At 38.8% G+C, this 72,089-nt stretch overlaps 2 protein-coding genes across 3 annotated transcripts; one reads left to right on the plus strand and one right to left on the minus strand.

The window, feature by feature from the left end:
* The first annotated feature begins 632 nt into the window (after nt 1-632).
* Nucleotides 633-16,852, plus strand: TRMT10A (tRNA methyltransferase 10A). Of its 2 annotated transcripts, none has more exons than XM_003410458.4 (8): nt 633-778; nt 8,614-8,818; nt 9,712-9,874; nt 10,407-10,478; nt 10,726-10,800; nt 12,620-12,769; nt 13,357-13,462; nt 14,827-16,847. In XM_003410458.4, the coding sequence occupies exons 2-8, from the start codon at nt 8,634-8,636 to the stop codon at nt 15,093-15,095; spliced, it is 1,020 nt and encodes a 339-aa protein (XP_003410506.1). In that variant the 5' UTR covers nt 633-778; nt 8,614-8,633; the 3' UTR covers nt 15,096-16,847. The 2 variants fall into 2 exon arrangements, with proteins under 2 accessions (XP_003410506.1, XP_010588769.1); XM_010590467.3 differs by lacking the exon at nt 633-778 and adding an exon at nt 4,690-4,824 and having other exon boundaries at nt 14,827-16,852.
* Nucleotides 16,853-23,549: 6,697 nt separating this feature from the next.
* On the minus strand, nt 23,550-44,289 carry C5H4orf17 (chromosome 5 C4orf17 homolog). The gene is made up of 8 exons (XM_064285521.1): nt 44,023-44,289; nt 39,364-39,564; nt 35,405-35,469; nt 33,213-33,350; nt 27,986-28,067; nt 26,011-26,200; nt 24,728-24,771; nt 23,550-23,826 (listed from the first exon to the last, which is right to left on the minus strand). The coding sequence occupies exons 1-8, from the start codon at nt 44,153-44,155 to the stop codon at nt 23,624-23,626; spliced, it is 1,056 nt and encodes a 351-aa protein (XP_064141591.1). The 5' UTR covers nt 44,156-44,289; the 3' UTR covers nt 23,550-23,623.
* Nucleotides 44,290-72,089: the final 27,800 nt, after the last annotated feature.

Genomic DNA, 72,089 nt, shown 5'->3' on the forward strand with positions numbered 1-72,089 from the left:
CTCTTCGCATTCTGCAATAATCATCCATGAAGTAAGGCCGTAATCTGGGATTATGTTTCGGTTCTCCCTCAGTTGACTTGGTCTATATTTAGCAAAAAGATTATGTAAGGTCAAGTATTATAAACAATGAGATATCACCTGATGTTTTGCAAAACAGCACAGAAAAAATAGATCACGGAATGAATGGAGAGTAACTCGGCTACAAGCAAGAAAAAGGTTTAGAAATTCTAAACTTAAATGCATGTTTATTGTGAATTTGACTCACATTCTAAATTTGATTTTTCATTTGAGTTGTGTAAAATCAGGTTTTGATAGTGACAAACTTTATCTCTATAAATTAGAAATACTGTAGGCAAAACATGCTTTCCTCTCATCCCTAACACAGACGCAAGGAATTAAGAGCTTTTAGTCGCGGTTTCCCATTTTTAAGAGTGGGATATTCTTAATCCACTCACACACACGCGCGAGTGCGAATATCTGAATGACCACACATTTTACCCTTGTAGGGGAAAAACACACACGCACTACTGCTAATGACCTTTCGCTCCACTAATCACAACTCCAGGCTCCGCCCTGCGGAAGCCCCCTCCCTTTTCCCCGACTGTGCAGCGGCGTTCGCGCAGGTTGATGACGTAAGGCGTAACCGCGGTAGCCTCCAATGTGCAGCTACCGCCCCTGACTCTGGGAGTTGAAGTTTCCGAAAGAGGACTCGTGAGCTGTAAAAACACCGCTCCAAAAGGCTTTCTGTGCGTACTCTCCCTGGCAACTCCTCAGCTAGGTAAGGTTCCTGACACTGAGGCTGGCGCTCTCCCGCTCTTTGGTACCCTCCGAGAATATAAGGGGCACGTTCCGTGCCGTGCCGCCCTCGGCTGGGAACAAGGGTTTCCGGGGGAGAGGAGAATGTGGGATTAGGGAATTGGCTGCCGCGAGCCCTTTGCCGGAGGAAGTGACGTTAGGTCGAGCGCGCGCTCGAGGCCCTCCGAGCCGCGTTCTGATTCGCTGGCTGCATCTCAGCGTCGCTTCCGGCGTGCGTCCGTAGGCGGGGGCCTAGGGAGAAGAGTGTTTTTTCTGTTTTTACGTGGTGGGACGCTTATCGTTGGTATTTGTTTAGGGGTCTGGATTGGGTCATTAGTGCGTGAAGAGTGTAAGTTTGCAAAGGATAAAGGGAGAGGGAAACCGGGACTCTGCCACGTGGTGGCGGTGGCTAGAGACCGTGGGCTTGTACCTTTATCTCTTTTAAACCTGCCTTACCTCATCTCTCCGACGTGGGTCTGTTGTAGCCTAGCGCTCCGAAATACAGAGAGAATTGAGGGGAAACTGCTGCAGGTACTGTCAGGCCGAACGATGGTGAGCGCACGAGGATTGTAAGAACACCGAGGCGTTACTTGGTTTCACGGAAATATCTTAAGTGTTAAAGTTCGAGTTTTTTTTTTTTTTCTTCTCTGGAGATACGCAGAGGCGAATTACAAATAATTTTATCCTCCCCCCCATCCTGCTCTCGAGACCCCTCCATCTCTCCCATGGAGCTTGGCAGGCGAACAAAGCTCTACTGAGAAATTGGGCAGGTGCATTTTTTAAAGGGTACTCTCCCGTTACTGTTACGTCATTTAATTGCATTCTGCAATTATTCTAACATTCGTTCCGATCTTTCTGGAGGGAGACTGTGTCATGAAAATTACGAGGACTTTATTTAATTCAATCGATAAAACCTATGCTCGGTTTTTTTTTTTTTTTTCATTTTTGTCCGTTAACTGATTGTGTCCTCCCTGCCTTAAACTGTGTTAAGCAGTGAGAATACAAGAACGACTGAGATAACTTTCTTAAACGTATTTCTCTCATTGTAATAGCCTTAGTCATCTTTATCCAGTTCTTCGTTTTATGTGACCACCTGATAACCTATTTCTCTGACTAAAGGAACCAAAAATTTTTTTTATTTTATGTAAAATTTTTGTTAAAGCCAACTAAATTCACTCAAGTGTTTCTATGAATACTACAAAATACTGTTCTTAACTGTTTGTTGAACTTGGTCGAGTGAATGAATGGAAATGTATTGTGAGCTTCCTTGCAGGTCAGGGAGGAACACAAAACTACGTTAAAAAAAAACCTGTTGCCCACCAGTGGATTCCAACTCATAGCATCGTATAGGACAAAATAGAAGTGCCCCAAAGAGTTTCTAAGGAGCACCCGGTGGATTCAAACTGTCAACCTTTCGGTTAGCAGCCATAGCACTTAACCACTACACCACCAGGGTTTCCACATGTTTAGAGTTTATAAACTATGGCCAAAACTAGAAAATAATTAGAGACCAAGTATGCTTAGTGAAATCCCTATTTTGCTTAACAGGTAATCAGAACAAGCCAGCACTCAAGCACTTACTGTGTGGTATAGGTAGTCGAAGTTGGTAGATAATCTCTGTGTATCTAAAGTATACAGTAAGCAATAATAAGATATCAAACTCTAGCATCATTTTTGTTGTATTCCACTTATTTGTGTCTGAGTGTATCTAGCTTATTTAAAACAAAATTCACTTACCATAGTGCATTTCTTAATTGGGAATTGCTAAAAAGAAAAAAAGTGTTGACTAGCTCTTGGCCTTTCCTTGTATTTGATAGGCTGTTGAAAAGCAATAGTGTGCCATGATAAGCAAAAGCAAACCCCGTGCCCTCCAGTCGATTCCGACCCATAGCGACCGTATAGGACAGAGTAGAACTACCCCGTAGAGTTTCCAAGGAGCGCCTGGCAGGTTCGAACTGCAGACCTTCGGGTTAGCATCCGTAGCACTTAACCACTACGCCACCGATAGGCCAAGTTAAATTTAACTTGACATTTCTTGGATAAGAAAGGTTAAAGCTCCCCCTGGTGTACATGGCCTATAAAATATTGCTTTAATTTTCACATTAGAGAGCCAGTCAATACTTTTAGTTTTTGAACAAAATAGAGAACTAGCCAAAAACGAGGCCACTAATTAACAAGAATGTTCTCTGTTGCAGTATTAATTATTGCTTCATGAAGAGAGCAATGTGTGCTTTTAAGTTTGCGTATTTAGCTTAGTGTACCTCGTGTTTTCTCTGCTTTGACTTTTACTTAATGTACTGTGTATGAAAAGGAAATAAAAGTGATCCTAGTAATCACAAAATACATTTCAAAATTTCTTTCTGTCTAGTCTTTTAAGGCTTACTGGGTTCCCCCACCTTCGTTGCCTTAAATTGAATACCTACTTTATTTTCTAGCTTAATTTTTTTTTTTTTAATGAATTCATTTAAGGCTGTCTTTAATTGACTTTTTGGCTGCATCTCAGTCTGTTATCCAAGTGCTGTAAGTGCTCCATATTATATTTCCTTTCTGTTTCTCTGTGCAGCATCCTGAGTCAGACTGTCAGGATGTCTTCCAATTCATCAGTTCTCTCTTAGACTGCAGATAATTTGGAATTTTTCTTATCTTTGAAATTCTTTCTTCATTTCCTGGGTTTCAAATTGATTTTTGTTTTGCTTTTTTTATGTCTTGTGTTTTGGTCACTTTTTTCTCGTTTGTGGCATAATGGTTAAGTGCTGGACTACTAACCTAAAGGTCAGCAGTTTGAACCAACCAGCTGCTCTGCTGGAGAAAAGACCTGGCGATCTGTACCTGTTAAGATTACAGCCTAGAAAACCTTATGGGGCAGTTCTTCTCTGTCATGTAGGGTCACTATGAGTCAGAATCAATTCGACTTTATGATCTTCCTGAAATAAAGCAACCAAACTTCTTTTAAAGTCATTTTCAAATTGCTCTGTTATTTTCAATTTGTATCAAGTGAATTAATCTTTTGATGGTTGATTTTGTTGGATTTATTTTTTCCTTCATCTCTTCTATCCTTTTGTAATTTCACTTTGCAGACTCATCTTGAATGGAGTTATTCCCGCCCCCTCCTACCACCTGTCTGCCTACAACTGATTTTGTGATTGCTCCTATCCGTAGCCCTTTCTAATGCTTCAGTCCACAGCAGGTCTTATATAGGTGGTTCAGAATTCTAATCATGTAGTGTTATAAGTTATTTGTCACCTCATGGCTTAGCTTGGGTTCTAATTGAGAAGCTGTGTCTGCTTCCTCCAGGCTTCTCCAGGTTCTCAGTGTGGTATAAACCATAGTCTAATTGTGCCTGTTTTCAGGCTTCTTGATGGAAGTTTTATGAGACCTTGTCCAGCCCCTAGTTTCAGATCATCTGCCTCCCATCTCCTGTCTTGTATTATTATTTCCCCTACTTTAAAGCTGTGAAAACTCTAAGGAGGAGCAATATCTGTTCCATTTCTTGTTTTTGCTTTTAAAAGAGTCTGTACTTTTTTTTTTTTTAAGGGAGCCCTGGTGGCATAGTGGTTAAAGCACCAGACTGCTGACCTAAAGGTCATGGTTCGAACTCACCAGCCACTCTGTGGGAGAAAGATGTGGCAGTCTACTTGGTAAAGATTTCTTGTTAGGTTCCACCAAGTCGGTTCCAACTCATAGCGACCCTCTGTACAACAGAATGAAACCCTGTTCGGCCCTTCGCCGTCCTCACAATCGTTGCTATGATTGAACCCATTGTTGCAGTCACTGTGTGAATCCGACTCTTTTAGGGTCTTCCTTTATTTCACTGATGTCTTTCTCCAGGGACTGTTCCCACCTAATAACATGTCCAAAGTATGTAAGATAAGTCTTGCCATCCTTCCTTCTAAGGAGCTGTACTGACTGTACTTCTTCCAGCCACCTCATGCCTGCCAAGCTGTACACTGAGTAAGTAAGACCGAAGGAGAATTGATGCATTCGAAATACGATGTTGGTGAAGAATAGTGAACGTACCATGGACTGCAGGTAGAACGAACAAATCCATCTTGTACAGCCTTAAAGATTTATAACCTTGCCATGAAACAGACAATATACAAATGACAACTTTGGTGAAGGGTAAGGCAGTGCACAAAACTGGGAAAGTTAGCACCACTTGATCAAGACAAGGTCGTAGAAGCTTCAAAGACACGTCCAAACTCCCTGAGGGACTGAGTTATTGGGCAGAGGGCTGGGAACCATGGTCTCAGAGCACATCTAGCTCAATTAGCATAATATAATTTTTAAAGAAAATGTCCTACATCCTAGTTTGGTAAGTAGCGTCTGGGGTCTTAAAAGCTTGTGAGCAGCCATCTAAGACATTCCATTGGTCCCACCCCGTCTGGAGCAAGGGAAAATGAAGAAAACCAAAACGTAAAGGAAACGTTAGCCCAAGGGACTAATGGACAACAACTACCACAGCTTTTATAGACTGAGTCCAGCACAACTAGATAGTGCCCAGTTACCACCACCGACTGCTCTGACAGGGATCACAATAGAGGGCCCCAGAGGGAGCTGGAGAAAATGTAGAACAAAATTCTAACTCACAAAAAACGACTAGACTTACTGTTTGACAGAGACCGAGAAACCCCTAGAGTATGGCCCCCTGACAAACTTTTAACTCAATACTGAAGTCACTGCTCAGGTTCACCCTGCAGCCAAAGATTAGACAGGCCTGTAAAACAGAATGAGACTAAATGGGCATACTAGCCCAGGGGCAAGGATGAGAAGGAAGGAAGGGACAGGAAAGCTGGTAATGAGGAACCCAAGGTTGAGAAGGGGAGAGTGTTGACATGTTGTGGGGTTGGCAACCAGTGTCACAATATGTGTATTAATTAATGACGATTAATTTGTAAGCCTTCATCTACAGCACAATAGAAAAAAAAAAAAGGAGAGTCTTGGGAATCCTATGGGTCGGTTTCATTCTGTCTTAAAGGGACGCTATAAGTAGGAGTTGGCTCAATGGCACACAACAACAACATTATTTTACTATATTTTTAATCCCTTTCAATATTCTATTTATTCCACCAATATATAAGACGCACCTACTGTATGACAGGCACCATACTAGTACTGATATAATGTTGAGCAAAAACAGACATCCCTACCTACATTGGGTTTACAGTGTAGAATCAAATCTGACTTGGAATTTCTAAGAGGTGTTCTGGGGATACTTTTTGGTACAAGACTGTCATGGATGGGCCCCCTCAAAATATCTGTCAATTTGTCTTGGTCATGATTCCCAGTATTGTATGATAGTCTACCATTTTGTCATCTGATGTGATTTCCCTATGTGTTGTAAATCCTATCACTGTGATGTGATGAGATGGATTAGTGGGAGTTATATTGATGAGATCTACAAGATCAGATAATGTCTTAAGCCAGTCTCTTTTGAGATGTAAAAGAAGTGAGCAGAGAGACGGGACCTCATACCACCAGGAGAGCAGTGCTGGGAGCACAGCACGTCCATTGGACCCAGGGCTCCTGTGCAGAGAAGCTCCTAGTCCAGGGGAAGATTGATGAGAAGGACCTTCCTCCAGGGCCGACAGAGAGAGAAAGCCTTCCCTGGGAACTGACACCCTGAATTTGGACTTAGAGCCTCCTAGACTGTGAGAAAATAAATTTCTCTTTGTTAAAGGCATCTACTTATGGTATTTCTGTTATAGTAGCACTAGATAACTGAGACAGAGACTGAGGATAGTTTAGTTATGGGGATAAGGAAAACTTATAAACTCTTATTCAAGTTACTAGGTGATTATGTTCCCCTCTTCTAAGTTTTGTGACCTAGTAAAATATCAGGGCCTTTGCTAAAGCCCCCAGAGCACACGTCATTAAAATTTTTGTCTCTCAGGCAAAATTTGGTAAACTTTTTAAGTTTACTTCTTCTTGTTGTTAGGTGCCATCGAATCAGTTCCCACTCATAGCGACCCTATGTGCAACAGAAAGAAACAGGGCCCTGTCCTATGCCATCCTCACAATTGTTATTCTTGAGCCCATTCTTGTATCCACTATGCCAGTCCATCTTGTTGAGGGCTTTCCTCTTTCTTGCTGACCTTCTACTTTACCAGGCATGATGTCCGTCTCCAGGGACTGGTCCCTCCTGATAACATGTCCAAAGTACATGAGATGAAGTCTCACCATCCTTGCTTCTAAGAAGCATCCTGCCTGTATTTCTTCCAAGACAGATTTGTTCTTTCTTTTAGTTATCCTGTATGACCTATTATACGTTACATTTAAAGAAAGCAAGAACCATGTAACTACTGCTTAAATTATGTTCCATTATTTAAATTGTGAATTTTATTTTATTTTATATCTTAGCATGTCTGCACAGACTTGTTAGCTATCTCTGTAAGAAGGATTGTAGCATTTTCCCTAAGGCCAGTAGGGCATTTCCAAGCACCATGCTTAATATTTGGTAGGGATAAAATACATTTTTAAGGTTCGTTCTTAATAACTATTAAAGGGAAATGAAATTTCAGTATTCCTAGCCTTTAATTCTGAAGGTAAGTTCAGTTCTAGTTAGTAAGTAGATATGTGTGATTAAATCCAAATAAAGATATGTTTGAGAAGACCATAGCATTTTAAGAGGCCAGACTGATTACATGACTAACTTCTGTGTTTTGTTTTTAGCCAAGATAAAAGTGAAATTTTTACAGTTACATATTTCAATTAACTATATTAGAAGGGCATCCAAATGTATTGTCTGCACTTTCCAAAGTTTATAAATCTTTAGCATGTATTTTCTTAAAAACCTATTGTGAGTGTACACCCAGGTAATGAAAGCATTTTTTTTTTTATCTAGTTCTATAGCATTAAAAAAGAATACAAGAAAGGTGCTTTCCATCTCTTCTTAACTTTTTAAAAATAACATTTTTTCTACAAAAACAACAGTTGTTTTCATTATATAGAATTAGAAAATGTAGAAAACCACAGGTAATAATTAAGCATATGTGAGTGTATTTGTGAGCCTGGAAGACATTATGCTCAGCCAAGTAAGTCAGTCACAAAAGGACAAATAGCATATGATCTCACTTTTGTGAAATGACAAGAATAAGTATATATATGGAGACCAGTGTTCATTGGTAGTTCACCAGGAGTAGGGGGTAGTGAAGAGGGGGAATCATTCTCTAGGTAATAGTCACTTTTCTTTATTGTGATGGGAAGGATAGTACTGAACGTGGGTGAATTTGTGTGTGCTTTTTAAAACAAAATTGGGCATAATGTATGTATTGTTTTTTATTTTTATTTAGCATAACCATTTCCTTTATCACTAAATGTTTTGGGGACACATGGTTATTACTAGCTGCTAAGTGTTCATTCCTGGTCCATATTATAGATGAATTGTACTTTATTTAGTCCCTGTTTGCTGACGTTCAAGTAGTTTCCAATTTTTCACTGTTAAAAATAACACTTCAATGCGTATACCCTTGTGCATTATTTTTGTGTACATTTATAATTCGTTTATAAGAATTTATCCTAAGGAAATAAATTACTGGGTTTAAAGGTCAAAGAGTAAGAACATTTTCTGTGTCGCCTTCTGGAAAACTTTTCCATGACCCCACTAGTGTATGAGAATACCTTTCTCTAGACCTTTGCCAACTTGCTGAGAAATGATACTTAATTGGCGTTAAATGATATCTAGGTGATCTTGACCAGTAAATAACATTTAATTGTCTAAATCTGCGTTTTATTTATTACTAATATGGCTTGTCACATCTATTGGTCATTTGTTTTTTTATGTTTGTGAATTACCTGTTTATGTAAAAAATTGCTTTTCAGTTTTTCAGAAGCACCAAATTATGTCATCTGAAATGTTGCCAGCCTTTACTGAGACTTGTAATGTTGAAAGAAAGCAAAACTTAAATGAAAATCAAGAGCAGAGTCAGAAGCCAGGGTCAGGTGAAGGGTGTGAACCCATATCTAAACGACAGATGAAGAAGCTAATAAAACAGAAACAGTGGGAAGAACAACGAGAACTTCGCAAGTATGTTTCAAAATGCTTACACTCTACCTCTATCCAGAAACATAGAATATCGGACCTTGTATAAGCCCTTTGGTACATTAAAAATAATTTCGTTAAAATTGGGGCTAACGCTGTCACTTGGCTGTTAAACCGTATGTGCTGTGAATTACCACTGTGTTTAGCACTATTGATAAATTTGCATTGAACATTTTTTCTGACCCAGAACCTTCTATAAGTAGTAGCACAGTTTCTGAAACAGCCTGTTTAGATAAGGGATATACTTAGTATCCATGTCTTTGATATAGAACAAAAATAACCAATTCTTGAAGATCAGATTTTGGCCTAAGACTGATTTTGTCAGAAGAAGCATTATAAACTTTGTTGAGGGCAGTTTGGCTGAAGCCATTATTTTATAATATTTTATAATGTTATTTTATAAACTTACTGGGAGAAAATAAGCCAAAGTTGATAGAGACTAGAGAAAAAGTATATGGGAGTTTTTTGGTTTTTTTTTTAACCAACGATTTTATTTTGCTTTCTTTCTATAGCATATAAACATTGCAAGAAAATCATATAGGGTAAGAATGATGAAAGTAAAATTAGTAACTCCCAAATTAAGTACTTATGAATTTTTCTTAGAATATGTAGCATGATACCAAGAATAAACTATTGAGTAGTACTATTAGTTAGTATTTGGATAGAAAGCTGTAGATGGTTTTTGCAAACTCATTTCTTTCCTGTCTACAACTCTTAGATGGGCCTGTAAAACTGCCGATATTTTGACCCACAGATACGGCAGTTTCATATAGTTCAACCTAATGATTTTAAAAAGTAATTGTTTCTTTATTTAGAAGAGTCTTGTGAAAATCTGACTATACAAATGACAACAAAGTTATTTCAATTACTAATTTTAGACAAAAGCGAAAAGAGAAACGCAAGAGAAAAAAATTAGAGCGACAATGTCAACTGGAATCAAACTCTGATGGAAATGACAGAAAACGTATTCGAAGAGATGTTGTTCAGAGCACGCTCCGTCTTATTGTTGACTGTAGTTTTGATGACTTGATGGTATTAAAGGTACTATGAATCAATGTTAAAAATTTTTATAGATGAACTAGGCTGAATCATTCTTGCCTTAATATGTAATACCACTTTGATTTAAATTAATGTTCTAAAGTGTATCCAAAATCAAGTTTTTAAAAATCTGAGCCTCCCTCAAATTAAATTAGCTCATAAATTGTCTTGTATATATGTTTATATGTATATATAGAGAGAGAAAGTCACTCAGGCGCCGTGGAGGAAAGGCCTGGCAACCTACTTCCGTAAAATCAGCCATTGAAAACCATGGAACATAATTCTACTTTGACACACGTAGGGTTGCCATGAGTTGGAATTGACTTGATGGCAACTGGTTTTATACAGTATTAATTAACTTTACTTATTCTAGTAATTATTTTGTTAGGATATAAGGAAATCGAATGAAAATTTCAAGTATTTCAGAATAATTTTTTTTAGTCACCCCTTCTGCTTATTCAGTTCCACTAAGATTGTGGAATGGCCATAGATGACTTTGATAACTTCTTTATATGTGAAATGCACTCTTCTGTAGGACATTAAGAAACTTCATAAGCAGATTCAACGATGTTATGCAGAAAACCGACGAGCCTTGCATCCTGTGCAGGTATGTGTCTGGAATTTAAAACAGACTATAGTTTCTATCACACATTTATTTATGTATGATCAAAGGATGTTACAAATTTATTCTTACATGCACAAAGTATGTTGCAAATTTTTATTTTCTAGATCAATGAGAATGAATATATTTTTTGTCTGATTGATGATCACATGAGTGTTTTAGGAAAATAAAATATTAAACTTAACTAGTCATTTTGCTCTCTTTCCATCCATGCCTACCAATCACTTACCAGTTTTACTTAACCAGCCATGGAGGTCAGCTGAAAAAAAACATGGACGAAAATGACAAAGGATGGGTTAACTGGAAGGTAATTAAAACAGATTAACTGTCACCTAATTCCAATTGTTGTTAGCTTATAAAGGTCTGGATTTTTGCCTATATTCTACATGATGCTATTGAATATAGGAGTGAGCAGTCTCCAAGCCCTGTGTGTCACTGGTATGTAAGGCTAAGTTTATGCATGAGAGAAGCTAGAGAAGAGAATGATAAGTCTGTTTTTTTTTTACTTTTAACATATTAAAAATTGTAAAAATTTTGAAGGTCTTCATACAGTCTCTTCCTAGCAAACTGGCTGTACTTTCCATAAGAGTGAGCTCACTGTAAAATTGGAAATACACCTGCATTCTCTTCAGTACTGCCCTACACGGTAGCCACTAGCCACATGTGGCTATTGGGCCCTTGAAATGTGACTACTCTGAATTGAGATGTTGTAAATGTGAAAATATTGAGTACCAAAAAAAGGGGGGGAATATCTGTTTCATAGTTTTTGAAAAATATATACGTTGAAATACGTTTTTTCTGTATTTTGTTAAATAAAATGTATTATTAAAGTGAATTTCACCTTTTCTCTTTTTTTAATAATGCCACTAGAAAATTTAAATAACATGTGGCTCACATTTTCTTTCTTTTGGGCTGTGCTGTTCTAAGTCATTGGTAGAGATGACTAGTAAGATTGCCTTAAAGTTCTTCAATCCCTGAAGATCTCTGTCCTATTAACAGAACTACTGGGTTATTCCTACACTTTTTTCTTTCTCATTGCCAGTTCTTACAATGACAGACTTTCTCTCTCATACTCACTAATCCCATAATGACTGCATTTATTTTATTACTAGCCTATAATATAGAACATTTTCAAAGGCTGTTTTAGTTTCTAAGTATATTTACCAAATTTTTTCTTTGTGCCTATTTTCTTAAGAAATGCTGTGATGTTAGCATCAACGTACTTTCAGTAATTCTGTGGCTTATTAAATTTATTATTTATACCACCAGCTTGCCCCAGAGACATGAGATTCATTGCTGTCTATTACTCGGGTCCTTCTTGGGGCCCTTACTAAATACAGGGGTCAAATTTGTGGTATACTATCTTTGGGAAATATGGCTATTTATGAACCAGTAGGTTATATATTTTAGGTGAGCATTCTCCTGTTTCATTCTTGGCTTTTCTCAAAATTATTGAGTAAATGTCATCTGAACCTGGTACTGTATCAGTGTGGTTTGCAAAATCCTGACATGCCTCTGGCCTGACAGTTTTGGTGGAAGAAGTTTTCTAATTTACATCTTTGTAGAAACAGACACATGGAATTTATTGTATCTATAAGTCTTTCCCTCTGCTGACTCATGTAACTTGAACTGGGCCTAAATGAATAGATGGAGAGGAAGTAATTGGCGATGCATTTGTGGCTGGATAACAATGTGAGCAAATACGTGGTGCTAAAAATGCATTTTGTTTTGTTTGAAGAATTAGAGCTCTGAGAGAGATAGCTGCTAAGGTAGGTTAATGTCACATTCAGGAAACAGTTACTAATTAAGGAGTTTGGATTTTATCCTACAGGTAAAGTAAAAACAGTAGTAGTAGTGTTTTCTAGAAATTAAGTTTTCCATCAGTGTGTGGAAGTAGATTGGAGAGGTCTAAGGCCAGAAATGGGGAAATAAAATTAGGAGGCTCTTTCAATAATTGAGAAGTTAGGTGTTAAGGATTCGGTTAGATAAGTAGTAGATTCTAAATGACACAGTAATAACAGTCTTTCAAATTTCATTTCATATGTTTTTCTTGAGAGAATAATTACTTCAGCCAACTTTCACAAAACCTTATTAATTAGTAATGTATTTTCTCTTGTGTCTTAAAGGATATCCACATCAAGCCAGAGCACTATAGTGAACTCATAAAGAAAGAAGACCTGGTATATCTCACATCAGATTCACCCAATGTACTGAAGGAATTAGATGAATCAAAGGCCTATGTGATTGGAGGATTAGTAGATCACAATCATCACAAGGTGGTTTTAAGCTTTTATTTTTGCTTTTGCTTGTACTTAAAATTCATATCAGAGTTTCTCGATAGTCACCATAACACTATTGGTAGCTAATCTTTATCAGGCACCTGCTGTCTGTTAGTTACCTTTCTAAGCAAAGCACTTCACATGTATTAGCTTGCTTAATCCTCACTAAAACCCAGCGAGGTGGGTGCTGTTATCAGCATTTTACAAATGAGGAACCTGAGGCACAGAGAAATTAAGCCTGAAGTCAATAGTAGCGGGTGGCAATGCGAGGATTTGGAACCAGGCAGACTACTCTGGAGCCCACATGCTTAAACACTGTCTGTACAGAGAGAGAATGATGCTGCCTGCCATTCAGGGGGTTACACCAAATGCCCCAAACGTCTGACTGTACTTATGGTCAAGAGAATGTCTCCAAGTTAGCAGTTAAACACGCACACACGCGCACACACACACACACACACACACACGACTCTTCAGATAATATTCTCTGATATAAAGTTATTTTAAGGATTATCTATACTGTCATAGATCCTTACTTTAAAATAATTAACGTTCTAGTTGAAGTCACAGTGTCTTTGTTTTAGGGAGTCACATATAAACAAGCATCAGATTATGGAATTGAACATGCACAGCTCCCCCTTGGAAATTTTGTGAAGATGAATAGTCGAAAAGTTTTGGCAGTTAATCATGGTAAGCTATAAAGGGATACAATGAAAATATAATATCCTGAGTGAACATTGTGGAAAAGAACATTACATTTAAGTTTTAGACAGTCGAAAATTTTACACCTTGCTGGAGACAAAATTGTAAAAAAAAATAATCATAACAAGTAAACTGTAAAAATAATACATGCTTATTTTAAAAAACTTGAAAAATGTAGAAAAGTATACAGGAAAATAAAAAAATTTCTGGGATAGTTGGTGCTAACTTTTTGGTATGTTTCCTTCCAGTTTTTATATGCAGATGTAATATTGATTATTACATAATTGGATTCTTACTCTATTGCATACAGTTTTATAATTGAGTTTTTTCCATTTATCATATTTTTCAGTGTCACTGAATGATTGTTAATGGCTATTTATTCTGTCATCTGAATATACAGTAATTTAACCATTTTCCCATTATCAAATTTTTTTTTTTTTCAGTATTGTTAATAGACATCCTTGAACCTAAGTCTTTGGAGTTTTTTTTTTTTTTTTTAATTTGAGAGAGATGTTAGTGTACAACTATTTATTATATGATAAATACTTTCTATATTGCAGGCCCTAAGGAGTTATAAAAATGAAATTATTATTGATCCAGGGAATGCACTTCTTATAAGACCTTTGATATATAGTGGAAATTACTTTTCACAAAGTAGTCCAAATTAAACTTTCAGCAATGTATTAAAGTGAGACTACTTTGGAGATAGTTTGGAATCAGCTCAATGGCAACGGGTTTAGTTTTTTTGTTTTAATGTTTAAAAAAAAAAAAAATCTGGTAAGAAGCTTCCCAGAGTAAGTGGTTCTTTATAGGAAAAATAGAAGAAAATTTAGGTTGATGCTAGGTGGTTTTTTTCCCTAGTTTTATGTTAGTACATGTGTGAAAAGGATAAAGAATAGGAAAGAAACTAAAAAGGTCCTTTGTTGACTGGAAACCCTGGTGGCATAGTGGTTTAGAGCTACGGCTGCTAACTAAAAGGTCGGTGGTTCGAATCCACCAGGCACTCCTTGGAAACTCTATGGGGCAGTTCTACCCTGTCCTATAGGTTCACTATGAGTGGGAATCCATTTGACTGTAAGGAGTTTGTTTGGTTTTGGTTTGGTCTGTTGATTGTAATTGACAAGGGATGATGAGATGAGAACTGAATTGAGGAAAAGCTCGAGGGGAGGGCACAGGCTTCAGAGCCTTTTGGCAGATTGTCCCTGACAGCATACAGGAGAAGGAAAAGAGAGAACCAAGTAGTTATTAAGACAAACTAGCATTCCTAACACAAGGTCATGGATTTTAAAAGACAGTATGCAATATTATGGTGAACTTGACTAAGAAATGTATGGAGTTTGTCTTTATTACAGTGTTTGAGATTATTCTGGAATACCTGGAAACAAGAGACTGGCAAGAGGCATTTTTTACTATCTTACCCCAGCGTAAGGGAGCTGTTCCCACAGACAAAGCCCGTGAAAGTTCCACGAGTGACAAGAAAACAGCCAGTGTTGAAGATGGGCTGGACAGTGATTCCAGTGAGGAGGAGTATAGCAGAAATGAACTAGATTCCGCCCATGAAGAAGAGAAGCAGGATAAAGAAAATAGCACGGAATCTGCAGTGAACTCTGTATCACACTAGTGTTATCTCAGTTTTGTTTTTTGTTTTTTTAGTTTAAGATTAGAAGAAATTGAGGTTCTTTACTGAATATTCAGAATTGGAAGAAAATGATATTTTTATTTTTTTTTTTTTAATTTTACAGCTAAATGATAAGTCCTTTAAACTCAAGCATTTTTTTGTATGTGTGTGTAAAATAAAATAAATGTGTGTCTTTTTAAATTGTTTTCTAAGCCTCAGATAAGAGTTTCTAGGGAATTTTACTTTATTAGTAGCCTTCATTCTGTCTCATTGACTGGATTGTATTCTTCAGAATGTGCCTTCTGTCCTTTCAGTTTTATTATTTTATGTTCATATCGGTGTCTTTCTGATCTTTTACATACTTATCTATAGGAGCAGATATTCATAAATCTACTATGACTATGAGAATGCTCTGTTTTGGGGATTACCCACTGTTAGCTTGCAGATTTTACATTCAGTGTAGTTACATCAAAGGACTATAGTGATTTTAAGAAGTATCAGATTGACAGATTCAGCAATTCATTTCTTTTGGACTGTGGAGCCCATATCTATTCATCCTTTGCTGTACATTTTTACAGCTCTAAAACAGTCACTGAAGAGATGAGAATCTCTTTAATATATTTTCTTTATTCCTGAGGAGGTGGTAAATTTTCCAATTATAAAATTGAATTTTTGCAGGCTAAAGGATTTTAAAAGGTTACTTTTGAAGAATAATTTTTTTTAGCTGAATATAATAAGAAAAATTCTTAGCTATCCTTCCAAACTTTTTAAAAATATCTGTTGGCACTTAAAGTGCATAAAGTTAACTTTTTATGTGCATCCTTCTACTATGAAACACGCATATAATAGTATATACATTAGTTTGTCCATATCATGTATGGTTCTCAGTTATTAATTGATGATAACAGGATTAAGTTGTCATATATCCATATTATTGAATGGAGGTTGTATTGAACAACACTAAGCAATTTGAAGTTAATTTCGTGCAAAAATCCATAACTAACATTTTTACTGAAAAGTTGGCAAGGGAGGATGGGACTAAAAGGAGTTGTTTTAATTACATTGTTGTTAGTTGCTATCAGGTCAGTTCTAACTCACGGTGACCACACGTGTACAAAGTGGAATTACTTCATAGGGTTTTCAAGACTGTGACCTTTTGGAAGCAGATCATCAGGCCTTTCAAGGAGCCTCTGGGTGGTTTTGAACCGCCAACCTTCTGGTTAGTAGTTTAGTGTTTAACCACGTGCACCATTATGTAGAGCAGTTATATTAAAGTTATAGTGATTATTCTTTGTCACAGTTAAAGTAAAATTTCAGGAATCTTCATTGAGTTTGGGCAAAATAAGTTTCTGTTTTTACTCATTGGTCTCTCAAATTACATGTATATTAAAAAGTTTATTGAATTTAATGTTGATGTTCACTGTCTTTTTGTTGCCTTAGTAATCTATTAGTATACCCATTTTAAAGTAAAGTCTGTGAGTAAGGTATGTAAATAAAGAAAAGCGCCTGCAATTCTAGAGGAGCCAAGTTTATGTCTTAAGTTGTAAATTTCACATTATTCTGAGGAAATATGGTTTACTAACATGAAACAGTATGCCTTTAATTACATTATTTTATATGAAATAGGGCACAGTTTAATTTTGAAAGGAGGGGAAAACTCATTGCAGGTATTATGTAGTTTAATTTTCATTAATTATAAAAGATCCATGTCTTATTTAGGCTGTTGATAACAAGAAGAAGATGACATTCTCTTTTGAAATAATTAATTTCTGAGGTATTTAAATGTTTTATTTTTTTAATGACATAAATTTTTCAATATTACTCTTTTTCTCATTTTAATATATCATTTTCTTGTTCAATATTGTTCCTGTTTATTTAGATGCCTTATTTGTTTATACCAGATATAGGTGTATCAAAAGGATATACCAAACCAAAACCAAACCCACTGCTGTCGAATTGATTCCGACCCATAGTGACCCTATAGGACAGAGTAGAACTGCCCCATAGAGTTTCCAAGGAGCGCCTGGTGGATTTGAGCTGCCGACCCTTTGGTTAGCAGCCGTAGCACTTAACCACTATGCCACCAGGGTTTCCAAAAGGATATATGCCTGTTGAAATAATAGGTTTCTTTCTCATTTCATTTGTTTAAAAAGCTTTGGCTTTCATAAGCAAGCTCAATCTTAAGGGAAGGGGTAGATCAGCCATTCTTAAGTCTGATTCTCCAGTGGCCAGTGTATTGACATCCTATATCATTTGAAAATGCTCATAATTGAAGAAGCAAAAAGGAAAGCAGTTCCACTGAAGAAATTTAGGAGGTGAATGAACAATGATAAAATCCTTCAATTACTGACAGTTACAAAGTAAAGTGATACACCATTTCGCTTAATTGATAGAAAGGTTACTGAGATAATGTAGATAAAGGCAAGAATTTCCCATAGAGTGCTGAGAACATGTATGGGTGTAAAATGATACAAGAAACAAAAAACAGCAGGACTTACAATTAGTGCTTATTTAACTCTGATCTCTGTTAGCATAGGGATATTTATCTTTGTTTCCCTAACTCATTGCCAGATACATTAAAAAAAAAAAAGTATGTGAAGAAGAGAATCAGTGACAGAATCAGGAGTCAGTGTGGTTAATGAAAAGAGTAGAGAATTGGACTCGGGGTTAAATCTCAGTATTGCCTCTTATTAATTGTGTGACTTTGGGCAAGCTATTCAACCCTTATAAGTTTCAGCGTTATTTATAAAATGAGAATGTTAATACCTGCCTCAGAGAGTGAGGAGGAATCTGAGAGAATGCATGTGAATGATTCATTACATCAGGCACTCAATATGCTTTTCTTCCCATCTGTAGCATAGTTGAGAAGGCAGGGAGCTATGATATATTTTTCCCATCACAAAACCGATAACAGTAAAAATGTTAAAGATAAATCATCAATCCTCTGGGGAATGGATTTGAAAATGGCTTATTTTTCTGAAAACTTCAAGTAGCAAGTGGTTGACTTAATGTTTATGACAGTGAAAGACATGGTAAAAATAACTTGTCACAGTGCATAATTTCGGATTCTCATATATTTGGCTTTTGCTGGTGTATTGAATGTAATTTATGCACTCCGTCAGATTTGCTCAGCTTCCACTTGTCTGTGCCAGGCCCTTGGCCACTTAGTTTTGGAGAGACACAGTTTCTGCTGTCATTGCTACCCTGCAGCCTGTTCATCTGTTGGACTGTAACTGTCTCAGCCCTCCCCTCCCCTAGGGTGAATGTTGGGTTTTGTTGTTGTTAGTTGCCGTCAAGTCAGGTCTGACTCATGGTGACTTTATGAGTAACAGAACGAAAGGTCTGAATTGCCCAGTCCTATGCCATCTTCATGATCCTTGGTATGTTTGAGCCCATTGTTGTGGCTGTTGTGTCAATCCATCTTGTTGAGTGTTTCCCTAGTTTTTCCTAGCATGGTATTAATCATCCCTGCTGTGGTGGAAAATGCACCAGTTCCTACACCCAGTCCCATGACTCAACTAGACCCCTTGAAGCTCTTATTCCTCTCAATACTCCTAGAGTTGGATGAAGCACCATGCTGCAGGGAGTGGAAGCTAGCTTCCCTGGCAGCTCTATATGACAACCCAGAATGGGGAGTTAACAGCATACGGGACAAACTTTGACCAATGATAGGCACAAATGGAAGGGGACCAGTAGATAAATTCGTGTCCCTTCCTTCCTCAGATGGACTATTCTGAGGTAGAATATTTCTGTAAGCCTGTTGTGGAAATGTGTCATGTGACTGAGCAAATAGTTGAATCTGCTTGTAAAGCTGTGCCCAACTCGGTAACCTACCACTTCGTTGCTTCTCCACTTTCTTTGCCTCCATCCATTTTCCCTTAATTATGCTATTATGAATTTTCAACTACCAGTAAAAGATAAGCACACGAGTTTTGTTTCGTATTCTTTTCTAGGGAACCCCAGCTACAACAGTTGGTACCAGAAGCGCTCTTAGAAGACTGTCAGAATAGGATTTGTTTGTTGAGAGGCAATCTGTCATAGGTCTTGAGAATCCCTGGAGGCGCCAAGAATGCGAGAAGACCCTGAATGCTCTTTACCTGGGCCATTTCTCAGGACTGTGTCAGCAGTGAGCAACTTTGAGGGATGAGGTAAAAGTCTCTCCCCAGACAAAAAGTAGGCTTGTTTCCACTAGCTGTAAAAGTGATGAATCCACCACATGCAAGGTTCCTGTCTTGCAATGCAACCTGTTGCTTGTGCACGTATCCATCATGGGCCTTTAGCAGAGCCACTGTGGGATGTTATGGGCATGGGGCGCCAACACAAATCCACATGAAGCTCTCGGTAGCGTTTTTGCTGTGAGTAATAAAGTCCTTTGTCTCTGACCCAAGAGTATCATGTCTTCCACCAGCATCCATGAAACTGTTGCAGACTAACTTGTGGGTTTCAAGGAGGGTAAAATCTCAGACCCTGCACAGTTCTTAACATCTGTATGGAGGGCAATAATAATAGGATTGTGGAATTGGATGTCTCCTTTTGATGGAATTGCAGGCCTTGCAAAAAGAAATCAATAGGCTTAGAACAATTAATTGTCACTTTAAGGCACACTCTGGAGCCGGAGTGACTCTGACAGTGTTAAAGGATACTAGTCTCCTGCAGCCTCAGGGCGGACTGTACTGAAGATCAGACACCAGGTCTGATTATAACCATGGGAGAGCTGCAATGGAAACCAAATGCCAAGCCTTGACAGATCTTACGTGTCTGGGGGCTCTGATAAGAAAATAGTTGGACCCTGGGGCCTAAAATAATGATATATGGGTTGAAGAGCCTGAGAAATGAACAAATTCCCCCAAACCCTTCTGGTAGACAAAAGCAGTCTTTTCCCCCTTGGAATAAGAGAATCATCTCCCCTCACCAGAAAACCAGGTGATGATCTTGTTTGAAACAGTTGCCTCCCGAGATGATGCTTACTCTCTTTAAGATTCATCTGGAAGAATCTCCTAAATGCCTCTAAACCTCTAGGTTTAAGTACAGGTTAAGTCTGTCATTTGGGGTTGCTGTGAGTTAAAAATCAACTCGATGGCACCTAACAACAACAACTAGGGAACCACGACACCTGCACTAGGAAGAAATCTATTCCCCAAAGGAAGTGCAAGAACTGGGTAATATACACTCTCAGGAACAAGGGGAATACATGCGGAAGTGGATCTGGAATGTGTCAGACCAGGAGGCGCTTAATAAAAGGCTGTTCAGGGCAGAATCCATTTATATAACAGCATTCACCCATAATTCGGGATTCAATATTCTGGCAAGGGCACGTGGAGCCAGTCCTAATAGTTTGCTGGAATAAGAAGTCTCCTTAAAGCTGTTCCTTAACAATGATGTATAATAAATGAGGTAAGGGATGTGAGAATTTCCTTAGAATAATGTTGAGGACATAGTCAAATGGCATAGAAAGATAGACATGTTAGACTGGATCTAAGAACTCACACTGTTTTCGGAGAGGGCCCTAAAGACACTCTCCAGCAAGGCCCCACTGTTCAGGGTCATCACTGAGAATCTGCAGGTTGGGATTAACAGAAGAGGAGTGCATCATGGAATGTTCCCTGCTACTTTCCTTCTATTCAAATTGTGGTCATGGGCCAGCATCACCTGGGAGCTTGTTAGAAATACAAAATTTCAAGCCCCACCCCAGACCTACTGAATTAGAATCTTCATTTTTAACAAGACCCCCCAGATGATTCACATGCACTTTAATGTCCATATACTGACAATCACTCTCCCAAAGGGATGGATGGGACTCGGAATGGCAAAAGCCAGCTAAGATCACTTGACTGTCACAAACAAAACAAAAACCCATTGCTGTCGAGTCAGTTTCGACTCTTAATGACCCTATGGGACAGAGCAGAACTGCCCCATAGAGTTTCCAGGGAGCATCTGGTGGATTCCAGCTGCTGACCTTTTGGTTAACAGCTGTAGCACTTAATCACTACGGCACCAGAGGTTCGAACAAGTCACAAACAAGATGGGCATAATTACCCTAAAGGACACCAGGACTATAAGGCAATCAGAATGTCTCGTCCCCCAGAGATCCCTGAGGATAATAATCCTAGGAGTGAGATACATGGGCAGTATCATGGATTGAATTGTGTCCCCCCAAAATATGTGTCAACTTGGTTAGGCCATGATTCCCAGTATTGTGTGCTTGTTCTCCATTTTGGATTTTCCTATGTGTTATAATCTCTGCCTGTAGTTAAAGAAGAATATGGTGGGATGTAACACCCTTTCTCAGGTCACATCCCTGATCCAATGTAAAGGGCGTTTCCCTGGGATATGGCCTGCACCACCTTTTATAAGAGATAAAGGGAAAGGAAGCAAGTAGAGAGTGGGGGACCTCCTACCACCAAGAAAGCAGTGCCAGGAGCAGAGCATGTCCTTTGAAGCCAGGGTCCCTGCATAGAGAATCTCCTAGTCCAGGGGAACATTGTTGAGAAGGGCAACAGGGAGAGGAAGCCTTCCCCTGAGCTGACACCCTGAATTTGGACTTTTAGCCTACTTTACAGTGAGGAAATAAACTTCTCTTTGTTAAAGCCATCCACTTGTGGTATTTCTGTTATAGCAGCACTAGATGACTAAGACAGGCAGTTTACTGAGGTGTTGCTTGATTTACATAATCAGAAGGAAAATTGAGCGTTGGTGTGCAGAAAGCTGAAGTTAGCTACCACAATGGAAAATTGCACTTCAGCTCTCAGTTTCTAGATTGAAATCAGTTCATAGTCCCAGAGCTAACTATTGATTAAAGGCGAGGCTAGGTCCTATTACAGGAGGTCCCTTCAAAGCTATAGCAAATATGTCTAGATAAAATTTCTTTCCATGGAATATGGAACATGGTACCTATCTGAGAGTACGTATCAGTCCTCTTTTCAGCTAGACTATTTCTCAGCCATGAAATGTGACTAGAAGTGATGTTCACTGTTTGAAGGCCAAGGCTTGGCTTTAAGCAGATGTACCTTTTTGTGGAAGGCAGAATAATGACTCAGCAAAGATGTCCACATCCTAATCCCCAGAAACTGATAATTTTATGTTACGTGGCAAAGGGGAACTAAAGTTGCAGATAGAATTAAGGCTGCTAATCAACTGACCTTAAGATTTTCCTGGATTATACAGGCATATCTAATATAATCACCAGAATCCTTAGAAGAGGAAGACAGAAGAGTCAATGTCAAAGTGATGCAATGTGAGAAGGACCCCATTCATCCTTGCTGGCTCTGAAGATGGAATGGGGCCATAAGCCGAGAAATGTACGTAGCCTCTAGAAGCTGGAAAAGGCAAGGAAATGGATTCTCCCCTAAATCCTCCAGAAGGAATGCAGCTCTGTCAATGGCTTGATTTTAGCCCAGCAAGACCCATTTCAAAGTTCTGACCTCCAGAACTATAAGGTGATAAATTTGTGTTTTTTTAAGCCACTAAGTTTGTGGTAATTTGTTACGGTAGCAATAGGAAACTCTCTTCCACTCACTTTCCTCTTTTGCCAACCAGATGCAGTTGACATTGAGGCCCTAGGTGATGACTGAGCGATTGGAAGGATCTTGGGTCTCTGAATCACCAAGCATAGATAAATCACCTGCTAACTAGGAATATACACTTCGAACTCTTACATGAGAAAAAAATTGTGTTTGGATGATGATATTTGTTACAACTGTTCGTCCTATCCCAATGAATAGAATCTCTGTGCCTCAGTTTTTCTATATAAAAAAAAAAGTGAACAACAGTAGTAGCTATCACCAATAGTTGTGAAAATTAAATAAGTTACTAAATCTAAAATATTTAAAATGATGATTCACATACAGTAAGTACAAGTGTTTGTTATCATTAAGATTATACATGTGCACACATGCATGCATACACAATTATATTATCTCATAAATATCAGTGCAAACATACTAAACTCTTAAAAAAATAACTGTTACCTAAGAGTGTTTTTTTTAAAAGTAAAAAAGTTCAATATTAGGAAATCTGTTAATATCATCCACCATTAGCATTGAGTAGTGACTAGCTCCTCAAAGATTCATAAGTTAGAGATAAGTTTTTTATCTTTTCTCTTTGTGGAAGAGGTGAGAATTCTTCCATAGTAGTTTGACAACATTAAAACATTATAGGTTGAGAAAATCAGCTCAGATATTAATGTTCTCAGATTTTTTTTTTCCCTCTAACAGAGTTTAACTGCCAATTCTGATTATGAATGATTTTTCTAGTATCATGGCCCTATGTTTATGAACTAACACTATTAGTGCAAGCTGGAAGTATATAATCACATTTCTTTTACGCATTGAATTAAAATTGACTGCAAATAGAAATATTGTCTCCATTAATGTTTACTTAGTAGCGTCATATACAAGTGCCTTGAGATTTACATATGCCAAGTAAAGAAGACCTATTGATTCTTTGATACCAAAATTTTTTTCTTTTAATAATTTGATGTTATAACAAAGTAAAGGTAAAATTTATGAAAGAATTAGCCCAGTCTAGAATTTCTATCTTTGGGATGTTAAAGGATAATACACTCTTTGAAGACTGAGATTGTTTCCTTGTTGTGTACTCCTCGCTGACATTGGTTTTGCTGGTATGCTCTCCTGAGTTTTAGGCCTGGGAGGAGACTTTGGTTTGCTGAAATATTCTGCCATGGGTATTTTCATCTTATTTCTTTTTATAAACAATGGAGTCTTGTGCTCAGCCTCTGAAATACAAAAAAAAAAACTAAATAGGACCATACTGTGATTGAAATACACAATACAGCTTGTAGACATCATAGTTGTTGCTCTGTCATCATTGTTCCTATGTTTGTTTTGGAGCTAGAAGCCGTCAGACCCACTGGGATGTTTTAATTGGGCTATTCTGAACCAACATAGGACTTTCCCAAATTCTTGATTCTCCCTGGTCTGAATTGTGGGATGGGGCAAATGTAGGCTGGGGCTAGACATCTGGTAGGGATACCAAATAAACAAATAAAAAACAAACCCCTTGCCATGGAGTCCATTGTGACTCATAGTGACCCCAGAGGACAGAGAAAATTGCCCCACAGGGTTTCCAAGGAACAGCTGGTGGATTCGAACTGCCAACCTTTTGGTTAGCAGCTGAGTTCTTAACCACTGCACCACCAAGGCTTCTGTTACTCTCTGTCGTATTCCAGGTAACTCCTAGGGCATTCACTTATACCTGATTTCATTGCTCTGTTTTCTTTGGTTGACTTTGTTTCTAGTGAGCATCAGTTGGCTCCATGAGAGTTAATCTGTGAAGGACCAAAACTCTGAGATCCTTATCATTTTGTTGGGTCAGTCCAGGGCTTCTCCCGTGGCTGGACTGGCATAACAAACCTATAGTTTCTGCTGTCCTGCTGTCTTGCTTCTCAAAAAGTGGCTGTCCCTGGTGAGGCACTTTGCCTTTCAAAACAAAATTAATGGCAAATTTATCTGTATGAAAAATTCAGCAATGCTGTCCCTTAAGAGTATAGTTGGAAATCACTATTTTATTTTACTGTTTTCCCTTTAAAGCCATAGATCTTTAAAGTCTATGCCTCTAAGTAGCTACTTACTGGTTTCCTTATACCAACTCAGTAATTATCACAAACTGTACTTAACCTGTAGGTACTTCCTTATTTCCTTCAGATCCTTGGCTTGACACTCTAAACCAATTGGAGAAAGAGAAAATGAATTTCGAAGGTACATACAAGTATTGTCTGTAGATGTCGCTGTCATTAAAGTATGCATATGTATGTCTTATGTATGCTACCCCAATTTTTTGTTTTTCAGTGCCGTTTTAAATTTACTTCCTAGTGAAAAATTCTTCTGACATTGAGTAAGTATCTAAACAGTATATTAGATGTTTGTCACTAAGGTAGAGAGACTGACCCTTTCTCCTAGTTTCTCATACCATAGAAACTTTAGAGATAAATTGCAATTCAAAATTCTCTTCTGCCCAAATGCTTTTTGAAGAGGCACCTTATGCTTTTTGAATTTTATTTTCTTTTTTACCCAAATTTTAGCTTTAATGCCACTAGATTTTGTCTCCTAGTTTAAATAACATCTTACAACACATTCTTTCACCATATTTTATATAAATATGTATTTTATGTGGTTGAAATTACAATGTTTAAGAAACATTTCTACTGAAATAATTTCCAGCCCTCCTAGTAATTATTTTTCCTCGTGGCAGTACCCAGGACCATGTCAGAGGAAATTAAAGGAAGCAATTAAGTTTATTCTTAAATGATTCTACACAAAAAAGTGATGTCAATGTGATGTACATTTAACAAAATATACAACTAACAATACAATTTGGTTTCCTTTCCTGCTTCTATTTTTAGTTAAACTAAAAGATAATATTAATGAATGTTCTTACATTTCTGCATTGCTACTCTTGCTTTGCCCTCAGTGGAGAGAGAATTTGTCTCAAAAAGAAAGGCTGCTAGGTTAAAGGGAGACATATCAGTACCGGTTACCGTCAAACTGCTTCTGACTCGAGGCGACCCCATGTTTGTCAGAGTAGAGCTGTGCTTCATGGGGTTTTCAAGGGCTGATTTTCCAGAAGTAGGTCACCAGGCCTTTCTTCTGAGTCACCTCTGGGTGAACGTAAACCTCCAACATTTTGGTTAGCAAGCGAACGCATTCACCATTTGCACCTCCCAGGGATTCCAAGAAGACATAGCCCCTGCCCAAACCCTGTGAACAGTAGACCAGAGAACAATTCTCATGTTGCATTTATGACAATGGAAGAAAACAAGTACACTCTGTAGTCATTTACTGAGTAAAGGGGACACTTAAAAATCTCGGTATGCTTAGCGTTTTGAAGGATAGTGACAAGAACATTCGAAGTCTTTACATGCCACATGCCCTCTAGGTAGCCATGTCGTCTGTCAAATTACCTGGTCGGTGGACGCCTTTCTCCAGAGCTGGTCAGCACTTTTGATTTTGCAGGTGAATCTGGGGGTGGTTTAACTGCAAGTGGCCTCCCGGTTTCTGCTGCGGGTTCTGTTGAAGTGTTTCTTCGGCGGTGATTCAACAAGCTGATCTCAGCCAGCTCGGCATGAACCAAAGCCGAGACCCACTCTTTTTCTGATTAAAAAGGGAGGAGGAGATTTTGTAATCACCGTGTTGACTAGAGACAGAGTTAGTTTTTTTATCCAGTACCCCAGTGTGAAAGGCTGCTAATCTATGTTCTAGGTAGGCACCTGTGATGGCTAGTTTACGTGTCGCCTTGGCTAGGCTTTGCTGCCAGTGGTTTGGTCAGACACCAGCCTAGAGTCTGTTATGAAGCGGCTGCATGCGATTAAGTCCGTTGGCCATAATGATGTGGGTGGGCCTCATCCAATCAGTCAAATGCTTTAAGACCAAAAAGGGAGTTTTCCCAGGTTGTGTTCTGCCTCTAGACTGTAAATAGGCATTTTGTCAGAACTACCTTATTCACTCTTCCCATCGTCTGATCTACACATTTTGGGACAGAAGTTTTTGCAGGAATCTCTAGCCTGTCACCTCACCTACAGATTCTGGATTTGCCAGTCCCTACAATCATATGAGCCAATTCCTTAAAATCAATTTTGTGCTTGCGTACTCGCGCTCTCTCTCTCTGTTTTTCTAGAGAACCCTAAGATAGCACCCATGTGTGAGTCAAAGTTTCTGCAGAAAAGATGGTTCACATCAGCCTAGTTTCTGTTGAACTGTGACATTGTAGAGTCCCCAGCATAGTTGACTCACTGAGGCACCTGTTTCTGTATGACAGTGGAATCATTTTTAAACATTGAGTACAAAAACCAGCCTTATGGGCTGCTGATGAAGAAACATAATGATATTCATACAAAATAAAAAGTACAATATGATCCCCTTAAAACACAGACAGATAAATAGTTACAAGCATATCTAGAAAGATACCCACCAAAGTATTCACAGAAATGATGTCTGTGGTAATTTCATTAATTATTGTTTTTCTTCTTTTTTTTTTCTTTTCTTCTTTCTTTGGTTCATCTGTTTTTTTCCCCCAACAATAAGCATTTATTACTTGTTTCATTATTTAAAAGTTACATTTAAAATAAATAAATAAAATGGGGACTAACTAAAACCCCCTTGTTCCCAAATACCATCCTCAAGTGCCTGCCAAGTAGTCTTTACATTCCTGGGGTAAGGTACTATTTCCAAAATGCTCCGCATTTTAAAACATTAGTCTTTCCCTAACACATTGGTACTTCCTAACACTGACTAGTGCGGTGATTCTCAAAGAGTGATCCCCAGACCAACATTATCAGCATTACCTGGGAACTGTGAGAAATGTAAATTCTCAGGTCCCGCCATAGAGGTATTGCCTCAGTCAGTCTGAGGACCAGTTAGGTTTGAGAACAGCTGCTCTATGCCACTTATGGTTGTCCCATTTGGAACTGGTATGGGTTTTCATGGAACCAGCCAGGGCTGGGTAATGACTGAGTTGATGGTGTTTTGGTGGGGAATTGAAAGAGCTGTTACAATCTGGGACTTGGAAGGTTGTGCTGCTGTCCTACATACCCAAGGAAGGAAAGAGATAAGCAGGCCAGGGGAGGTGCTGGGTGTATAGACTTTCCAGAAGAAGCACAAACCAGCTCGAGCTGAGAATAAAGTCCTCCCTGGATGCAAGTGTTTCACGTCACCCAAATGAGTTCAATTTGGGGCATACTGAATTTGGGTTGGTTGAATGACCAGCATGTGTGTAGTCAGATATACAAGACTGCAATGCCTGTGATACAAAACACTGGGGAAATAACACTGCAACATTATCTTTGCAAATCCAAGGTAGAAGACTTCAGTTATTGCCAGTGTCCCAGTTTCTGACGATAAATTCAGCTCACTGTTTGCAAATGCTTATCCTAATCTCACCTTTTGAACTTGCATGAAGCAACCACTGTAGAACCTCCGCCAGAGAATCAGTACGTAAAATCTCACAGAGCTTTGCCAGGATCTGACAGAGAACGTTAGAGTTACATAGTGAGCAAATAAATGGTGCAAGGCTTATACGGCTTCTTTTATCTTCTCCAGAATCGCATCTTCCCAAATGTCACTCATACATGATGCTCAATTAAGTCAATTAGGATTCTAGCTGGAAAGCCAGATTCCAAAGAGTGCACAGTAGAACCTTAGCAAAAGCAGCATTTCCAAGGCAAGTAAGAGTTCAAGTTTGGCAACATTTTATGGCAGGAGCAATTCATTTTCCTTCTTTCGGGGAACTGATTCTTTCCGAGTGTACCACGGGGCTCTACTGGGGACCTGCCAGTCATAGAGTTGTTCCCATCTTCACTGCTCTTCTCCATAGTGGGCGTGGGGGTGGGGGTGGGAGTGAGAATGGGGATGGGGGTGGGGGTAGGGGTGAGACATGTTCTGAGCTGGATTCATCACTCTATCTCGGTTCCTTGGGCATAGTGTTTGGCCCAATGGGACAGGTATTTAATTCCCTTTTGTCAATCAGAACCCTTCCCTGAGATTTTTTGTTCTTTATTTTTTTAATCCTGCACTAAGGACTGAAGTGTGGGTCAGGGAGGAGATAGCTATACCAAAAAAAAAAAATATTAATTCTAATAAAAATGAACTATAATAAGCATGAAAATAGAAGTATAAAATATTAATTAAGCACATGTAATAAAGTTTCCGGTTTGAGCCTAAACTGTGTCTGCTGTTGGAGTTTAGACATGTCTGGAATTCATGCCTGGCTCCTGAACTTCAGTTCTATATATCCATCTGCCTACCAGACATATTAAGTATACTACAGGCACTTCAACTCAAAATATCTAAAACTGAATCCATCTCTCTCTTCCCAAAACCTGCTCCAACCTGCTCTTCCTTCTGGTTCCCCCATTTCAGTGAAAGGCACAGGCATACATTCAGTTGTCCACGCCAAACCCTGGGATTCACCCTGGACCACTCAGTTGCCCTTTTCTACAACATACTACTACACAAGCCTAATAAATTCTATCTTCTAAATATTCCTCAAGTCTACCCATTTCTCTTTATCCCTACTGCCCTGATCCAGTCTAAACCATCATTGGTCATTTCTTGAACTACTGCAACATCCTTTCTTCTAGTCTTGTCACCTGCAATCTTTTCTTAAATTATTATTAATCGAAGAAATATTTGTGTTTGTCATTGATTTAGATGCTGGAGATATAAAAGTGAAATTAAAAGGCAGGAAAATCCACTGCCCTTTATTGAGCTTTGCTATAATATTTTTTGTCTTCAATAATGTCATGTCCTAGGAGAGAACAAGTTAAATTTGCTCCTGATTTCACAAAAAATCAATGCCTATGCTAAAAATAAAAGAGTTCCATGATACTCTCTAGATCACTGTGACTCTGATGTCTTTTCATCAATATGGTGATTGCACATTTCTCCCAGATTCTTCTTACTCATATATCACTCATTGATTAGCTGTGTTTTTGAGAATATAATTATTATCCTTTTAGTGAGACTAAGTAGAATATGTCTTCCTAGGAAACCCGCTTTCTCTTCATTATAGCAGCTGAGCAGATGCGCAATGGACCACAGAGACCTTCAACCCCTTGAGGTAAATATTTGTTTCTCCAGCTTGGTGTAGAGATAGCTGGGCCTGTAAGCCAGGTTTCCAAGTGTCAGAGAAAGTATGGCTGCTGCATAGGGTATCAGTCCATCCTGGATTAGATCTGGGATAATGGAAAAAATCTTCAGTAAGTAGAGTCTCTCTGGGATTCCACCCTTGGAGGTTTCTCAGAGTTGTTCCTTGGAATCCCTCAAAGATCTTTTTGTTCTATGATTTCATTACTTCCTTCAGAGTAACCTTAATACTTTAAGATAAACTCATGTTTCTTCTGCCTTTGGAGTAACCAGAAAACTGCATATGGAGCTCTTTGTATTGTCAGAGCAGACTGCCATGGAGGCTTCTGAAATTGAGTAAGTCCTCTGCATTTAACTTTACCCCAAATGATGGGATTTCAGTATCAGAGGGATCCACCGTTGTCCAACAAAGACTCTGGGGCGCCAGTCTTGGTACCTAACATAAAAATTGTCTTTCTGCCATCCTATCTTTTGTAGGATTTTCTAATTCTCACCCTAACAATCAAATTTCCCTTTTTATAATCTTCATTAGACCTATTTTCTCACTTAATTTTTGTCTTCTCTCATTTATTAAACAAATAGTCACCAGCTATTTGGTAAAATGTGTGCCAGTTAATATATCTCAAGCAAAGTGATAGGTGCTGAAGATTCAGTTGTGAACAAGACAGACAAGATCACTTCTTTCAAAGAGTTTACATTTTTGTGATTTTTTTTTTTTTTAATCAACTGGTATCCAGCTAAGTAAATATCTGTAAGGGAGAAGATACTTTTCAAAGGAGGGGCCTATAATAATGTCTATAAGGCCAGTTCTACAAGATCATGCTGATTTATTGATGTGACCAAGCAAGCAAGACAGTTTTACTAAAACTTCACTGAGCTTATGGTTGGTTGGGTCAAGAGTTTATATGGTTAGTTGATTTTTGATAATTCCATTTTCAGTTTGGTAACACTTTTTAATTTATTCAACATTCAACAAATATTTATTGAATAATTATTATGTGTCTAGTACTCACCTGGACACTGAAGATAAACAAAACAGACAAGTATGAGATCTTATGGGACTTATATTTTAGCAGGGGTAGGATGGGAGATTGCCAATAGATGAAACATAAATAAATGTGAGCATATCAGATGTGGCAAGTGCTATGCAATAATAATAATAATAACGACTTGTAAAAGGGTACAATAGAGAGTGGCTTGGCAGCTACTTTAGACTGAATGGTCAGGAAAAGTATTTCTGATTAAGTGTTATTTAAGCTGCCACTTGAATGAGAACAAGGTGTCACCACCGAGAGAATTAAGAGGAAAAGATTCTTAGTACAGGAAATAGCTGGTGGGAAGCCCCTAAGGGGAGAATGAATGAATTATAGAGAGATTAACCAAAGTGAAGCGAGTTAGGTGAATAGTGGTTCTGAAGACACTGAATAATATAAAGTCTTTAGCCAGTATCATCAGGAAATCATGTATACACACAAAGTCTGCATCTGCTCTGCCTTTTATTTTCTCTCAAAATTTTAATTATTAGCATAAATTATTATACCCCATTCCACTATAATGCCTTACTTTTAAAATAGTTCCTTATCACGATTATTCTATAACCATCCTTAGAACTTGCCTGTAATTGCTATAGTTTGTTGTTGGTAGTTGCCATCGAGTCGGACCCAATTCAGGGTGACCTTATGTATAACATAACAAAGCATTGGCCCAGTCCTGCACCATTTCATGATCTTTGCTGTGTTTGAATCTATTGTTTTAGCCATTGTTTCAAGCCATCTTTTTGAGGGTTCCCCTCATTTTTGTTGACCCTCTACTTTACCAACGTGATGTACTTTGGGAGTGAGTGGTCTTTCTTGACGTGTCCAAATTACACAGGTCAAAGTCTTGCCATCTTCACTTCTAAGGAGCATTCTGGTTGTATTTCTTCTAAGACTGATTTGTTTGTTCTTTAGTCGTCCACAATATATTCAATATTCTTCACCAACACAACAGTTCAAATGCATCAATTGTTCTTCTGTCTTCCTTTTTCATAATCCAACTTTCACATACATAATTGCTATTATACTTATTTATAACTATTATAAGGAGCCCTGGTGGCTCAGTGGTTAAGAGATTGGCTACGAACCAAAAGGTCAGCAGTTCAAATCCACCAGTCCCTCCTTGAACACCCTATGGGACAGTTCTACTCTGTCCTGTAAGGTCACTATGAGTCAGAATTGACTCAATGGCAACAGGTTTTTATAAGAAGGCCTGGTGGTGCAAAGGTTAACAGCTTGACTGGTAACTGAAAGATTGGTGGTTCGGACCCACCCAGCAGCTCCTCAGGAGAAAAGAACTGGTGATCTGCTCCCTTAAAGACTACAGACTATAAAACACTATGGGGCAGTTCTACTACGTCACATGGGGTTGTTATGAGTCAGAATCAACTCTACAAAACCTAACAACAACAACAACATTAAAGACATCATTACAATGTTTTCACCCTTAGTTCACTGTAGTGGACAACGTGGAGGTTACCAAAGGAATCGACAGAAAGAAAAAAAAAATGGCAGATGATAAACGTCAGCTGATTGATTTATTCTTGATTATATGTCATCCTCAGAAATAACTCTGAGGAGAAACTTTCAGTGGGCTGATGTGACATATTACTATTAATATGAGCCAGTTTATAACTGCAGGCAGAGAAGTCCTGAGGAAACAGTTTCCACAGATAAGAAAGGTGAATTTTGATTGGAAGAATCTCTGCCTTAAAATCTGTGAAGAAAATGTATAGGTAATAGCAAGAAGATAAGGATTGTGTCTCTCAAGCAATTGGAAGATGATAAAGGAAGATAAAGGGAAAATAGCCCTGGGTTTGTTTGGCAAACATAAAACTTTTATTACGTCTAAATCATAGGTTGTATTTATGTGAGAGTAACAGGATTCCAGGGAATAGTAAGAGTGGGAATGAAAATAGGAGCAGGCCTTTGATATAAAGCTAAGAAAAAAAAAAAATCAAACCCATTGCCATTGGGTGGCTTCCAACTCATGAAGACCCCATGTGTTACAGAGTAGAGCTGAGCTGCATAGTGTTTTCTTCCATGGTGCCTCTGGGTAGGTTCAAACCTCCAACCTTTAGGTTAGTAGTCAAGTGCAAACAGCACCACCCAGGAATATCAATCTAAGTAGTTTTAAATCAATACAGTTGTTGATGAGAAAGCATGAAAGAATTTTAAAGATGAGGACGCTAGTGATTTTTTTTTGTATGTTCATGCTGCCCTCCCAAGTGATGGATTTAATAACTCTGCCTTTTACTTTTTTGGAGCCGTGGTGGCGCAGTGGTTAAAATGCGACTGCTGACTGAAAGGTCAGCAGTTCCAATCCACTAGCTGCTCTGCGGGAGGAAGATGTGGCAATCTGCTTCTGTAAGGATTTATAACCTTGGACACCCCATCAGGCAGTTCTATCCTGTCCTATAGGGTCCCTGTGAGTCGGAATTGACTCAAAGGCAGTGGGTTTGGTTTCTGGTTTGCTTTTGGCCTCTTACTTTTATTTCCTGATCCAGGTAGTTTGGTATGCAGACGGTTTTGATGTCAGTTCTGGTGCTCATTTCTTCAGAGAGACAGGAGCCAGCACTCGAGCATGCCTTTGGTGGTGATGGTGAAATTCTTGTCTTCATTTCTTCCTAAATCAAAGTTAAAATAGAATCAATGCCTTTGCTGTCACTTGCAATTTCTACCAAAATTAAATGTAAAATGAAGGAGAAATATTGTAATTAATGAGAGAGATCCATGAAAGTAAAAAGAGATTAGTTTCTATCCTTCCTTAAAATCTAATTATCAAATATTTGCATCCAGAACAAATAGTGATATGTTGGTGAAACCATTTTAAATAATGGGCTAAGCCCCAAGAAATACTTTTGAAATGTTTAACATATAATCTTTTTTTATATTGCAGCTTCATATACTAACCAACTTATGACACATGGGATTATCTGTTCTGTTGGGGGAGATTTCTTTCCCACGCCTGGAAAGACAGCTGGGAGGTTTTATGCTGTGTCTCTAAAGAGACTAACCAAAAAACCAAATCCCATAGTGACCCTATAGTACAGAGTAGAAGTGCCCCATAGGATTTCCAAGGAGCCCATGGATGGATTCAAACTGCCAGCCTTTTGGTTAAGCAGCCATAGCTCTTAACCACTACACCACCAGGGTTTCATAAAGAGAGTACATGATATTAATTGCTACTTCCTTGCTTTGCCAAAGGGCACCTGAGAGCTGCAGAGTTAGAGAAGCATACTAAATTACTTCCCTTGGTTATTTGCAAGTAGAAATAGAAAGGGTATTTTCTTGTTCTGGGAAGTAAATATACTACTTGCAGTAATAATAATAAAAAAAATTGTGAGGGCTTTACGTCCAAGAGGAGTTATAGAAGCCATAGATCTGTGTGCCTGCTGCAGGAAAGGGTTTTTAACCTCCAGAAGTGACTGATATGTAAGGACACACAGAAGCTAGTGGCTGAAAGAATCCACAACCTGGGACTGTGATGAATGGAACTGATACAAACAATTCTGTTAACGTGAAATAAAGCTATATTATATTTAGATGCTAATTGCGCTGAGTTAAGGAAAACACATAAAAAAGAACTCACTGGTTGTTATTTAATTTATATAAAATTCTAAAAATTGCATGCTACTCTATAGTGACAGAAAGCAGATGAATGTTTGCCTGTGGAAGGAGGGGCAGAATCTGGAGAGAGAGATTACAAAGTATCTTGAGAAACTTTTGGGAGTGGTTAATATGTTCATTCTCTTGATTTTGGCTATGGTTTTGTGAGTGTGTACATGTCAAAACTTATCAAACTGTACACTTTAAATACGTGCGGTTTGTACCTCAATGAAGAGCAGGTGGCTCAATGGTTAAGCAGTTGGCTACTGTCATGGATTGAATTATGTCCCCCCAAAAATGTGTGTATCTACTTGGTTAGGCCATGGTTCCCAGTATTCTGTGTTTGTCCTCCATTTTTTGATTGTAATTTTATGTTAAAGAGGATTAGGGTGGGATTGTAACACCCTTACTAGGTCATATCCCTGATGCAATGTAAAGGGAGTTTCCCGGGGGTGTGGCCTGTACCACCTTTTATCTTACAAGAGATGAAAGGGAAGGAAGCAGAGAGTTGGGGACCTCCTCCCACCAAGAAAGAAGCACCAGGAGTAGAACACATCCTTTGGACCCAGGGTCTCTGTGCCTGAGAAGCTCCTCAACCAGGCAAGGATTGAAGACAAGGGTATTCCTCCAGAGCCAACAGAGGGAGGAAGCCTTCCCCTGGAGCTGATGCCCTGAATTTGGACTTTTAGCTTACTTTACTGTGAGGAAATAAACTTCTCTTTGCTAAAACCATCCACTTGTGGTATTTCTGTTACAGCAGCGCTAGATGACTAAGAGAGCTACTAATGGCAAAGGTTGGCAGTTCAAACCAACCAGCAGCTCCACATGAGAAAAGACCTGGTAATCTGCTCCCGTAAATATTACAGACTAGGAAACTCTATGGGGCCAGTTCTACTCTGTCCTACAGGGTCACTATGAGTTGGAATCGACTTGATGGCACACAACATACCTTAATGAAACTATTAAAAATATTATAAAACATAGTGACTTATCAAAAAGGTATGTGGCAAAAAAGAAAAGAAAATGATAGAAGTAAAACTAAATAGATAGCTGCAAATTGCTATTTCTTTACCTTTTTAATTGCTAAAGGATTCTCACTGGAAGTTTTGAAGCACTCCTTGATATTTTTATAGGGCCCTGAAATGACATGGAGGAAAAACATACTTAAATCAAACTGAAAAAAAAAAAAACTGCTTATCACATAGCATATATGCTAGTTGCTGAAATAGATGAGAATACATCTAAATTTAAATTAAGGTCGACTCGGAGATCTGCTTATAAATATTAGGAAACTCGTGGACACCACCAGGGCTCCAGAATTGCATTACAACATAATAAAAGCATATTTATATTACAAAACTAATTCTATGCCCAGGACGATAATATAAAAAAAATACTACAAGTTCTTTCTTCATCTGGTTAAACTGACTTTAAAAGTACATATTTCAGTATAAGACAGATTTTTCTCTGTTCCCTGTCTATGTAACTGTACTTTCTTTAATTAAAGAGATAGTATGTATGTATGTTGTTTGCCCTGTAGACAAAAGAGATGTGTGCTGAGTTATAATTACAGATTTTTTTTTTAAATTTTCTTTCTTGTTCATCAGTCTCTCAACCTTACCTACTTCATAATCATTTAACTGAAAAAAGAAAAAGTTGCCATCAAATCAATTCTAACTCATGGTGACCCTGTGTGTGTCAGAGTAGAACTGTGTTCTACAGGGTTTTCAGTGGCTGATTTTTCTCAACTATTAGAAATAGATACCCAGGCCTTTCTTCCAAGGTGCCTCTGGGTGTACTTGATCAGCCACTGTTTTGGTTAGCAGCCAAGTAAGTTAACTATTTAAGCCACCCAGGGACTCCCAAATCCCCCTAAATTACCCTGAAGCCACTTAAAGCTTTGTTTAATTTCATTTTACATTGACTTAAAGATATACTCTGCGTAAGAGATGCTATCTCCTTTACTGAAGCCACAGTTCACACAATAATTTTTTAAAAGGTAAAAATAGTTTGTGCGTATATACAATACTAACTGAATTCATTATCTCTAGCTGAACAAAGATACAAAAATAAAGTGTAAAGTCACCTCTCTCCAAGTAGTGAGAACAAAGTTATGGGTGAAGAGTCCATCAAGTTAACATTCACTTGTGGGAACCAGTACTCTAGCTATTTTTAGCAGAAAGGTAAATAATACAGTAAGTTGAACCACAAACCCAAACCCACTGCCATCAAGCCAATTCCAACTCATAGCGACCCTGTAGGACAGAGTAGAACTGCCCCATAGGGTTTCCAAGGCTGTATATCTTAACAAGCAGAATGCCACATCTTTCTTCCACGGAACAGCTGGTGGATTTGAACCACTGACCTTTTGGTTAGCAGCTCTAAGTGCTTGTAGTATCATTGGGGAAGGAGCCCTGATGGCACAATAGTTAAGCACTTGACTGCTAACTGAAAGGTGGGTGATTTGAACCCATCAGCTACTCCCAAATAAAAAAGACCTGGCGATCTGCTCCCAAAAAGATTACAGCCTAGAAAACCCTATAGGGCAGTTCTTCTCCATCATATAGGGTCTCCATGAGTTGAAATAGGCTCAATGGCACCTAACAGCAACAACGACGTTGTTGGAGGGGCTGGAACAGTGAACTCTTGTCTTGATCTTCACAAATGATTCCAAGAGCAGCACCCTGGAACTGATCTATGGGGAGGGAGGTAGAATGGCCCCGCCTTTACCACAATCAGGAAGAAAGGGAGCCAGGAGGCTGTTGCCACTTCAATTACTGTCAACATCCGTGAAGCTAGAGGTTAGGTACCAGAATGCTGCTGCAATGAGAAAGCCACTGTATCTGATGACTTTGCCTTTTGACATCTATAAATTCAGAATCCGGACACTGGAATGTTGTGTCCGGATTCTGAATGTTGTGTCCCCTATCTCCACAATCATGTGGGACAGCAGAAAGCAACCAAAAAGATGACCTTGGCCTCACAACTGCCATATGAATCTTACTAGATGGCAACACCTAATACCCATTTGGAATCTTACTTGCAAGTGACTCTTAGAAATGTAATGTTTTAGGTTTCTAGTCCTGCAGAGTAAGAATGGACACCAGAAAGAAGACAGAATAAAAGGGCTCTGACTTTCCATTGTTTATGGAAGAGAGACAAGAGGCACTCTTAAAGGATGAAATCAGTTAACAAGTATAAAAACCACAGAATAGTGTCTGTCACATAGTAACTGCTCTAGAAATGATTGCTCTTATCCTTGTCTTTAGAAAGGTAATATTTAGCCACATTATAACAAAATAATGTTCTTGTGCCCTGAGACCTTTGGCATGGGGTTGCTGGGTAGTACAAGCAGTTAATGTGCTCAGCTGTTAACCGAGGGGTTGGAGGTTCAAGTCCACCCAGAGGCACCTCAGAAGAAAGACCTGGTGATCTACTTCCAAAAAAAGAGCCCTATAGAATACAGTTCTGTTCAGATGCACATGGGGAAGCCGTAAGACAGAGTCAATGATGGCAATTGATTTATATAGCAACGGGATACTGATTGGTTTAAAGTCAGGAAAGGTGTGCGTCAGGGTTGTATTCTTTCACCATACCTATTTAATCTGTATGCTGAACAAATAATACGAGAAGCTGGACTATATGAAGAAGAACCGGGCATCAGGATTGGAGGGAGACTCATTAACAACCTGTATTATGCAGATGACACAACCTTGCTTGCTGAAAGTGAAGAGGATTTGAAGCACTTACTAATGAAGATCAAAGACCAGAGCCTTCAGTATGGATTACACCTCAACCTAAAGGAAACAAAAATCCTCACAGCTGGATCAATGAGCAACGTCATGATAAAGGGAGAAAAGATTGAAGTTGTCAAGGATTTCATTTTACTTGGATCCACAATCAACAGCCATGGAAGCAGCAGTCAAGAAATCAAAAGACGCATTGCACTGGGTAAATCTGCTACAAAGGACCTCTTCAAAGTGTTGAAGAGCAAAGATGTCACCCTGAAGACTAAGGTACGCCTGACCCAAGCCATGGTATTTTCAATCACAACATATGCATGTGAAAGCTGGACAATGAATAAGGAAGACCGAAGAAGAGTTGACACCTTTGAATTGTGGTGTTGGCGAAGAATATTGAATATACCATGGACTGCCAAAAGAACAAACAAATCTGTCTTGGAGGAAGTGCAGCCAGAATGCTCCTTAAAGGCAAGGATGGCGCAGCTGCGTCTTACATACTTTGGACATGTTGTCAGGAGGAATCAGTCCCTGGAGAAGGACATCATGCTTGGCAGAGTACAGGGTCAGCGGAAAAGAGGAAGGCCCTCAATGAGGTGGATTGACACAACGGGTGCAACAATGAGCTCAAGCATAACAACGATTGTAAAGATGGCGCAGGACCGGGCAGTGTTTCGTTCTGTTGTGCGTAGGGTCGCTATGAGTCGGAACCGACACAACGGCACCTAACAACAACAGGGGAAAGGGAAAAACTAGGTATGATTTCTACAATCCAGAATTTCTTTCTTCTGTACTACCTTGCCCATTGCATTTTGCCACATTTTGTTTTTGGTTAATCCCTTTTTACTTCAATTCAATTAACATTAATTGAATTGCTTACTAAGGACCAGGCACTATGCTGGGACTTGGGAAGGTATCAGGAATGGCAAAAACACAGAAGGCAATACCACCCGGCCCTACCCTTGAAGAGTTCACAGTTGCGTAGGAATGATGGAGCTGTGAAATTCCATCCCTATTGGGTTTTCTGGACTCACTTTTTGTCCGTATATCAATGTTGACTAAACATTCTCTTTTAGCACCTTTTAGCTAATTTTGTAGGAATTAGAGACTAGAATTGAGATTAACAGTAAAACATTTTTTGTAATGAATAACCTATTTCACAATAAGAAACTTTTGTGACTATTTTTAAATTACTGCAGCCATGTTAGCAATTGTATAAACCCTCCCCCTTCACCCCCGCAAGTTGTTTGACTGAGGCCTGAGGAAACATTTCATCAGCGGGGAAACTCACCAGAATGAGGCCGTGGGGGCATCTTCACTGTTTGTGAGGCAGGTGAGACTCCTCTGACAGGGCTCTCCAGGGCTGCGGTGCTGGGTGAGTAACTGCATCCAGCAAATGGTGCCTGGTCTTTCTCTAAGTGGCCAGCACTCCAGATTGTTCTGAATGTGTTCTCGTCATCATTCACAGTACATATAGGGATGTTATTCAAACCTGGGTGAATGAGGAAAAAAGACTAGGTTTTTGTCAGTTCTCTATGAGTCAGAATCAATTTGACAACAGATGCTTTTTTTGTTGCTGTTTCATTTTGGTTTTTTGGGGGTAGTGGATATGAAGTCCCTGGGTGGTGAAAACAAATAGTTAATATGTTTTGCTACTAACCAAAGGGTTAGAGGATCAAGTCTACCCAGAGGTGCCTCGGGAGTCTACTTTCAAAATATCTACAGAGCACAGTCCTACTCTGACACACATGGGGTTGCCGTGAGTTGGAATGGACTCAACAGCAACTGGTTCCACCATCCGTCTGTCAGTTTGCTGTACTGTGGTGGCTTGTGCATTGCTATGATGCTAGAAGCTATGCCACTGGTATTTCAAATAGCCATGGTGGACAGGTTTCAGTGGAGCTTCCAGACTAAGACAGACTAGGAAGAAAGGCCTGGTGACCTACTTCTGAAAATTGAACCCAAATCAAATCCATTGCCATCAAGTCAATTCCGACTCATAGTGACACTATAGGACTGAGTAGAACTGCTTTGTAGGGTTTCCAAGGCTGTAATCTTTAAGGAAGCAGACTTCCACATATTTCTCCTGCAAAGTGGCTGGTGGATTTGAACCACTGATTTTTCAGTTAGCAGATGAGTGCTTAATCACTGTGCCACAAGGACTCCTCCAGTGAAAATCCTATGAATAACAACAGAATATGATTGGATTTAGTGCTGGAAGATGAGTCCCCTATATTGGAAGGCATTCAAAATACACAGTGGCCACAACAATGGACTTGAGCATATCAATGACCCCTGAAGTTAGGGGAGAAAGGAACTAACAACATTAACAGTAGTGGATATTTGTCAGTTTTACCCAGTGTCCCTTTCTTCCTTCCCTTTAGTAATAGTAACCAGATATTTTGTTCTATTGTCCTCCCTCCAGAGTTCATACAGCTGTGTGCTTTGGAAAGGGTTGAGCCCATTCCCCTTGCCATGGTGATTGGTTAACTAAACCATGATCTGCTAATCCATGCATGCCATTTTTCCAGGCCACAGAAACTTGTTCAGAGATAGGCATGCAATTTGATGTGTGCTGATAGTATGTGATCAGGGTTTTGCTAAAATCTGTGGGAGAGAAGCCAGTGTGGCACGCAAATGTGAAGCTAAAAACTGATGTAACTGTGTTGAGGGAAGCAAGCCAGATCTAGGATGAGGCTGACATTGTGAAAGGCAGAGTAGGGAGATGAGCTATCAAGTCAAATCAAACTTGAAGCCTACCTGACTACTGGACAATAGACACAGACACGATGATTGAGGTAGGAGAGAGAGTAAGGAAGGTAATTGTCTTTTTTTACTTGTTCCTCTTCTTCGTGCTGTGTACTAAGTCAGTTCCCAGGACCTTTTAATGGTTTTCCTACACCTGTCTCAAGCTTTGTTTTTGGCCATTGTTAGTTCCATGCCTGGCAACATAGTAGGGATGCTTGTTGTTACCTGTCTGGAAGGGTGTGGTGGCCTCCTCATTCTCTTTATCTCCAGGCTCTGCTCTTCTCAACAAAGGGTGGTTCATTTTTATCATGACAATGATTTTCAATCTCATTTTTTCAGCCTCACATGCCTCAAGAATATGACACATTTCCATTGGTTGTGGGAGTCACTATGCAGTGATTCAAATTTCAGAAGTATACCTCTCCCCTAGGAATAAGGCTCTCAGGGATGAGTATGAGGGCATATTTGGATTAAGCCCAATGGGTGATTTTGATATGCTCTCCTGGGGTGATACCACAAACTTACCCCATCCTCGGGAATTAGCTGTTCACTCAATCCAGTTCAAACGGTTCAGCTTGCTTTCCTGTATTTAATAGGCTTGGTGAGACTACATCTCAACATCATTACCTTTTCTCTTGTAGCTAGTTGTTGTTTGTTTTCTGTAGCAACCAAAATATGTGTAAATTGTGTACACCTCTTTTATTCTTCATTCCAAGCTAATAGAATCGCCTGTCTTGGGAGATACTGCCATTGATGTCTCCTGGCGGCTCAGTGGTTAAGAGCTCAGCTGCCAACCAAAAGGTAGGCAGTTTGAATCCAGCAAACACTCCTTGGAAACCCTACAGGACAATTCTACTCTGTCCTCTAGGGTTTCTATGAGTCAGATTCTACTCGGCAGCAACGGGTTTTGTTTTTCTTTTAACTTCCAAGAAGTCTATTGTATTAAGTTAAAGTTAAAAAAAAAAAAAAAAGGGAGTGTGTCTTAGTTAACTAGTGCTGCTATAACAGAAATACCACAAGTGGATGGCTTTAACAAAGAGAAATTTATTCTCTCACAGTCTGGAGGAAGGTCCTTGTCATCAATCTTGAAAAGCTTCTCAGTGCAGGGACCCTGGGTCCAAATGACGTGCTATGCTCTCAGTGCTACTTTCTTGGTGGTATGAGGTCCCCATGTCTCTCTGCTCACATCTCTCTTTTATAGCTCAAAAAAGACTGGCTTAAGGCACAACCTAAACTTTTAGATTAAGTCCTGCCTCATTAACACAACTGCCACTAATCTCACCTCATCAACATCACGGATACAGGACTTACAACACACAATAAAATCACATCAGATGACAAAATGGTGGACCATCACACAATACTGGGAATCATGGCCTAGCCAAGATGACACACATTTTTGGGGGATACAATTCAATCCATGACATTCCACCTTTTGGCACCAAAAAAATTCATGTCCTTGCACATGTAAAACATATTCACCCCATCATATCATAGCAAAAGAACTTGGATCAACTACAAGTCCAAAATTCAAAATTTCCTCTTCATCTGTGAAATCTAGAATACAAGTTATCTGCTTCCCAAGCTCAGCGGTAGAACAGACACAAGCTAGACATTTCTGTTACAAATGAGAGAAATTGGAGGGAAAGAAGGGATAATAGACACCAAGCAAGTCAGTAGAACACATTACATTAGCCCTCAAGTCTTGAAAATAATCTTCTGTTCTCTGAGACCATTTATATAATAGCCCTGCCCTCCAGATTCTAGGAATTAGCCACACTCCCTAAATTCTAAGTGGAAGCCCCTCAGCCCTGGGTTTCAGCTCTGCCTTCCAGGCCCACTAGAATGTCGCCTCTGCTCCCTCGAGTTTGGGTGGCCCCATTAGCCTAGTCTGAGTGGTGACTCTACCCTTTGAGATGCCATATGTTGGAGCCATACCCTTTGAGACTGAGGCAGCTCTGCTTCCTGTGTTCCTTGTCTCTTCAGCTTGTTTCTTTGTTCCTTGCCCTCTCCACCCCTTGGGCTTCACCACCCATGTCTGTCCTGCTGGGGCAAGTGTTCCAAAGCTATTTAGCTCCACTGGTGAGTGCCTGGAGACACCCCACTCTGCCAGTAAACTTCAGCTGAAAGGCAATCAGCCCTCTTGCTCCATGGGTTCACAAGCCTAGCTCCAACAATAAGTTCTCAGAGGCACTCCACTCTGCCATGAAGCCTCCTGCCCAAAGGCATTCAGCTCTCTCACTCTGTGGATCAGCTGCAGTGCCATCTCTTGCTGATCTCCTGGTTCTGCTGCTGCCATTTCTCTGCTGCTGCCATGTCTCTGCAGCTGTCTGCATCGTCTCCAGTGTAACAGCTTTCCTTATTTGCTTCTGAGTCCTAACAAGAATTGCCTTTGACGTCCATAATTCCACCAACAGTCTCGTCAAGATAATCTAGGCTTTTATTATTAGGTACTTTAAAACTCTTCCAGCCTTTATCCATTCACAGTTTCAAAACTGCTTCCACATTTTAGGCATCTGTTAGAGCAGCACCCCACTCCCGGTACCAAATTCTGTTTTAGTCATCTACTGCTACTATAACAGAAATACCACAAATGGATGGCTTTAACAAGGAGAAATTTAGTCTCTCACAGTGGGAGGAAGGACATAAGGGAGGGAGGGAGGGAGGGAGGGAGGGAGGGAGGGAGGGAGGAAGGAAGGAAGGAAGGAAGGAAGGAAGGAAGGAAGGAAGGAAGGAAGGAAGGAAGGAAGGAAGGAAGGAAGGAAGGAAGGAAGGAAGGAAGGAAGAGGTAAGGAAAAAAAGAGAGGGAAAGAGGAAGGGTAAAATGCATACTTCTCCAAGGCTGATATTTAACAAGTAGATGCTGACGTTGATATGCCAGTTGTTAAAATATTAAAATACTTTCATATCAGTTGATAAAATAGCTGTTGCCCTAAGCATTCTGTGTGGCCCAATTGCTCTGGCCACTTCAATTTCTTTCCTGGCCTCCCTCCTGACCATCAAGCAACCCAAAGGTTAATGCCCTGGCACAGAAAGGCCCTCTGCTCTAGATCTGGTGCTGGCACCTGGTCCCAATAATCAGTGCTTGTGTTTACCAGTGGTTAAATATTTTAGATACCATCCCTGTGTTAACCAACTGGAATCATCTAGTAGTCTGAGTGTAGAAGAGAGAGACAGATTCTAGAATCTTGAATCACCTTACCTTTTATGTGGCAGACTCTTCTGGGATGAGGAGTATGCCTGACTAGAAAACAACTTTCATTTCTAGCCATGATAGGGCTGTCTTTTCTCTGAAACCAAAGAACAGATGTTGGGGATTTGAGATTCGTACTCATGGGGGTGTTGGTTTCCCTTTTTCCACTGTTGCCACAAAAATTTGACCCCACCTTGATTAATCTCACTTCCAGATATGCTGAGACCCTGAAATCATAGAATAACAATAGTTCTGACAAGGGGTTCTTGACATTTTCTTATACATCATATATTTTCCATCTTCTTGATTTGGATTTAATTGTTTCTCATGTCAAAGCAATGTGAAGCTCTTTTACTTTCAGACCAAACTTTTGGAAACATTGAAATCAATACAGGCACAGAATGAAACAGAAAAAAAAAAAAAATTCCCTGGAAAAATCAAAACATTTTTGAGAAACTCAAAATATATTCTACATTTAATTGCATTTAGGGTCACTTGGTTGGCTTATCACCATAAAAATACTTTACATAGTAACTATCAAATTTTATATAGTAAATTAAAATGATGTCTTTAAAATACAATATCCACAAATGTTCTTTATATTAAATAAACTTTAAATAAGGATCTTTGATAGTGTACCCTAAAACAAAACAAACAAAAAAAAACAGCATCTTACATTTGTATCATCTTCTGAGATGACAAAACCTAAAGAAAAAAAAATCCAATAGTAAAAGAATGATATTATGTCTAAGATTATAAGCTGGAGAACATTTGGCCTTCTGTTGTTTGCAGTATTCAGTTATATTTAACGATGTTCCTTCAGTCACTGAACAAATATTTATTAGACACCTACAGTGTCATTGGCCTAGGGAATAAAAGATAATGTTTATGCGTATGGGGGAGTTCACAATGTTATGAGAAAAAAAAGTTCTGGAGTAAGAACATAGGAAAGAGTTATTTAAACTTTCCTAAAGATTATATACTACTTTCAAAATCTAAGAAAGATATTTTCCTGGTATTTGTTGTATACATCTTATCTTATATGGAAACTGAAATACACCTTTTATTTCCAACTGTGGCGGGACTTTTTTGGGGGGGGTGAGGAGGTTTGTTTTTGTTTGGTCAGAATAATTTGCAGTGGCAAAATATCATATTTTAGAAATTGATGTCAAGATTTTGTTGGGGAGATTTTTTAGTTCACTCTCTTTTTAGAGTATTCTGCATGCAAGATTCTCATGGTGTATATTCAGAGTGTATGGTGTATAAATTACCAGAACTGCTGCTATAAAACATCAGGTTTTCAGGAATTTCAGGTTGATATACACAAATTCTAATACTAGCCTAGGTTGAATAAAATATATTTAAATATTTTAAGTTCAGGAAATACTATTATCTACCAATAAGAAGTATATTTTCTCATTGTGTCTTCTGAATGTCACAATGGGGAGTTAGTTCCAACCTCTCTCAAAACTTAGACTTACTCAGTCTTCTTTCTATGTGGGATCTTTTTATACAATTAAGTCAATAAATTCATTTTTTTATCTGTATTGGGAAAAGAGGGTATAGTAGGCAATTTGGAGAGTGGAAAAGACAAAAAACTGGAGTAAGAAATGGGATTTTGGGTCCCAACTTTGCCATTAACCAGCAAATGACCAGAGATGGATTGCTTCATTTCTTAGATTTTGATTTGCTCATCTGTAACCTGATGGAATTGACTTAGATGCCACCTGGAATATTCTGTTATTCCATTAGGTGCATCTGCATCACATTAATTCTGTTAGGTTAGTTTGAAGGTGGTGATACACTCTTTCAACTCTAGTACAAAAGGTCAACAAGCAAAGATAGCAGAGAATTCTTCTTCCTCTTGTGAAAATAACCATTCCTCCTGGAAGACTGAAAATTAGTATTCACCGTTTATAAACTTTTTAAGAATTTCTGGAAGCAGTGTTTACCTTTATGTTACCTCTTGAATCTACCTACATGTTAGTAAATCACTGAGTTTTATTTAAACTAAATAACACAAAATCCTCGAAATATGGGACTTTAAAAAAAGATCACCAGCCCACCTAAGGTCCCCGGGTGGTACAAATGGTTTGTGTTTGCCTGCTAATCTAAAGCTTGGCAGTTCAGACTCATCCAGCAGCAATGTAGAAGGAAGGCCTGGCAATCTGCTTCCATAAAGATTACATTCAAGAAAACCCTGTGGATCAGTTCTTCTTTGTAACACATGGGGTTGCCATGAGTTGGAATCAACTCAAAGGCAACAGGTTTTTTTTTTTTTTTAATTAACCTACCTAGTCTTAATTCTAGTGATTTTTACTTGGAAAATACCATGGAAATCTATATGAAATATTACATACTTGTCTAAAATAGCAAATATGTAAAATGCATCCTTACAAAGAGAAAATGCTTTATGTAATTAATGAAGAATAGCTAAAAGTTGCTATGAATTCCTAGGAATGTAAAGATAACTGTTTGGGTGATGAAGACTGAATAATTTTGCACTTGCGGATCCCCCAGCCTAGAATGCACTCCACTCAGATCTTCCTGTGGATTCTTCCCTCCCTCCATTCATTTCTCTGTCTAAATGACATTTTCTCCAAAAAGCCTCCTACTCTCAAGTAGTGCCTGCCATCATCCCAGCCTTTCTCACTCTTTATTCCTTCCCCTTCTTAAGCTGTTCTTCTTAACTCCCCAACATTTTAAAAATTTATTTGTTATTTTTCTGCTTTTCTCAATAATAGGATGTAACAATCAAGCAGGCAATGATATACCCCAGTTTTCACCTAGAATACTGCCCATCACATAGTATATGCTCAGTACATATTTGTTAAATTGAAGCTAAGTATTTTCCACAGAATAAGTGCCTTTATCTATAAACTTAGCTGATTTTCTTTGTATGATCTCTTTAAAAATTGGTGGTTTGCTTTAAAAGATAATACCCCATTTCCTTAAAACACAGTTTTTTTTTTTTTTTCCTTTCACGCAGTCTTGAAAAGAAGGTGAATTTGAGGTCCGTTCACTAAATCACACCTAAAATTTTGAAGATCATTTTAATAATTAATTTAAAATTATACCTGAGGACTGTTTTAAAAGCAGGTGATCCGGTTGGCAGGAACCAAAATTTGTGGACACCTTCTAGTCTTGTAATGGGTGTAGACTGAGTTTTCCTTTACTTCCTTTAATCTTTCACCTGATCTGGGAATTTTTAATTGGTGGAGACAGGCTAATGCTTCTAAAAGAATATAACTGTCTCCTCCTAGTTTCTCCTACTCTTACTCCAAGGAGCCCATGAGACTCCCTAGTTGTTAAGATACACTACATAGCTTAGCAACATGATAACATTCCTTGTGGTAGTCTGAATTCTAGAACCTTTTCACCTGCCATTGTTCTCAGGACTTTAGTTACCCACAACTTGACAAAATCATGTGGCAGCAAGTGACTTTTCTTAATTTTTGACATACAATAGGGTTGCATCAAATGCAAGATAAAGAAGAAAGATAAAACAAAGAACAATTTAAATTGTATTGATCATTCTTCCCACAATTCTACTCAAAGAACACATGCTATGTGGACATAATCAAACTTGTTGTTGGGGGCCATCGAGTTGATTCCAACTCAGAGTGAACCCATATGACATAGTAGAACTGCCTCATAGGGTCTTCTAGGCTGTAATCTTTATGGGAGCAGATCATCAGGTCTTTTTCCCACAGAGCAGCTGGGTGTGTTCAAACCACAAACTTTCTGTTATCAGCTGAAAGCTTAACTTTTGCCACCAGTCCAAAACCTATGAGAAGAAGTTGTGCATAATTTTCAGGGTTTCCCAGGCACTGGGAGTGAAATACATTGTTCTCGTAGTCAGGGTGTCAGTGCTCATGGTTTCTTCAACAATCAACCTTGAAGGAAAAATTGAAATGTTAATTAAAAATCATAAAAAACTGTTAACTAATATAGTTAGAAAAAATATATATAGTTAGAGGAAGTCATAAAATTGTGAAAGATGAAGATGGAATCACACACAGTAATTTCATAAACATATACATATACTTTTTTTTTTTTTTTACCTTATTGATATCAGAATGGTATCTACTGATGCTTCTCAATATTTTCCACTTCAGGGCACACGTGAATTTTAACTTCTGAATTATAATCACTGAAGGCAATGTAAATAACTACTGAAAGTCAAAATATTAATTAAAAACAATGGAAGAATGAGTCTGATTTAGGCTATTTTCTTTTTTTAAATAAAGCTTTTTTTAAAAGTATACACAACAAAACATAACACCCATTCAGCAATTTTCACATGTATAGTTCATTGACAATGGTTACATACTTCACATCATATCACCATTCTATCTCTGCCCATATCGTTTTACCACTGTTAACTTAGACTCTCTGCTCCTTAAAGTTCTTATCTGCACTTTAGAGTTAACTGTTGTCATTTTGATCTCATATAGGTAATTCTTTAAAAGGGCACAATGCTCAAGGCAAATATTATTTATTGGGCTAAACTGTTGTTTAGTTTAAAGATGACTTCATGCGATAGGTTCAGGTTAAGGTTTAAAAGTTGTTTCCAGGCAATAGATTCGAGGGTTCTTCCAGTCTCAGTGTATCCAGTAAGCCTAGTTTCCAAAAAGAATTTGAAGTTCCATTCTACATTTTTACTCCTTTTGATCAAGATTCATCTAATTGAGTCCCTGGTCAAGAGGTTCAGTAATGGTAGCTGGGCACCATTCATTTCTTCTGGTCTCATCGCAAAGGAAGTAGTAGTTCATGGAGGGATGCCACCATTTTTTATCCACCATGGTTGAAGTCTAATTTTCTGATTCTTCAATCTCTGTTTCTTTATACAACCATTCAGCCATCAAGTCCTATAGATTCTACGTGCATGCTATCTCTACCTTTTCATTTCAATTCCTACTACCAGTACTCCAATTCAGACTCTCATTATCTTTTAACTAGAAATTATTTTGATGACAGTTTCTGATTTTCCCCACCTCCAGTCTCTCTCTACTCCAATAACGCCTGAATACTGTTGCTGGATTAATCTTTCTGATTGTGATATATCCTTCTCAAAAACTTTAAGTAACTCCCTTCACTATTTTGTCCAAATTCCTCACCATGGAATTCAAAATCCTTCAAAAATTATCTCAACTTACCTTTTTATCCTTCTCTCTCCCTTCTACCATCAAAATTTCTCTGGGAAAGCAAAATAGGACCTCTCAGTGTTCCCTGGACATTCCCTCATTTTCCCCACTCCCCACTTCTCCCCTCTACCTACGGCTTATTCCTTATACTCAGATGTGTACGTTTTGGCCTGACCATCTCTTCCAGGAACTTCCTCTTAATTCCTGCCACCAAGTGAGATCGTTCCATCTTTTTTTTTTTTTTTTAATTGAACTTTAGATGAAGATTTACAGGACAAACTAGTATTTTTTCAAATGGTTAGTACACACATTATTGTATGACATAGGCTAACAATCCCACGACATGTCAACATTCTCCCTTCTCAACCCTGGGCTCCCTATTACCAGCTTTCCTGTTCCTTCCTACCTCCCAGTCCCTGCCCCCAGGGCTGGTGCACCCCTTCAGTCTTGTTTTGTTCTGTGGGCCTGTTCATTCTTTGGCTGAAGGGTGAACCTCAGGAGTGGCCTCATTACTGGGCTGAAAGGGTGTCTGGGGGCCATATTCTCAGGGTCTCTCCAGTCTCTGTCTGGCCAGCAAATCTGGTCTTTCTTTTTGAGTCAGAATTTTGTTCTACATTTTTCTCCAGCTCTGTCAGGGACCCTCTATTGTGATCCCTGTCAGAGCAGTCAGTAGTGGTAGCCAGGCACCATCTAGTTGTACTGGACTCAGTCTGGTGGAGGCCTTGGTAGATGTGGTTTATTAGTCCTTTGGACTAATCTTTCCCTTCTGTCTTTAGTTTTCTTCATTCTTCCTTGCTCCCAAAGGGGTGAGACCAGCAGAGTATCCTAGATGGCTGCTCACAGGCTTTTAAGATGTAGATGCTACTCACCAAAGTAGACTGTAGAACATTTTCTTTATAAAGTCTGTTATGTCAGTTGAGCTAGGTGTTCCCTGAGACCATGGCCCACACAGCCCTCAGCCCAGCAATTCAGTCCCTCAGGGAGTTTGGGTGTATCTTTGGAGCTACCATGGCCCTGCCTTGTGCAGGCTGTGCTGGCTTCCCCAGTATTGTGCATTGTCTTACCCTTCACCAAAGTTACCGCTTATCAGTGTTTTTCCATCCCCACTACCCCCCTGCCTCGTAACCATCAAAGATAGTTTCTTTTTGTATGTAAAACTTTTCATGAGTTTTTACAGTAGTGGTCTCATGCAATATTTGTCCTTTTGTTATTTCACTCGGCATAATGTCCTCCAGATGCATCCATGTTATGTGATGCTTCACAGATTAGATTCATCATTGTTCTTAAGCATTGGGTAATACTCCATTGTGTGTATGTACCACAGTTCGTTTATCCATTCATCTGTTGATGGGCACCTAGGTTGTTTCCATCTTTTTGCTATTGTGAACAATGCTGCAATGAACACAGGTGTACATATATCTATTAGTGTGACAACTTTTATTTCTCTAGGATATATTTCTAAGAGTAGGATTGTCTGATCTTATGGTATTTCTATTTCCAGCTTTCTGAGGAAATGCCATATCGTTTTCCAAAACGGTTATATCATTTTGCATTCCCACCAGCAATGCATAAAAGTTCCAATCTCCCCGCAGCCTCTCCAACATTTGTTATTTTCTGTTTTATTGATTCGTGCCAGTAATGCCGGGTGAGATGGTATCTTATTGTGGTTTTGATTCGCGTTTCTCTGATGGCTAGAGATCATGAGCATTTCCTCATGTGTCTGTTGGGTGCCTGAATGTCTTTTTTGAAGTGTATGTTCACTGCATTTCCTTTGCCCGTTTTTTAATTGGATTATCTGTCTTTTTGTTGGAGAGGTGTTGGATTTTCTTTTATATTTTAGAGATTAAACTTTTGTCTGATCTGTAACAGCCAAAATTTTTTCCAGTCTGTAGGTTCTCTTTTTACTCTTTTGGTGAAGACTTTTGATGAGCATATGTTTAATTTTTAGAAGATCCCAGTTATCTAGCTTATCCTCTAGAGCTTGTGTGTTGCTGGTTGTGATTTGTATCCTGTTAATGCCATGTATTAGGGCCTCTAGTGTTGATCTATTTTTTCTCTATTAACTTCATGGTTTTTGGCTTTATATTTAGGTCTTTGATCCACTTCGAGTTAGTTTTTGCATATGGTGTGAAGTATGGGTCCTGTTTCATTTTTTTGCAGATGGACATCCAGTTTTGCCAGCACCATTTGTTAAAAAGACTGTCTTTTCCCCATTCGATGGAATTTGGTTCCTTGTCAAAGATCAGGTGACCACAGGTGGATGGATTTGTATCTGGGTTCTCAATTCTGTGCCATTGGTCAATGTATCTGTCGTGGTTCCAGTACCAGCCTGTTTTGACTACTGTAGCTGTAATAGTAGGTTCTGAGGTCATGTAGTGTGAGTCCTCCTACCTTATTCTTCTTCTTCAGTAGTGCTTTACTTATCCAGGGCCTCTTCCCTTTCCATATGAAGTTAATGATAAGTTTTTCCATCTCTTTAAAGAACGTTGTTGGTATTTGGATTGGGATTGCATTGTATTTTTAAATCACTTTGGATAGAACTGTCATCTTCAAAATGTTGAGTCTACCTATCCATGAGCATGGTATGTTTTCCCATTTATGTAGATCCTTTTGGTTTCTTGCAGTATGGTCTTGCAGTTTTCTTTGTAAAGGTCTTTTACATCCCTGGTTAGATTTATTCCCAAGTATTTTATTTTTTTAGAGGCTATTATAAATGATATTGTTTTCCTGATTTCATTGTTGTCTTTATTGGTGTACACGAATCCAACTGATTTTTGTATGTTTATCTTGTATCGTGCTACTCTGCTGAATCTTTCTATTAGTTCCAGGAGTTTTCTTGTGGAGTCTTTTGGATTTTCTTAGTATCGTATCATTGGCAAATAGGGGCAGTTTAACTTCATTACCAATTTGGATACCGTTTATTTCTGTTTCTTGCCTTACTGCTCTAGCTAAGACTTCCAACACAATGCTAAATAGGAGTGGTGATAAGGGTGCATCCTTGTCTTGTTCCTGTTCTCAAGGGGAATGTTTTCAGCCTTTCTCCATTGAGAACGGTGTTGGCTGTTGGTTTTGCATAGACGCCCTTTATTATATTGAGAAATTTCCCTTCTATACCTTATGTTATTGAGAGTTTTTATTAGGAATCGGTGTTGGACGTTGTCAAATGCCTTTTCTATGCTGATGGATGTTGGCTGTTGGTTTTGTATAAAACCAAAAACCCATTGTCGTTGAGTCAATGCTGACTCATATGGACCCTACAGCACAGGATAGAACTGCCCCATAAGGTTTCCAAGGAATGCCTGGTGAATTCAAACTGCTGATCTTTTGGTTAGCAGCCAGACTATTAACCACTAAGACATCAGGGTTTCCTGGTTTTGTATAGATGTCCTCTATTATGTTGAGGAATTTCCATTGTATTCGTACCTTATTGACAGTTTTTTCAGGAATGAGTTTTAGACTTTGTCGAATGCCTTTTCTACATCAATTGAGATGATCATGTGATTCTTTTCATTTATTTATGTGGTAGATTACGTTGATTGATTTTCTAATGTTGAACCACCCCTGCATACCTGGTATGAGTCCCACTTGGCGTAGTATATTGTTTTTTTGACATGATGCTGAATTCTACTGGTTAGAATTTTGTTGAAAATTTTTGCATCTGTATTCCTGAGAGATATTGGCCTGTAATTTTCTTTTTTTTTTTTTTTTTGTGGTGTCTTTGTCTGGTTTTGGTATTAGGGTTATGCTTGTTTCATAGAATGAATTCAGAAGTATCCCTTCTTTTTCTGTGTTCTGAAATATTTTGAGTAGTACTGGTGTAAGCTTTTCTCTGGATGTTTGGTAGAATTCTCCAGTGAAGCCATCTGGCCAGGGCTTTTTTTGTCAGGTTTTTTTTTTTTTTTTTACCGTTTCAGTTTTTTCTCTTGTCATGGGTCTGTCCAGATTTTCAGGGTTATTTTGTGTTAGTTTGAATAGATACTGTGTTTCTAGAAATTTGCCTATTTCCTCTAGGTTTTCAAATTTGTTGGAGTATATTTTTTCATAATACTCTGTTATGATCTTTTCTATTTCAGTTGGGTCTGTTTTAATGACCCCCATTTCATTTCTTATTTGGGTTATTTGCGTCCACTCCTGTTTTTCTTTTGTCAGTTTGGCCAGTGGTCTGCCAATTTTGTTCATTCTTTCAAAGAACCAAGTTTTGGTTTTGTTGATTCTTTCTATTAGTTTTCTATTTTCTATTTCATTTATTTCTGCTCTGATCTTTTTATTTCCTTTCTTCTGGTGGCTGTGGGCTAATTCGGCTGTTCTCTTTCTATTTGTTGGAGTTGTGTAGCTAATGTTTTGATTTTGTCCCTTTCTTCTTTTTTGATGTGTGCATCAATTGCTGCAAATTTACCTCTGAGGGCTGCCTTTGCTGTGTCCCAAAGGTTTTGGTATGATGTGTTTTCATTCTCGTTTGATTATAAGAACTTTTTGATTCCATCTTTGATTTCTTCTATTACCCAGTTGTTTTTAAGCAGGGTATTATTCAGTTTCGATGTAATCGATTTTTTTTTCCTTGCTTTTTCTGTCGTTAATTTCTACCTTGATGGCATTGTGGTCAGAGAAGACACTTTGTATTATTTCAGTGTTTTGGATTATGTTGAGGGTTGCTCTGTGGCCTAAGATGTGGTCTATTCTGGAGAACGTTCATTGTGCATTGGAAAAGAATGTGTACTTTGCAGCTGTAAGGTGGAGTGTTCTATATATATCTATGAGATCAAGTTGGCTGATTGTGTTCTTCAGCTCTTCTGTATCTTTGCTGAGTTTCTTTCTGGATGTTCTGTCCTTTACTGAAAGTGATGTGTTGAAGTCTCCTACTATTATTGTGGAACTGTCAATTTCTATTTTCAGTGCTGTTAGAGTTTGTTTTATGAATTTTGGAGCCCTGTCACTGGGTGTGTCTCTTGTAGACAGCATATTGATGGATCCTGTTTTCTTTTTTTATCCATTCTGTCACTCTGTGTTTCTTTATGGGTACATATAGGCCATTTACATTCAGTGTAATTATTGATAGCTGTGAGTTTATTACTGTTATTTTTTTTGTGTGTGGTGCTAATGTGTTCATTGTTCCTCTTACTCTCCTATGCTGAGTTCCTTTTTTTGTATATTTCTTTTTCATTTCTTTTGTTTTTGTAGATTTTGTTTTTATTGAGACTTTATATTTTTCTTAGTTATTTTGATGGGTAGGTTTGTTAACTTTCTTTGTGATTACCTTGAAATTTACCCTTACCTTCCTAGGTTTGAACCTGTCCATTATTACTTGGTATTGCCTTGCCTTCCTCTCCATTAGAAAGTTCTGTACCTATACCATTTATTCCCTCTTTTATTGTTCTGACATTGTCATTACAGATTAACCTCTCTGGTTCCCTGTTGCAGTTCTTTTGGTTTTGGATATTTCTTCAGAGTTCATTTCCAAGGTTGGTATCTGGCTGGTACAAATCTTGCGCCCTAGATTCAGGCTGTGGTTTGATGTTGTTTGTTCTTAGACTGAAGGACTCCGTTTTATAATTCTTGTAAGTTTGGTTAGGTTTTTACATATTCCCTTAATTCCTGTTTATCTGGATATGTCCCAATTTCACCATCATATTTGAATGAAAGTTTTGCAGGATATATTATTCTTGGTTAGCAATTTTTTTTCTTTCAAGGTTTTATATATATCATCCTATTGCCTTCTTGCCTCCATGGTTTCTGACAAATAATCAGAGCTTAGTCTTATTGTTTCTCCTCTGAATATGACTTTTTTTCTTCAGCTGCTCATAGGACTTTATCTTTGGTTTTAGCAAGTGTGATTATGATATGCCCTGGTGTTTTTCTTTTGGGGTATATCCTACATGGGGCTCGTTGAGCTTCTTGGATGGTCAGCTTTTCATCATTCATGATATTAGGGAAGTTTTCTGTCAGCAATTCCTCAATGATCCGCTCTGTGTTTCCCGTTTCTCTCCCTGTTCTGGAACTCCAATCAGTTGTAAATTTTTGCTTTGATTTTATCGCACATAATTCTCAGGGTTTCTTCATTTTTCTTTGTTCTTTTTTCGGATTTTTCCTGAAGCAGTGTTGTATCCATGTGTTTGTCTTCAATTTCACTGATTCTGTCTTCCATCATTTCAAACCTGTTCCTCAGCCCTTCTATGACACTGTCAACTTCTGAAATCTTGTTGTTTATCTTTTTGATTTCTAATTGTTGTTTTTGCATGATTTCTAGTTGTGAATTTATTTTGGCATTTTGTTCCTGTATTACTTCCCTTATTTCTTCCCTTTTTTTGTCTGTATTTTCTATGAATTTTTCTGCCTTTTCCATAAATTTTCTATTTTTTCCTCATTTTTATCTCCTTTTGCTTCAACTTTTGGATTGCTCTGAATATTAGAGATTTGAACTCCCTGTCAGGTTGTTCTAGTGCCTTTTCCTCTGCTAGAAAGTCATCCGGTGTTTTATTTTGGATGTCTACTGAAATCATCCTGTCCTGTTGTTTTTAAATACGTTTTGAAATTGTCTTCTGTCTTTGGGACGTTCAGTAGTTATTTTCTTCATTTCTTGGTAGTAGATTTGTTTGGTTTGTCCTGCTTTTTTGTTTTATTTGGTTATGTCTGAGCAGACAGGCTGTGCATTCTTTGTTGTTTGCTTGTCTGTGGTCATGATACTTTTTGCTTCCTTGTCCAATGAGCAGGGCCAGTCAATCAGCTATGGTGGAACAGGGCAGATCCAGCTGAAGGGGAGGGGCTGGGATGGGTTGTTTGTGGCACTTAATAGGGCCAAGAGGGCGGGCCAGGAATCAGTGCTGGGCAGGTTCCAGTAGGCCATGCCTGTGCTGCTCGGGGTTGTGATGTTCAATGCATGGTGCAGGTAGGCAGGAAAGAGGGGGGATATTGTGATGTGTGGATCTAATAGTGGAATGGGAAAGAGGAAAGACAGGAGAGAGAAACAGGAGCCAAAAACAAAGAAAGAAAAAGAGTGCTAAGGGAGCTTGCCATTGGAGTGGAGAGATGAGAAACTGAGAAATGGAGAAAAGCAAAAAGGAAAAGAAAAAAGAAAAATGAGAAAAGAAAGAAAAAAAAATAACAAGATAAAAATTTGGAAAAGAAAACAAAGAAAAGCCCTAAAAAGTCCTGGAGTCCCACCAGTGGGGTGCTAAGACCAGGAAAGTGACTCCCAGGCTGCACAGTGTAGCCTGGCTAGAGAGGGTATAGAAGTCACACAGCACCAGGTATTCAGGAGACAGGAAAAGAAGATAAGTGTAGAGAGATGAGAATTGAGAAATGGAGAAAGACAGAAAGGGAAAAAGAGAAATGAAAAAAAAGAAAGAATGAGAGAGAGAAAAAAGAAATACTCCCAGAGGTCACATCTATGCAGCTGTACAGATTGGGGTAGTGGCTCCTAAGCCATGGAGTGCAGCCCAGCTAGAAGGGGCTCCCAAGCTGCAAAAAGAAAAAGAAAAGAAACAAACAAAACAAACCAGAACAAAGCAAAATGAGGGGGAAAAAAAGCCCCAGGGATCCCACCAGTATGGTGTCACAGGCTGGGGGCGGGAGGGGGGGCGGTTCCCCAGTTGAGCATGGCTTCACAGACTTTCAAGAAGAAGGAAAGGTGGCACATGGAGGCAGGTGTTCCAGAGCAAGGAGGGGGAGGTGGTAGGAGGCACAGAAGAAACCAAAAGAACAAACACCAGCTCAGGGGCCTGGCCAGTAGGAGCAGGGCGAATCCATGCAACCTGAGGCAGAAGTAGTGCCTCCTGGCCAAGAGACTGCCACTGGCGGGAAGCAGAGGAAGCTGAAGGGAGGAGAGAGAATGGGGAGGTTAGGAAAGCATATATCGGATGCTCTGTCTCCTTCTGGGAACTTTGTGAAGCTGCTTTCCCATATTCCCTGTCCACCCATCTCTGATAAGGGTGGGGAAAATACAAACAGCATGGACGCTGCACTTCCTAGCCAGCTGAGCCACTGCAGCCAGACAGGAAGCTCGAAGGTAGAACAGCGGGGAGAGGATGGGGAGTAGGAAAGTATGTATTGCTGGTTACTGAGTGCTGTGTCTCCTGCCGGGAGTTCCATGAAGCTGCTTTCCTGTGCTCCCTGTCTGCCGTTCCCTGACAGGAGTCCGAGATGGTGGATCCGTGCTGCATTAGCTGATGGGGCCCTGCACACATATCTCTCCTCGCTCTCTGTCCTCTGTCAGTTTCTTAGCCATTAGGTGCTTGGCTGAGTTCTTTATCTCTTCATTTGATACTTCAGGTTTCAGGAATGACATTTTTCTCTGTTTTACTTAGTTTTTCGAGTCTTTGAGGTAGAGGGACAGCATGGTGCTTCTGTCTACGGTACCATCTTGGCCAGAAGTCAGGCTAGCTTCTTGATTGGCCCCAAGAATTAAAGGCTCAACATTTCCACATACCTATAACCCATTTATGACTTGTGCCTCAGCATACCATGTGGGAGCGCTAATAGACACAAAACTACCTTTCTGTACTTTATGGCGGATGTAAATTATTTTTGATGGTAATTTTCATATTTTGAGATTTTTCATTCTACGTCTTGTATCAATTACAAATCGACTTTACACAGCTAATAACAGAGACTGGAAATGACAGTATTTTAAACGAGATGGAAATGTATTTCTCCCTCATGTAAAATAATTCCAGAGATAAGTAGTCCACAGTTGGTATGAAAGCTGGAAAATTCACAAGAATATGGAAATTAAGCAACAGACTTTTTCTTGCCAATTCATTTTTTATCATGTGTTTGATTTAGTGATGTCAAGTACATTAATCCTGTTGTGCAGCCATCATCAATAATTGTTACCAAATTTTCCATCACCATAAGCAGAAACTCACTGCTTCCTAAATAATGACTCCCCTTCTCTTCTTCCCTCCCACCTCAGATAAAATTTTGGTATCTATACATTTGCCTATTCTAAATATTTTGTATAAAACCTGTTGCCATAGAGCCAATTCTGACTCACGACCACCCTATAAGACAGAGTAGAACTCCCCCATAGGATTGCCAAGGAGCGGATGGTGGATTCAAACTGCAGAGCTTTTGGTTAGCAACCAAACACTTAACCACTGCACCACCAGGGCTCCATTTCATATAAGTGAGATCCTACAATATTTGTCCTTTTGTAGTTAACTTATTTCACTCAGCATACTGTTTATAAGGGTCATCCATGTTTTAGTATGCATCAGGACTTCATTTCTCTTTATGGCTGAGTAATATTCCATTATATGTATATACCACATTTTGTTTATCCATTTATCTGTTGATGGACATTTAGGTTGTTTCCACCTTTTAGCTATTGTGAATAATGCTGCAGTGGACATTGGTTTACATGTATCTGTTTGTGTTGCTGCTTTCATGTCTTTTGGGTATATATTTAGCAGTGGGTTATTGGGTCATATGGTGGTTGTATGCTTAACTTTTTGAGGAGCAATCAAACTGTTTCCACAGAGGCTGGACCATTTTGCATTCACACTAGCCACAGAAAAGGGTTCCACATCCTCACCAACATTTGTTGTTTCCTTTTTTTAAAAAAAGCCTTAGTCACCCTAGTAGGAGTAAAGTAGTATCTTATTGTGGTTTTGATTTGCATCTCCCTAGTGGTTAATAATGCTGAATATCTTTTCATGTGCTTGTTGGCCATTTGTATATCTTCTTTGGTGACATGTCTATTCAAATCCTTTAAATAACATTTAAGGTATCCCATTGTTTAAAAAGTAATAGGTTAAAGAATAAATCAAAAGGGAAATTATAAAATATTTTGAGACAAATGAAAATGAAAGCACAACATACCAAAACTTATGGGATACAGTAATGCACAGTGGGAAATCCATAGCTGTAAACACATACATTAAGAAAAAAGAGGAGGCAGAGCCAAGATGGTAGACTAGTCAGATGCACTAAGGCATCTTGCTGCAGCAAACCCCCCAAAAAACAAGTAAAACAGATACAGATATCAATCCTGGAACCCTTAACTTTAAATGAAGGGATAAAGTATTAGATCAGAAGTCACTGAGAAGAAGAAACTGATAGAAAACAGGGAAGAAGAGAATTTCGAAGCGGAGGTTCCTGGCCAAACTCCATGACTCAGCATAGCCATCTTGGAATAAAGGCAACAACCCTGCACAATGAAAGTCAACTTCAAGGAATTCCCAGTAGGAGAGAGAGGTACATCAGAGACACACCCAGGACTAAGAACACATTTGCTGGTTGCAACTCAAGGAGAAGCCCAGGCTCTCTCACCAGGTAACCACAGAAGTACACTCCCACAACACTCACCCCTCTAGTGAACAGTGGCTATAACCACCCCGTCCCAACAGCCTTGACTACTGACAACCATAGTATCAACCCACACTATTGCCCTGCTGCATCTAGCTCTTTTTCTCCTGCCCTCAGCCCCCACCTCTCTCCTCCGCCCCACCATCCGCAGACCTTAGAGAACCCAACCCAAACAACAAGCCCTCCCCCACTGGCTCAGGACCCCTCCTGCTACCCACCGTTGCCCAAGGGGACCCAGCCCAGACCCCATCCAAATTGGTAATGAAGAAATAAAACTATCCCTATTTGCCGATGATATGATACTATATATAGAAAACCCAAAAGACTCCATAAGAAAACTACTGGAACTAATAAAGATTCAGCAGAGTAGCAGGATACAAAAACCAGTTGGATTCCTAGACACCAATAAAGAGAACTAAGAAAAAGAAATCAGGAAAATAATATCATTTATAACAGCACCTAAAAATATAAAATAATTAGGAATAAATTGAACCAGGGAAGTAAAAGATCTACTGCAAGAAACCAAAAGAGATCTACATAAATGAAAAAACATACCTTGTTCATGGGTAGGTAAACACAACATTGTGAAAATGTGAATTCTACCCAAAGCAATCCACAAATACAGTGCAATCCCAATCCAAATACCAACAGCATTCTTTTAAGAGATGGAAAACTAATCATTAACTTTATATGGAAAGGAAGAGGACCCAGATAATTTAAGCAGTATTGAAGAAAAAGAGTAAAGTGGGAGAACTTGCACTACCTGACCTCAAAACCTGCGATACATCTACGGTAGTTGAAACAGCCTGGTGTACAAGGACAGATACATTGACCAATGGAACAGAATTGAAAACCCCAGTGTAAATCCATCTACCTATAGTACCCTGATCTTCAACAAAGGCCCAAATCCATCAAATGGGGAAAAGACAGTCTTTTTAACAAATGGTGCTGGCAAAACTCAATATCCATCTGCAGAAAAATGAAACAGGACCCATACCTCACACTATACACAGAAACTAATTCGAAGTGAATCAAAGACCTAAATATAAAACCAAAAACTGTAAAGATAATAGAAGAAAAAATAGGATCAATGCTAGAGGCTCTAATACCGGGCATTAACAGGATACAAACCATAACCAACAACACATAAACTCCAGAAGATAAGATAGATAACTGGGATTTTCTAAAAATTAAACACTTATGCTCATTGAAAGACTTCACCAAACGAGTAAAAAGAGAACCTACAGACTGGGAAAAAAAAATTGGCTATGACAAATCTGACAAAGGCCTAATCTCTAAAATCTACAGGAAAACCCAATACTTCTATAACAAAAAGACAAATAACCCATTTAAAAAATGGGCAAAGAAAACATTTCACTTCACCAAAGAAGACATTCAAGTAGCTAACAGACAAATGAGGAAGTGTTCCAGGTCACTAGCCATTAGAAAAATTCAAATCAAAACTACAACGAGATACCATCTCACCCCAGCATTGCGGGCACAAAACAAAAAAATAGAAAATAACAAATGTTGGAGAGGCTGTGAGGAGAATGAAACTCTTATGAACTGCTGGTGGGAATGCAAAATGGTACGACCATTTTAAAAAACCGTATGGCACTTCCCTAGAAAGCTAGAAATAGCAATACCATATGATTCAGCAATCCCACTCCTAAGAATATTCCAGAGAAATAAAACTCATCACACAAATAGATGTACGCACACCCATGTTCATTGCAGCATTGTTCACAATAGCAAAAAGATGGAAACAGCCTAGGTGTCCATCAACAGATGAATGGATAAACAAACTATGGTACATACACACAATGGAGTACTAAACAATGATAAGGAACAATGATGAAGCTGCAAAACACCTCGCAACTTGGATGAATCTGGAGGGCATTATGCTGAGTGAAATAAGTCAATCACAAAAGGACTAATATTGTATGAGACCACTACTATAAAAACTCATGAAAAGGTTTACACACCAAAAGGAGGATCTTTGATGGTTATGAGGGAGGGGAGGGGTGGGGATGGAAAAACACTGCATAGATGGTAAGTGGTAAATTTGGTGAAGGTTAAGACAGTATACAATACTGGGGAAGCCAGCACACCTTGTACAAGGCAAGGTCATGGAAACTCCATAGACACATCCAAACTCCCTAAAGGACTGAATTACTGAATTGCAGGCTGTGGGGACCATGGTCTCAGGAAACATCCAGCTCAACTGACATAACATAGTTTATAAATAAAATGTTCTACATTCTACTTTGGTGAGTGGCATCTGGGGTTTTAAAAGTTTGTTAGTAGCCATCGAAGATATTTCACTGGTCTAACCCTGATGGGAGCAAGGGAAAATGAAGAAAACCAAAGACATAAAGGAAAGATTAGTCCACAGGACTAATGGACCACAACAACCATGGCCTCCACCAGACTAAGTCCAGCACAACTAGATGGTGCCTGGCTACCACCACTGACTGCTCTGACAGGGATCACAACAGAGGGTCCCAGATAGAGCTGGAGAAAAATGTAGAACAAAATTCTAACTCACGAAAAAAAAAAAAATCAGACTTACTGGCCTGACAGAGACTGAGGGAAGCCCTAGAGTATAGTTCCCGGACATCCTTTTAGCTCAGTAATAAAGTTACTCTTCTTCACCTTTCAGCCAAAGATTAGACAGGCCCATAAAACAAAATGAGGTTAAAATGGGCACACCAGCCCAGGTGCAAGGATTAGAAGGCAGGAGAGGACAGGAAAGCATGTAATAGGGAACTCAAGGTGAAGAAGGGGAGAGTGTTGACATGTTGTGGGGTTGGCAACCAATGTCACAAAACAATATGTGTACTAACCATTTAATGAGAAGCTAGTTTGTTCTATAAACATTCATCTAATGTACAATTTAAAAAAGATTATAGGATGGAGTGGAAAAAAAAACCTAAATATAAAACTCAAAACTATAAAAAGTATGGAACAAAAAATAGAGTCAACACTAGGGGCCCTAATATGTGGCATAAACAGGATACAAATTATAATTAACAATACACAAACACCAGAAGATAAGCTAGATAAATGGGATCTTCTGGCTATGACATATCTACTAATGGTCTAATGTCTAAAATTTGCAGGAAAATCCAACACCTCTACAATACATAATCCAATTTAAAAATAGGCAAGGGATATGAACAGACACTTCACCAAAGAAGGTATTCAGGTGGCTAACAAACATATGAGGAAATGCTCACGATTACTAGCCATTAATGAAAATCAAAACTACAATGAGATACCATGTCACCCTGACATCACTGGCAGAAATGAAAAAAAAAAAAAAAAAGACAGAAAATAACAAATGCTGGAGAGGCTGTGGGGAGACTGGAACTCTTATGCACTGCTGGCAGAAATGCAAAATGGTAAAACATTTTGGAAAACAATATGATGCTTCCTTAAAGAGCTAGAATAGAAATACCATACAATCCAGCAATCCCACTCCTAGACATATATCCTAGAGAAGTAAGAGCCGTCACATGAATAGACATATGCACAGCCATGTTCTTTGCAGCATTATTCACAATGGCAAAAAAATGGAAACAACCTGTCTATCAACATATGGATGGATAAACAAACCATGCTACATATTTGCAATGGAATACTACACAGTGATAAAGAACTTTGATGAATCTGCAAAACACCTCACAACATGGATGAATCTGGAAGGCATTATGCTGAATGAAATAAGCCAATCACAAAAGGACAAATATTGTACAAGACCACTAGTATAAAAACTTATGAAATGGTTTACACACCAAAAGAAGCAATCTTTGATGGTTATGAGGGGAGGAGGGATGGGGAGGGAAAAACACTAAGTAGACAATAGGTAGGTGGTAATTTTGGTGAAGGGTAAGACAGTACACAATCCGGGGAAGTTAGCACAACTTGATCAGGGCAAAGTCATAGAAGCTTCACAGACACACTCAAATGCCCTGAGGGACTGAGCTACTGGGCTGATGACAGGGACCAAGGTCTTGGGGGACATCTAGCTCAATTGGCATAACAGTCTATAAAGAAAATGTTCTACATCCAACAGTGGTGAGTAGCACCTGGGGTCTTAAAAGCCTGCGAGCAGCAATCTAAGATATATCTACTGGTCTCATCTTAGCAGGAGCAAAGTAGAATGAAGAAAACCAAAGACACAAGGGAAAGATTTGTCCAAAGGACTAATGCACCACAACTACTACAGCCTCCACTGGACTGAGCCCAGAATAACTAGATGGTGCCCAGTTACCACCACCAACTGCTCTGGCAGGGAACACAATACAGCGTCCCAGACAGAGAGGGAGAAAACTGTAGAACAAAATTCATATTCACAAGAAAAAAAAAAAAAATGGGCCAGGCTTGTTGGAGAAACCCTGAGAATATGGCCCAGTACACCCTTATAACTCAGTACTGAAGTCACTACTGAGGTTCACAGATCAGCCAAAGATTAGATAAGTCGATAAGGCCAACAATGACACATGTGAGAAACATTCTCATAGTTTAAACATGTATACGAGACTAATGGGCACATCAGCCCATAAGTAAAGATGAGAAGGCAGGAAAGGACAGGAAAGCTCGATGAATGGAAACAGGGAAGCTGGGGTGGAGAAAGGCAGAGTGTTGATGCATCACAAGGTTGGCAACAAATGTCACGAAACAATTTGTGTATTAACTGTTTAATGAGAAACTAATTTGCTCTGTGTCATGGATTGAATTGTGTCCTCCCAAAATACATGTCAACTAGACTAGGCCATGATTCCCAGTGTTGTGTGATTGTCCACCATTTTGTCATCTGATGTGATTTTCCTATGTGTTGCAAATCTTACCTCTATGATGTTAATGAGGCAGGACTCAATCTACAAGATTAGATTGTGTCTTAAGTCAATCTCTTTGAGATATAAAAGAGAGAAGGAAGTAGAGTGACTTGGAGACTTCAAACCACCAAGAAACAAGAACCAGGAGAATAGTGCATCCTTTGGGCCTGGAGAAGCTCCTCAATCAGGTAAGACTGATGACAAGGACCTTCTTCCCCCAGAGCCGACAGAGAGAGAAAGCCTTTCACTGGAGCTGGCACTCTGAATTTGGACTTCTAGCCTGCTAGACTGTGAGAGAATAAACTTCTCTTTGTTAAAGACGTCCACATGTGGTATTTCTGTTATAGCAGCTTTAGATAACTAAGACAGTCTGTAAACTTTCACCTAAAACAAAAACAAAAAATGAAAGGAAAGAAAGAAGGATCTCAATTCAATAACCTAAACTACCACCTTGAGGTACTGGAAAGAGAAGACAAAACTAAACCCAAAGTATAGCAGAGGAAAGAAAATAAATAAAGATTAAAGTGGATATAAATGAAATAGAGTACAAAAAATGAATAGACAGTTGATGAAACCAAGTTGGCTCTTTGAAAGGATCTATAGAATTAAACTTTTCGCTAGACAAAGAAAAGGAGAGAGAAAATACAAGTAACTATAGTTGTAAGTGAAAGTTAGGTCATTAATACCAACCTTACAGAAATAAAAAGAATTATTAAAGAATACTTTATGAACAATTATACACTAGAAAATTAAGCAACCTAGAGGAAATGGACAAATTCCTAGAAACAAACAAATTACCAAAACTGACTCAAGAAGAAATAGAAAATTTCAACAAGAAACTTGTAACAAATAAAGAGATTGAATCAGTAGCCAAAAACCTCCCAACAAAGAAAAGTCCAGGACCAGCTGGCTTCACTGGTGAATTCTATCCAACATTTAAAGAAGAGTTAGCACCAGTTCTCAAATTCTTCAACAGGTTAGAAGAGGAGGAAACACTTCTTAACTCATTGTATGAGACCAGCATTACCCTGATACCAAAACCGAACAAAAACCCCGCAAGTAAAAAAAAACACACAGGCCAATAGCCTTTCTAAACACAGATGCAAAAATTCTCAACAGAATGCTATCAAACTGAACTCAACAGCATAAAGAAATGACTATACACCGCAACCAAGTGGGATTTACCCCAAGAATGGAAGAGCAGTTCAACATTAGAAAATATAATACACCACATTAATAGAATGAAGGTGAAAAAAATATATATGATCATCTCAATTGATGCAGGAAAGGCATTTGACAAAATCCAACACCCTTTTATGATTAAAAAAAAGTCTCAGCAAAATAGGAATAAAAGAAAACTTCCTCATGATAAAGAGTACATATAAAAAACCCGTAATTTTTCTGCCTCATTAACAACATAGAGGCAGAATTTACAACACATAGGAAAATCACATCAGATGACAAAACGGTGAACAATCATGCAATACTGGGAATGATGTCCTAACCAAGTTGACACATGTTTTGGGGGTACACAATTCAATCCATAACATTGTATACTTTATCCCCCTCCAAATTCATGTCCTCGCCACATGTAAAACACATTTATCCCATCATGTCATAGCAGAAGTCTTAAATCAACTCCAAATCCAAAATCCAAAAATTTCTCTTTATCTGTGAAATCTAGAATACAAGTTATTTGCTTCTAAAGTACAATGGTGGAAGAGTCACAAACTAGACATATCCATTACAAATGGGAGAAATTAGAGGAAAGGAAGGTATAACAGACACCAAGCAAGTAAGCAGAACACATAGTATTAGCTCTCAGGCTTGAAAATAATCCTCTGTTCTCTGAGACTGTTTAGGCAATTGCCCTGCCCTCCAGACTGGTTGTTAGTAACACTCTCTGTATTCTGGATGGAGGTCCCTCAGCTCTGGGCTTCACTTCCACCTTCCAGGCCCACTGGGACAGCAACTCTACTCCCTTGCACTTGGCAGTTCCATTCTCCTAGATCATCTGAGTAGCGACCCTACCTCCTTGGCCATGGCAGGCCCTGTTCTTCCGGCCCTTGGGTATGGTAGCCCTGCCCCCTGAATTTTGGGCAGCGGATCTGCCTCATTCCACTAACACTCGTGAAAGACACCCCCAAACTCTGGAACTGAGTTGGTGAAGATTTGACTCTTTGAAACCTAGAAGGCTAAAAAAAAAATGGCCCCACTATTTGAAACCGCAGAGCCCATGGCTCTACCCTTTGAGACCCTAGAGGTCGTGGCCCTACCGTTCAAGATTGAGGCAGCTCTGGTTTCTGTGTTCTTTGTCTCTTCAGTTTCTGCTTCCTTGGCCTCTTGGCCCCTTGGGCCTCACCGCCCATGTCTGCCCAGCTGGCACAAGTGTTTCCAAGCTCCACTGATAAGTACCTAGAGGCAACCCACTCCACCAGGAAGTCTCCGGTGCAAAGGCAGTCAGCTCTCTTGTTCCATGCGTGGGCTCCAGTGCTGTCTCTAGCTGGTCTCCTGGTTCTACTGCTGCTGTTTCTCTGCTCCTGCATCTCACCATCTGCTCCATCTCCAGTGTAACAGCTCTCCTTGCTTCTTTCTGAGTCCTCACCAGAACTATCTTTGATGTCCATAATTCTACCAACAGTCTCTAGTCTCTTCTGGGTAATCTAGGTTTTTACTGTTAGGCACCTTAAGTTCGTCCAGCTGCTATCCATTCACAGTTTAAAAACTGCTTCTACATTTTAGGTAGCACAGCACTCTACTGTTAGAGCAGCACTCTACTCCCAGTACCAAACTCTGTCTCAGTTACCTAGTGCTTCTATAACAAAAATACCATAAATAGACAGCTTTAACAAACAGAAATTTATTCTCTCACAGTCTAGGAGGCCAGAAGTCCTAATCAAGGGTGCCAGCTCTAAGGGAAGGCTATCTCTCTCTGTCAGTTCTGTGGGAAGGTCCTTGTCATCAATCTTCCCCTGGCCTAGGAGTTTCTCAGTGCAGGAACCCTGGATCCAAAGGACATGATCTGCTCCCAGTGGTGCTTTCTTGGTGGTGTGAGGTCCCCCTGTCTCTCTGCTTGCTTCTCTCTTTTATATCTCAGAAGAGATATAAAATGGTGCTTGTAGATTGTCCTGCCTCATTAACATAACTGCCTCTAATTCTGCCTCATTAACATCCCAGAACTAGGATTTACAACGCATAGGAAAATTACATCAGATGACAGAATGGTGGACAATCACACAATACTGAAAATGATGACCTAACCAACTTGACACACATCTTTGGGGGACACAATTCAATCCATAACAGCATCTAAAAGAATAAAATACCTAGGAATAAAATCTAAAAATATATATTTTATTGTGTTTTTGCTGAAAGTTTACATAGCAAATTAGGTTCCCATTTAACAGTTTCTATATTTATATTTATATATATATATATTATATATATTACTCAGTGACCTTGGTTACATTTTCCACATCATGTCAACATGCTCATTATTTCTGTTCTAGTTGCTCTGTTTCCATTAATCTAGCTTTCCCTCCCTCCCTCCCCCATCTTCTTATCTTTGTTTTGGGATAAATGTTGACCTATAGATTTTTTTTTTTTTTTTTTTTAAGGAGCATAGTACTAACAGGTGATTTTCTTTCTTTTTTTTTTTTTTTCTCTGAGCCAATCTGTTATTTAGTTGAAAGGTGACCTCTGGGAGTGGTTTCAATTCAAAGTTTAAAGGGTATTTCAGGGCAATAGTCTCAGGGTTTCCTCTAGTCTCTACCAGTCCAGTAAATTTGGCCTTTTTTAAAGAATTTGAGTTTTTTTCTACCGTTTTCTCCTACTCTATCTCAGACCTTCTATTGTGTCCTAGGACAGAAAGCTTGATAGTGGTAGGTAGTGGTAGCATCATCTAGTTCTTCTGGTCTCAAGATAGATGAGGCTGTGGTTCATGTAGGCAGTTAGTCCTATAGACTTTGGTTTCCTTCTTTATCTTTTGCTCCTGATGACTAGAGACCAATAGTTGTATCTTGGATGGCTGCTCACAAGCTTTAAAGGCCCCAAACACTACTTAGCAAACTAGGATGTAGAACATAAACTTTAGGGACTATGTTTATGTTGTGTTAGTTGACAAGTTGTCCCACAAAACTATATTCCTAAGCCTTCATATCCATTAAACAAATCCTGCGAGGTGCTTGATTGTATCTGGAAAATATCCATGACTGTGTCCCCTATGTTTTTTATTTTATATATATATGCAGAACAATCATGTATAGGCATATGCCTACAGATACACCTATACATGCATACATATATCAACACATACCTTCCTATACACAGATACGCATACTTATCTACCTATGTAACCACTCAAGTATTTATTGGTTGTTACTGCTGTTGTTTCAGAATTGTATATAACATTTACCAATAATGTCCCTTATTCTTGTGTACTTCTTAGTGTCATCATTAACCTTGATCAAGTTGTGCACACTTCACCTACATTCAGTAATGCCTATGTGTTGTAAATCCTAGTTCTGGGATGTTAAACAGGTGTCTACTTTTACTGTCTAGAGTGATTCTCCCTCCTTACCCTTCCTATTCCTGTTAACCACCAAAGAACACTGATTTTCACATGTATACCTATTTTTGCCTTTTTATAAAAGTGGGATCACACAATACTTGTCCTGTTTTAATTGACTTCACTCAGCATAATGTACTCCAGATTCATCCATATTAAGATGTTTCACGGACTCCTTGTTATTCTTTATAGCTGCGTAATATTCTATTGCATGTATACAACATTTTGTTTATCCATTTATCCATCGATGGGCAATTAGGTTGTTTGTATCTTTTTGTTATTGTGAATAATGCTGCACTGGATGTAGTTGTGCATATGTCTATTTGTGTCACTGCTATTAGATATCTAGGGTATACCTAGGAGCGGAATTGCTGGATCATAAGGTATTCTTATTTCTAGCTTTTTGAGGAAGTGCCATACCATTTTCCGTAGTAGTTATATATACCATTTTACAATCCCACCAGCAGTGCATAAGTGTTCCAGTCTCCCTCATAGCCTCACCAGCATTTGTTGTTCTCTGTTTTTTTTTTTCTCATCAGTGCCTTTTTTACAGGGGCGAGATGGTATTTCATTGTAGTTTTGATTTGCATCTATTTAATACCTAATGATTGCAAGCATCTTTTCACGTGTTTGTTGGTTGCTTATATGTCCTGTTTAATGAAGTGTCTGTTCATGTCCTTTGCCCACTTTTTAATTAGATTTTTTTTGTCTTTTAATTGTTGAGTTGTTGAAGCTTTCCATATATTTGAGATTAGACCTTTGTCAGATATGTTATTCCCAAAGATTTTTTCCCAACCTGTAGGTTCTCTTTTTACTTTTGTAATAAAGTCTTTTGATGAACATTAAGTATTTAATTTTTAGGAGGTCCCACTTATCCATTTTGTCTTCTGTTGTTTGTGCATTTGCAGTTGTGTTTGGTAATTTTCTTAGCCATCTAGTGCTGCTATAACAGAAATACCACGAGTGGATGGTTTAACAGAGAGAAGTTTATTCTCTCACAGCCTAGTAGGCTATAAGTCCAAATTCGGGGAGCTGGCTCCAAGGGACGTCTTTTTCTCTCTGTCAGCTCTGGGGGAAGGTCCTTGTCATCAGTCTTCTCTTGGTCTGGGAGCATCTCAGCATAGGAACCTCAGATTCAAAGGACACGCTCTGCTTCTGGCACTGCTTTCTTGGTGGTATGAGCCCCCCACCCCCCGCCTGCTCATTTCCCTTTCCTTTTTATGTCTTGAGAGAGAAAAGATGCTGCAGGCTACACCCCAGGGGAACTCCTGTTACATTGGATCAGGGATGTGACCTGGGTAAGGGTGTTACAATCCCACCCTAATCCTCTTTAACATAAAATTACCATCACAAAATGGAGTACAACTATGCAATACTGGAAATCATAGCCCAGCCAAATTGTTAAACACATTTTTGGGGTGACATAATTCAATCCATGACAGTGATATGTTTCTGAAAAAAAATTAGGTCACATAGTTTTGTCCCTATATTATTTCCAGGAGCTGTATGTTTTTAGCTTTAACATTTAGGTATTTGATCCATTTTGAGTTAGTTTTTGTGAATGGTGTGAGGTATAGATCCGGTTTCATTTTCCTGCAAATGGATATCCAGTTTTGCAAATACCATTTGTTAAAGAGGCTGTTTCTTCTTCATCGAATGGGCTTTGACCCCTTGTCAAAAATCAGCTGCCCATAGACGAATGGATTTACTTCTGGGTTCTCAATTCTATTCCATTGGTCTGTGTGTCTCTCATTGAACCAGTACCAAGCTGTTTGATTACTGTGGCTATATAGTATGTTTTGAGATCAGGAAGTGTGAGGCCTCCTACTTTGTTCTTCAGTATAAATTCGGCTATTCAGGGCCTCTTTTCTTTCCATATTAAGTTTGTGATTTGTTTTTCCATTTCACTAAAGAATGTTGTTGGAATTTGGGTTGAAATTGCACTATATCTATAGATCACTCTGGGTAGTATCGACATTTTCACAAGGTTAAATCTTCCAATCCATAAGCATGGGATGTTTTTCCCCTTATGTAGGTCTCGTTCAGTTTCTTGCAGTAGTGCTTTACAGTTTTCATTGTGTAGGTCTTTTATATCCCTGGTTAGGTTTATTCCTAGGTATTTTATTCTTTTGGGGGCTATTATAAATGGTATTGTTTTCTTGATTTCCTTTTTAGAGTTCTCCCTGTTAGTGTAAAGAAACCCAACTGATTTTTGTGTGTTGATCTTCTACCCTGCCACTTTGCTGAACCCATCTATTAGTTCCATAGCTTTCTTGTGTTGTCTCTGGAATTTTTTATGTATAGGCTCATGTCATCTGGGAATAAGGATATTTTTTACTTCTTCCTTTCCAATTTGGATACACTCTATTTCCATTTCTTGCCTTTTTGCTGTAGGTAGAGGACTTAAGTACAATATTGAATAAGATGATGATAGTGGGCATCCTTCATTCATGTTCTCAAGGGGAAAGCTCTCAGCCTTTCTCCATTGAGAATAATATTGGTTGTTGGTTGTGCATACAAAGAAAAAATATATGCCCTTAACTATGTTGAGGAATTTCCCTTCCTATTTTGTTGGGAGCTTTTATCAGGAAAAATGTTGGATTTTATAAAATGCCCCTTTAACATCAATTGATATGATCATGTGATTCTTTTCCTTTGTTTTATTTATGTGTGAATTAATATTGGTTGACTTTCTAATGTTGAACCACCCTTGCATTCCTGGTGTGAATCCCATCTGATCATGTGTATTATTTTTCTGATATGCTGTTGGTTAGAATTTTATTGAGAATTTTTGCATTTATATTCATGACTGGAAGAGATCCATATTTATGCCTATTTCCAAGAAAGGTGATCCAACCTGATGTGGAAATTATCAAAGAATATCATTAATATTACACATAAGTAAAATTTGCTGATGAACATTCAAAAGTGGTTGCAGCAGTACATGAACAGGGAACTGCCAGAAATTCAAGCTGGAATCAGAAGAGGACATGGAATGAGGAATATCTTTGCTGCTGTCAGAAGAATCCTGGCTGAAAGCAGAGAATACAAGAAAGATGTTTACCTGCGTTTTATTGACTATGCGAATGTATTTGACTGTGTGGATCATAACAACTTATGGATAATACTCCTAAGAATGGGAATTCCAGAACATTTAATTGTGCTCATGAGGAACCTGTGCATAGATCAAAAGGCAGTCATTCGAACAGAACAAAGGGA

The sequence above is a fragment of the Loxodonta africana genome, chromosome 5, assembly GCF_030014295.1.
Source record: "Loxodonta africana isolate mLoxAfr1 chromosome 5, mLoxAfr1.hap2, whole genome shotgun sequence".
Lineage (NCBI taxonomy): Eukaryota > Metazoa > Chordata > Mammalia > Proboscidea > Elephantidae > Loxodonta > Loxodonta africana.

Coding starts and splice junctions, on each gene's coding strand:
- TRMT10A (XM_003410458.4), top strand. CDS start 8,634: ATGTCATCTGAAATGTTGCCAGCCTTTACTGAGACTTGTAATGTTGAA. Junction 8,819..9,711: donor GAACAACGAGAACTTCGCAA/GTATGTTTCAAA, acceptor TACTAATTTTAG/ACAAAAGCGAAAAGAGAAAC. Junction 10,479..10,725: donor GAGCCTTGCATCCTGTGCAG/GTATGTGTCTGG, acceptor ATCACTTACCAG/TTTTACTTAACCAGCCATGG.
- C5H4orf17 (XM_064285521.1), bottom strand. CDS start 44,155: ATGAGTACGAATCTCAAATCCCCAACATCTGTTCTTTGGTTTCAGAGA. Junction 33,351..35,404: donor ATCCTTTAGCAATTAAAAAG/GTAAAGAAATAG, acceptor ACTTTGATTTAG/GAAGAAATGAAGACAAGAAT. Junction 24,772..26,010: donor GAAAGGCGTCCACCGACCAG/GTAATTTGACAG, acceptor CAATTGGTTTAG/AGTGTCAAGCCAAGGATCTG.